Source organism: Chinchilla lanigera, unplaced genomic scaffold, assembly GCF_000276665.1.
Source record: "Chinchilla lanigera isolate Chin_1 unplaced genomic scaffold, ChiLan1.0 scaffold00004, whole genome shotgun sequence".
Taxonomy (NCBI): Eukaryota; Metazoa; Chordata; class Mammalia; order Rodentia; family Chinchillidae; genus Chinchilla; species Chinchilla lanigera.
In genome coordinates, this window is record NW_004955405.1 from 39793946 (window position 1) to 39866034 (window position 72089).

Here is a 72089-nt window from a genome sequence, read left to right on the forward strand (position 1 = left end):
GTTCATTTTTAATACAGTCCCGGAAAGTAAACAGTTGTTAAATAACTGAGCAGACTGATACAAATGAACCTGGAAGGGAAAGCCGTCAGGTGTGGGTGTGGGAGGTCTCTGTGCTTGCCCGTTTTTGGAAGGTGGCCTGGAGGCTTTGTGAGGAAAACTCTGAGTTTAGGTTTGGATTTGCTGAGTTCATGTGTCTGAGAGACATGAAAGTGGGGTGCTGAGTGGGCTGCTGAATATATGAGTCTGGAACTTAGAAGCAATGTCTGGACTTGAGATATAAATTTGGGAGTTGTCAGCATCTAACTGGCAACCAAACTTACAGGCACGGGCAGGTAAACATATGATACATCCCACGCATAAAGCTGTACATGAGTTTTAAAATATTTGAATATACAGTTATTTACTTATGTGACTGTGCATATGGTAGAATTAATTATTGGCAACATTTATGCATGAAAAGTATGCTTCATTGCTGATTAGTGCTCAGTGATATCAAGATGGCAGAAATCAGATCCTGGGGGTGGAATGGTTTAATTCCCAGAGAGCTGTGTGCCAGGTCAGTGCCATCGTGGAGTCAGTGTCCTGCTGCGTCACTGGGCGCAGCGTGCAAGGTTTTGCTGACGGACGTTAGCCACGGTGAGGCACTATCTTCCTGTCCAGGCTGAGGCATTCTGGGGGAAGAGCGCAACAGCAGGAGCGGGAATGTTAGGCAGAGACAGGGCGGGTGTGGGCAGGGACCCTGAGGGGATCCATGTGGGGAATGAAACTTATTGCTGCCCAAGGAACTGGAGAGTGGGCCCGAGAATGCCCCATATCCTCTCTCCTGCCGGAAGAGGCATGTGCCAGGCCAAGGCAAGCGGGGGGTTAGCATGGACCCTTCCCCAGCCTCGCCCCTATAAGTCACCTGTGTCTTATATAAAGTCCTCATGCGTCACAGACCAGTGACTTCCAGCCACTCATTCAACAATGATCAAGAGAAAGAATTATGGGTTCAGACAGTTCAAACCCCTGCTCTGCTGCTCTGACGAGTCCCTATTCCCCCTGACCTCAGTGTCCTCCCGCTGAGAGTACAATGGCAGCATTAGATGCAGGGTGCTTGGACATAGTGAACATCAAAGAAGTTCTTATTGATGACAATTTGAATCCAGCTCTGCCACCTTGTTGGAGAGGTCACCACTGATAGGTTTTAGTGTGGAGAGCGTGGGGTCTGGTTTACCATTTAAAGAGAACCTCCTGATGTCAAGGGCAGGTCCAAGTGGCCTCCAGGGGTCCAGGAGAGTGGCCACTGCCCAGTGTCGGCAGAGCATGCTGAAGTTCAGATTGAGGTAGAAGTGAGTTAGGCAGTGAGCTAGTTCCTGAGCAGGGTGGTAAGTAAGAGTTTAGGAAATGTTAGCTGACTTAAAAATCATCATTATAATTACAATCGACCCTTAACATGAGTCAGCTGCAGAAATGTATTTGGAAGCATGGTACGGCATACATTTTAGTTATTCTCTTAGATTATGTCCGCATTTAATAAACTACTATACAGTGCTGCATATGTGCTGGGCAATCATACCGTAGATCCTCAGCGAAACAGAACAAGCAGAAGACACAGGTAGGTGACCACAGTGGCCAAGATCTATGGCCAGCAGGCTGAATTCCGGCTTTGGTCAGAGGCCCAGGATGCAGGAGAGCTGGTGGGTGAGGTTCCAGCCCAGTCTGAATCTGAAGGCAGGAGAAGACTGCCGTCCCCACCGGAAGACAAGCAGAGGGAGCAAACCGCCTCCTACTCAGTTTTTCTGTTCCTTTCAGGCCTTGAAAAGACCGAATAAGATCAGCTCCTGTGGGACACGGCAACCTGTTGTACCAATCTGAATAGTAACACACCCAGCAGAATGTTCAACCAAATATTTAGGGACCGCATGACCCACAAATTGATGCATTAGATTAAGCACCACCATACTTTACCTGCATTTGCTTATCTGATGCTCCCCACACCTCTGTCATGGTCATTTAAAAAAAAGACACCGAGTCCGTGAAACATCGCACAGCCAGTAGTGGGTGGAGCTTCATTTCAGCCCCAAGGAGCCATACTAGAAAAAAGTTGATTCCTAAATCTACTGTGTGGTCTCTGACAGTGCCTGGCTGGGGGTTTCTTGTCTGGGGACAGAACAAAGCTCCTGTCTAATTCAGCTATTCCCCTGCACCCCAGGGTCGTGAGGACAGGCTCATCTGCTAGGGATTCTGTGATCATCTGAACTCGGGGGCTTTCACGCTGGAAGTCTCTTGGAAAATTACTTGTAATTCTCTGGGGTCATGCTTTCACCTCCAACCAAAACTGAATAATGAAAGAACACAATTTTAAAAACTAGCAAATCACCGACTGTCAAGCTGCCAAGAGCCCAATTAGTCGGAGCCAGAACTCACAATACCAAGTCGGGTTCACGCACCCTGGAGGATGCCTGATAAGAGTGCAGGATGAGTGGCAGCGGGGAAAGAGCCGGAGAACAATAGCTTGGCGGTGCCCACGGCCTTCCCCGGTCTCGCTAAATCAATGTCTTCCCCATCCGGCGGGTTCTCCTCTGCTCTCCACCCACCCGCTTATCTAATTACCTTTGGGACTTGGCTGCAGTGCAGCTCCTCCCCGCCTCCCCCGGCCCCCTGCATCAGTGCACTCGGTTTGGACTGCATCAGTAATTCCTCCCGTGTTCAGCAAGGGCTACTGGGCATAGAGTGTGACCTGGCGCTGAGGACTCAGTGGAGAGCCGGGCACCTTTGCTGGCCTCCTAGAGCTCAGAATTTGCTGCGAGGATGGACATATTCCGTTTGTGCGTTACCTAATCTGGTGATTGAGGGCCTGAGCAACTCATCAGTGCAGCTGAAGAGCTGAAGTGAAAAATTTTATGTAATTTCAATTGAAAGAGCCACATGTGCTTGGTGGCTGTGTATGGGACGCAACAGGTCGAACGTGAATGACATGGTAAAGGACGGTCACAAAGGGGAGGAGGTGACTCTGGACAGGCTGGTCAGGTCCCGCGCAGTCAAGGCATTTAAGGAGCAGTCACAAAGAGCGGCTCAGACACCCTGCTCCGAATTCGGGTGTTTCTTCTCCGTGAGCTCCGTGTTTCACAAATGGGTAGTGTGGTGCTGAACCAGGGGAGAGAGGGCTAGAGCTGGGTAAGGTCCGGGTCCGGCTGGTCTCTCCCTAGCGTGCACCTCACTCAACTGCATTCTAGCTTCCTGGAAGAGTTTGGTGTGACTATTTTAACACGTTGACCAGAACTTTGTGAACACTTTAGTGACTGCACTGGACTATCAGGGTGGGTGCGAAGATGATTTGTAATTTCTTTCTTTCTAAAACATTTTGATGAGCATATATCATTAGATGTTTGTGTGATTATCTCCATAAGAAAAGTTCCCAAGTAGAAAATTCAGGGTCAAAAAGTACATTTAAATATTCAGTCAGTAACATTTATGCTCCAGAAAGCAATTATTAAAGCATCTCCTTTCCATAGCTTGAGAAAGTAACCTTTTTCCAACTTACCCCAAACAGAGCTTCACTAATGTTGTCAATCTCTATAATCTGTTGGGTGCGTGTAGGCATTTATTATTGTAAATTTGCAATCCTTTATGATTGTTTTCTCTCTCCCTTTTTTTTTTTTTAACTTTTTGCTTCTTTCCTCTCCCTCTCCCTTTCTCTTGCTCCCACTCCCCCATTTGAACACTTTCCTCCTATTTCAAAATACATTTTGGTCCTTATTTACACTTTTGGTTTCTCACACCAGAGAAACAATACAATATTCACACGTGTGTGTCCTATTTATTTCACGTAAAAGTATGGACTCAAGGTGCATCCGTTTTCCTAGAAATGTCTCTAGCGTATCCTTCTTTATGGTAGAGTAGTACTCCATTGTATAAAAAAATCACATCTTTTTTATCCATTTGTCAGTTGATGGGCACTTGAGTTGCTTCCAAGATTCGGCAATTACAAGCTGTGCTGTTATAAACATAGGTATGCATATGTCACTGTGGTATGATGCTTTTAATTCTTTCGGGAAGATACCTAGAAGGGGAATAGCTGGGACAAATGGAACTTCTAGTCCTAGTTTTTTGTGGTTTTTTTTGGATCTTTTTGAGACAGGGTCTCACTAAGCAGTTCAGGCTGGTCTTGAACTCCCACTTTGTAGCCCCGGTTGGCCTCAAACTTGCAGTAATCCGCCTGCCTCAGCCTCCTCAGTGCTGGGATTACAGGCGTGCACCACCATGCCCCATTTAGTCCTAGTTTTTTTTTTTTTTTAGGAATCTCCACAGTGATTTCCACAGCAGTTGCACCAGTCTACACTCCCACCAACAATGGAGAAAAGCGTTCCTTTTCCCCCACAGCCCTGCCAGCATTTGTTACTGGCTGATATCTTGATAATAGCCATTCTTTCTGTGCTAAGATGGGATCTCAGTGTTGTTTTAATTTGCATCTCTCAAATGACCAGTGCTGTTGTATATTTTTCCATATATTTGTTTCCTGTTTGTTTTTCTTCATCTGAGAAGTGTGTATTCATATCAGATGCCCATTTTTGGATAGGGTCTTTAAATTTGGGAGGTCTGATATTTTTGAGTTCTTTATATGTTCTTGATAGTAATCCTTTGAGGAACAGCTGGCAAACATTTTTTCCCACATTGTGTGTTGTGTCTTCACTCTGTTGGTCCTTTGTCTTGCTATGCAGAAGATTTTTAATAGAATGAGATCCCAGTTGTTGATTTTTTGGTGATATTTCCTGTGCAATCTGGGTTTTATTCATAAAGTTTTTTCCTACACCAATGTCTTCAAGAGTTATACCTATTCTATCTCCACTAGTTTAATGTTTCTATTTTAATGTTTAGATCTTTGATCCATTTTGAATTTAGTTTAGTACAGGGTGAAAAATATAGGTCCAAATCTTTTATGATTGTTGAGGTTGAAGTTTTATACATTTGGTTTTCCTTTTCTGAAATTAATTATCCCTATCTTTGCTGTATTTTTTATATTACTGCTCACCTTTTTCTGACTGACTTATAAGGGCTTTTCATATATTTTTATTTAGCCATTTCTTTAATTGTATGCATTAAAGTATACACCTCTTATTATGAAAAGGAATTCAAAGTGTGGGTGATAGTATTTAAACCTGTATAAGGTAGGATCGTTTTTAACAAAGAGAGGTTTGGAGTTATTTAGGAGAGGAAAAAGTCAGTTCAAGAATTTAGGATAGTAGTGGGGCGTGGTGGCACACACCTGCAGTCATAGCACTTGGGAGGCTGAGGCAAGAAGCCCTCAGTGAGTTCAAGGTCAGCCTGAAATACATAGCTAGAAAAACCTGTAAAAACATAAACATAACAAAAACATAAAGGACCTAGGATAATTGAGTTCTCAGGTTTGAGTCTAAGTTTCCTGGAAGGCAAGAGAAAAAGTGTTGGTAGCTTTGGTTTTTTCATAGTTGAAAAAAACCTGCAAGAGTCTACGAGGAGCCTATGGAGAAGCCCAAGCTCAGAGAGTTCCCAGCTTTGCAGAGTGCGTTGCACATGAAGGAGATGAGAGACAGGACGGAGAGCACAGCTCAGAGAGTGCCCTCCAGGGGAGCACTGTGGTGGAGGCGGCTTTGGGGATGCCTGACTAACGCGAGAGGCCGGGCCAGGGTTCCTGGGTGGCAGAGTTGAGAGACTTGTGCTCCTCTGCACTAGGGCTGTGCGTTCTGGGACAGGGCGTAACCTCTGGGGGTGGTGCAGTCAAGTTCTCCACTGTCAGACCCGGAGCTCTTCCCCTGCGGGTGGGGCTTGCCCTGCACTTTCATCCTTGCTTGGACCAGGTGTCAGCAGCTTCATCTCGGCCTGTGACACCCTCCAACCCTGTACAGGGCTCTGCGCTCCTGGCCCTGCAGCCTCGCCCCACGAGTGTCTCTGCCTTTCCCCTTGGGGCTCCTGGGAACCTCTCCTGACCCCATGACCACTGCCAGCTCCCTCCTCCAGGCCCTCCTCAGTGACGGCCCTTTACTCTCGAAGGCTGAGCTCTGCCAGGGCTGGAGGTGGGCTCTTCAAAGTCCTGGGCCTCTGAGTCCTGTCCACTTGAGTGATGGTCACTTGCCTCCTCCCTTGCCGGCCTCTGACCCCCTGGTTACCCGCTTCCTTCCCTGAACTCACGACCACCTTGTTCCTGAGCTTCCCTTCCCTTTGGATTGTGTGTGATGACTTCCCTGGACTCCTCTCCCACTCTGCAGCACCCCCCCCACCCTGACACCCCAAACCTCATTATTTATAAATCTTCCCTAATTTTTGGGTTAAGAATTCAAACATTCCCTTCTGTTACTGTGAACTCCAGCTCTTCCAACTTGCTCAACAGCTCCTTTTATATCCCGTATATTCTTTTGCAACCTGTACCTGCAGTTTATGTTCTCCTAATCCATTGGCTGTCATTGAAAAACTCCTCTCCAAAGGCAGCATTGCCAATGTCATAAATTACCAACCTTTATTCTTGCCCTGTTCTCTGATTATAAACTCCAGATTTCTTCCAGGAGGCAATGAGAGTAGTTAACACGCTAAACGCCTCAGCTAACCTCTTTCATGACTCTCGGGGCAGGCGAAGGTGGAACAGGAAGTTGGTGCTGAGACTTGCAGGAAATCGTCCCCTTTTGAGTTTGTCAGACAAAAGGGTCGCTCACACCAAAGCGCAGGCAGGTGCCTTGTAGAGTGTTTCTCTCCTTTTTCCTGCTCCCTGCCTGGCATTTGGCTGTTTTGGCTGAAGTTGCAGCAGCCGTCTTATACTATGAATTGACCTTGAGGCTGGAAATTATACACAAGGAACCAAGAAGAAAAAGATGAAAGAAAACACAGTTCTTGATGACAAACTACTCCTGCACTCTCTACTTCTGGCATCTCTCAGGTGAAAGAAATTAACTTTATCTTGTTTAACTTGGTTTTTATACTGGCCCTTTTACCTACAACTAATAGTAATTCCTTGTGCATAACAGCCTACATCCACACACGCTGACATGATCTCTGCTCCAATTTCATCTCACCCAGACCCTGGATGGACACAAACATTTGGCTTCCTTGTACCACATGTGTGCCTCTGCACTGCTGAGAAATACATGGCGGCACAAGGTAGGGGGGCATCACACTGAATTCATCTTTAACAACCAGAATGGTGTCCCCGCACTGTCCCCAGAGAGCCTAATCCACCAGTTCCTCCTCCTGTCTTTTATGGTGACCACTGTAAACTGTCCTTTTTCCTCAGGCTTCTGTGAGGACCCCAGCTCCTCTCACCCCTGGCCATGTATGTTGTTTGTCTTCCTCCTCCCTCAGGACATGTGTGCTCTGCTGTCACTTAAATTTGTCTGGGTCTCTGTCATCCCAACAAGCACCATGAGAATCAAACCCAAACAACAGCCTCTGTCCTCTCTGGCCTCATGGGCTTCTTCTGTATCACCAGATCTACTCCTCAAAGCAGCGCACATTTATGTAAAGACAGGAAGACAGAGAGAAAGAAAAAAGAAGGAGAAAAGCAAAAAAGAAACTCAACCCTTAGCTTTTCACATACACAAAATTTGATGTGAGATAGAGAATAGATCTAAAAATTGAGGCTGAATTTCAACACTTTTGTTCTAGGAGAAAACATAGGGAAATATCTTGGTAACCTTGGAGACACAGAGAATTCTCCCTAAAACAAATCAGCTAAATTGAATTTCATTAAATTTTAAAACTGCTTATTAAAAGATACTACTAAGAAAATGGAGAAAGTAAAGATTGGGGAGAAAATATCTGTGACACCCATCTCTGACAAAGGTCTTCTACACAATATTTCAAGAATTTCTACAGTGTCACTGGACAATTTCACCCAATTAAAAGTGTCAAAAGGCTTGAATATTTCTTTACAAGGAAGACATTCATATAACTCATATGCAAGTGAAAACTTTTAGCATGATTAGTGGCAAGTAAATGGGTAGTCAGTACCCCAAAACCACATGCACCCAAAAAATGTTCAACACCACCAAAGACAGAGGGTATAGATCAACTAGAACTCAAACGTTTGCTGTTGAATATAAAAAGGTATCTCCACTTTGGAAACCTGTATGGCAGTTTCTTATAAATGCTCAAACTTTTTGACCAATTTTGCGTGTTTATATCTGGTAATCTGAACAACTAATTTGAAGACAGTATGCAGTATAACAACCACTGGTGAATTCCTATCATCTTTTCTAGTGAAGCTCTGCATCATTTCTAATGCTTTTTTATTATTTTTTATTCTCTTTAATGGTTTGATTAATCTTGCGTTCTTACATCTGGTAATCTGAGCACCTTCGTTGAAGATAACAATATGTAATATAACAACCATTGTTAAATCCTATCATTTTGCTTTGAAACCCTGTATCATTTTTATTATTTTTTGTGTTTGGTTTTTGTCAATGTTGTTATTTTGTCATTTTTTAATTCTCTTTAAATTAAAAAGAGTCACATCTATGTCTATCTGTTACCCAGAGAGTCCACCCCAGGAGAAATTAAGACACATATCAGGTATGATAAAAAAAGGTGCTTGTTCCCATCTACATAAATGTCCCTCAGATCCTCCCCGCCACTTTGAACACATTTATCCTGTTGTTCTTGTCCTTTTCTGAAGCAATTCTGGGTCTTTTTTCCTACATGTTTTTAATTGTGCTGTTGTGGCTACCCTGATGTCCTGAATCTATTCAAAATGTTTCCTTTTTGTGGTCATTTTGACATTGAAGAAGACTCAGAAATTGCACAGTGCCAGATCCGCGAATAAGGTGGACGGGTACACACTGTCGTATTTTTACAAGCCTGCCTCTGCGTTGGCTGGCACTCCGTAGCAGCACTCATGGTATTTTCAATCACACCTCAGAAAGACACTCAGGAAAGAAGACTCCAGAGCTGCTTCAGAAAGGGGAAAGAAGGGTGGGATGAGTGTGATGGAACTGGGGGGCTGGAGGGGGTTCGTGGCAATGTGTCTCTTGCTTAACACATCTTTAAAAATTTAAACCTTCACTGTAAATTTTGATCATATCTCACCTACTGAAAAAGACTTGTGCAAACGTACTCCCTCGCAGCTTTCTTCTAATTGGAAAAGTAGTGCCACAACTTACCCAAGTGCACCCGTCCACGACAGAATGATGAAGCCAACGCATGCATCCACAGAGAGTGCCCAGGGATGACACCAAGGGGCCTCGGGAGGCTCTCCACTGCGGGCCTCCGAGGGAAAGGGAGTCCTGGAGTGGAGAGTGTGCTGGGTCCCCTCCTGATGGTCTCAGCAGACCGACCCCACCTGTGAGAATGGAAGGAAGGATTGCAGTTGCCCCCAGCTGGGGTTTGGCATGGGCTCGGTGAGGGGAGCAGGGAAATGTGCTGCTTTGATAGGGGACGTAGGTCTCGTCTCTGTTTCTGTCAAAATCAGTTAAACTGCATCCTTGAGATCAGAATCTTTGCAACATGTTCATTTTAACTAAAAAGCAATGCTCTTCTCATTAAAAGCTTTTTTATTAGTGCAGGTGTGCAGTCCCCAGTGTACATACCCCTCACAGGGATGGGCACACGTACTGAACATACCTCGACACTTTTCTCCGCTTCCTGTCCCCGCTACCTCCCGCCTGCCCTCTAGATCCCCTTCCTCTGCTTTCATCGTCACGGTCACTCTAGTTTGTGGCGTGTGGTGTCTATACTCTTCACTGTGGGTGTTTAGGCGGGTACATGGTGCACGTCAGATCCTTTATGTCCCCTCCTCCCTGCCCCACCCTTGGTCTTCTGCTGTCCTTCCCATTTACAAAAGATCCATCTCTCTGTCTTCTTTCATCTTTCTTTTATTTTGCTCTTCATTTTCCTTTGCATTACTGAGACGAGAGGAACTCACAGTATTTCAGTGTGTGTGTCTGATTTATTTCATGTAACGTTATGTTTGCAAGGTGCATTAATTTTCCTATCAAGGTCTGGAATTTATCCTTCTTTGTGGCAGAGTAGTACTCCACTCTGTGTACAGACCACGTTTTCTTTCTCTGTTCACCTGCCGGTGGACACAGAGGCTGCTTCCAAGATTTAGCAGCCTCCGGCGCATGGCCTCTGCAATGCTCCCACTCCTCGGGGTCCCCTCCCTGTCCCCTCGCTTGATCCTGTGCCTTCTGTAGGTCTCAGGGTGCTCACCACACAGTGCCCTCCATGCAGGGCTCATTGCTGTGTGTGTGCTCCTGTCTGGGATGGCCTGGTCCTCTCCCCACCATGCTACAGGCTCCCCTCGGTGAGGAGCCAACTGTGCTCTCACTCCTCTTGATCCCCGGCAGCCACTGCTCACCCGGTACCCAACAGGATTGGATGGCACCAGTTAGATCACACACCATCAGCTTCCGGGTGCTCCTGGGTGCTGCGTCAGGGTGGCATTCTGTGACTGTCACCTCTGACTACAAGACCCAGCCCACTTTTCTCTCTTTACAAGCTGTGAGGTGGTTTCTGGCCTCCTCTCCATTGGCCCCAGCCACCCTCCAGCCACCAGCTGTGCATCCCTGGCTCCTTTCTGTACTCCAGCCCTGGCCAGGTCCCCGTCTGCAGGTTGACTGGACCAGCCCCGATGACTTGCAGGCGTGTGGACATCCTCTTTTGGGGGCTTGGTCGGCCAGCCGCAAGTGGCAGCCCCTTCCCATTGGCAGTCCAGCGTACTGGCAGCCCACTGGGAAGCGTTGGCTTCCTACTCCTCCCCAGAGCCTCCTGCAGGACAGCTGTTCCCGCCTGTGCTGTGTTCTTGGCCTGCAGTGGTCAGTGAGCTGCAGACCACCCGGCTGCAGGCCTGTTTCTCATTTGCCTGTCATGGTGCAGCCTGTCCACCTCGCTGCTGAGGAAGGCCAGATGCCTGGAAGGACCCGTAGGCCAAGAGAGAAGCAAGTCTTTCTGGATTTTCTCCTTGGCCTTGACTTTCCGCTTGAGCATAGAAAGAAGCAGGGGACCAGGACAATTGCAGTGTCACATGAGCTGAGGAGAATGAAAAGCCACGGGAGTCTCAGGGAGGGAAACAACCTTGAGAAACCAGATGGGCCCTCTCTGGGGCAAGATGGCTATCCAAGATGGCGGCGATGGGGTGCTCCATGCCTAGGGCACTGCGCTCCGATTCCCACCAGGATAAGCTCTTTAGTTCTACAGGTAGGGCAAACTGACACCTTAGCTGCCGGTAGTTAGTTTCCCCATTGGGCAGAAGTAGAACTCATCCTGGGAGTCAAGCTGGTCTTCTGTTTAGTGAAAATCACAGAATAGCAGAGCTTGTAGAGGTGGGTTAGAATCCTGTTCCCCAGTGGAGACATTGGAGACATAGCAGCCGGACAGAAGAGCTAAGCTGTTCTGCATAAGAATGAAAACAAGCAGCAACTCTGGAAAACATTATGCATCCGAGGGGCCCTGGGGACTCGGAGCTCAGGACACTGCTGCAGGGGAGCTGGCCCTCGGCATGCGGGGACAAGGCTGATGTGGGCACGGCAGATGCACCCAGGGGCAATGCTGTTGCACATGTGCCTTATGAAGCCCTTCTTTGCCTATGTGAAGTGGTGACATTTCTTTAATTGTCAACAGGAAAATCAAGATGACCAACAGGAGAAAAATATTCTGGAAAAGCACTTAGGGACAGCCCAGAAGATCAGAGGAATAAATGGGCAGTCAGGAATCAGAAAGGCAGGAGTAGGCACAGGCCGGAGTCAGGGTCCCCTGGCTGGCACAGGCTCAGCGTGACCCAGGGCCCCTGACTTCCGGCCTGTCAAGCTCCAGGCGGACTGCCAGGTGCAGGCAATCACCTGGAGGCAATCCCAGGGAGGGAGAAGCGGGTTGCCCGAGGCAGGCAGGGCCTGTTCACTCTTGTGTCACAGGCCGTGGGGACAGGGGCGACCCCTGCTTGATTGCTGAGGCAGCTGCCCTGACTCAGTTTCCCTGCAGCAAATTGTCATGCAGATTTTGTTAAGCTATTTTTCCTCTGTTCTTCATAAAAATAAACAATAGACAAGTGTCTATGGTAAGGGCTCTCCAGAACTTAGAAGTGATCTGAACTCTGTTCCATGTTTGCTCCTGCAGCACAAAACTAAATCCAAAAGTTATTTCTAAATTGATTCACTTTTATAGGCAGTGGTGTATGCATGTGCTTTATTTCTCCTGCTAAACTTAGAGCACTCACTTCATCTACTGTTATCCCGTTACCATCAATTCAGGGGTTTCCTTTACACCCTGGACATGAAAAGCAGCTTGCAGTCCTGAGTGTATTTTACCTCAGACCCACAAAGACGGCTGCTTTTACACTACTCTGGACTTTGCGTGGATGCAAGTGGCAGAACTAAAGGCTGGATCAAGCCCTGGTCAGAGTTTACTGACTCATCCACCTGGGAGGTGCAAAGGCAGCCGGCATCAGGTACTGCTTCACCCAGGAACCTGGAAATACTCCTGGAGCCCTTTCCTGTTCAGCTCCTGGCTCTGATTTCCTTCGGGCAGTAGCTTTATTCTGTAGACACTGCCTTTCTATTAACATGTAGATTGCCACGAAGAGGCCCAGATACATACACATCCTTCCGTCCTTTCAGCCCGGAATCCCAAAGACAAAACAGACTTCTGTTTCTCAGCACAGACACGCAAAGGTTGTGTACACACACACACACACACACACACACACACACACACACACGGTTATGTACATACGTATAAATTCTGGGAAGATTTTGGATAGGTCTTATTCCTGTCCCTGAGCAGTCACTGTTTCTACATCAGTTAGAGCCTACACTTGGAGAACAGATTTAGGAAAAATCTTAGAAACCATCTTGCCTGCCCTCTCAGTTTTAAAAATAAGGAAACAGACCCAGCGAGTTGCAGAGACTCTTCATTCATTCATTCATTCATTCATTCATTCCTATGCTTTGCGGATATACATGTGGCCAAGATGATCATAGTCCTGACCATCCAGAAACATTTGGCTCAGCGGGCCAAAGACGTAAATGCCACAACACCGCACAGTAGCTGCAGCTGAAGGACTTAGAAGGAGGGTGTTTGGGAGCAAATGGAGGCGGCACTAGCCTAGCTTCGGGGCCCTCTGTGAGCAGAGATATCAAAGCTTGGAACCAAAGGTTGGCTGTGGCAATTCAGGCGTCAGTAGCTGCTGAAACAAATAAACTCCCCATTTCGGTGCCCAGGTCCAAGTTTACGTCTCATTCGCGTGACTGCCATTGTGACTGCTCAGGGGCTCGCCTTCGCCACAGGGGCTCAGGGAGCCGCACGCCACTCATCCTGTGGTTCCAGTGTCTCCTGCGGCCTCAGAGTCCTTGACCTCATGCAGAACCGGGGAGAAGATGCAGGGCTTCTCGCCCACGGCTCCCCACCAGCGGTACCCCGGGGCCGGCACGACTCTCAGGCTCACCGAGTGCAGGTCACATCAGGTTACACGGCCCACCTGGGTGCTGGGGGCTTGGAAATAGAGCTGCTGACTTGCTAGCCATGGGCCAGCAAGAAATCGGCACCGTGGAAGGTGAACTTGAAGCCTGATGTCCCCAACTCAGTGAAATTGTCAGTGAGCAAGAAAAGGCTTCAGTCTTCAATTAAAGTCCCAGAGGAGAGCAGTAGTGAGCTCCAGTATGAGCAGGACTGCCACGACTATGCCAGACTTAGCCAACGAAAATAGAGACCTTCCAGTCACCCTTGAATTTCAGGTACATGATGAGTCATGTCTTAAAATAAATGTCCCAAATATTCCATGGGATGCGCATATATATATATATATATATATATATATATATATATATTTGTTTTTGTCTTTTTGAGACAGGGTCTCACTATGCAGTTCAGGCTGGCCTTGAGCTTACTTTGTAGCCCAATCTGGTCTCAAACTCGCAAGAATCCTCCTGCCTCAGCCTCCCGAGTGCTGGGATTACAGGCATGCAGAGATGTACTTATACTAAAAATTATTCATTATCTGGAATTTGTGTCTCACCCAGCATCCCTGTTCTTAAGAAAGCAGCAAACAGTTCTGAAGGACCAGAGAGGAGTTGCGGGTGAGTGGGACAGGATCACCGGGCTGCAGAAGTCAGCAGAGACGGGGTGGGGAGACTTTCAAGCCACACTGGGGACTTTGCCACCACGACAGGGGAGAGGCACTGGAGGGTCCTGATGGGCTGAGGTTGTGAGGCAGGCTCAGATCTGCATTTTAGGAGACTTGAGTGCTGCTGAAGAGTGTGGACTTCAGTGGAGGCAGAGGAGGGAAGTGACCACAAATACGGAGACAGTGACCAAACCAGGACCAAACGGACCCACCAGTTTGAGTGCAGAGGCAGTCTGGGGTGGAGGAGGCAGCACCAGGCTGGGGAGACCCGGGCTGCTCTCTGGTAGGTGTGCTGCCCTCAGCCCTGCGCAGGTTCTGCGCACTCTCCGCTCCTCTGTCCTGCGTCTCAGTGTCCTCCTCTCCTCAGTGCTCCCACACTCTCGGTCTGGGCCCCTCCCAGTCCAAGTCAGGCCCTGCCTCGCCCCGGAGCTCACGGGGCTGTCGGCATCATCCCCGCGTTTCTCTCCCGTCCATGGTTGTGCGCTCTCAGCCCCGGCCGCCACTGGCAAACCCATCACACTAACTGAACGAAGTTGCCCCTTCCACAGGCCCACGCTGTTTATCTCCACGACTTCCCCGTATAGAGCACAAACAGGGGACTATTTATTTTCCCTCTTGACATGCCGGGGCTGTTAAAAGTCCAAGCGCACTGGCAGTTTACACGAAGCCAACCTTAATTGCGTCCTCGAGCGCCATAAAAGGAACATCAGGGCCTCATTAGCTACAGACCAATTTTACATTTTTCTCCGCTGACCAAAACTGTTTAAAAATGTGGGGTACTATCTCATCCCAGCCAGACATAAATTTCAGTGCTGTCAAAATGCCCTTGCCGAATTCCAACTTTTTTCAGGCCCGGGAATGTCCTGTGTGTGCACTCGAGCTATGGAAAGGAACTGTCTTTTCTCCCTTGGTTTCCTCCCAAAGGAGCAACAATCTCCCAGTGCACAGCACCAGCCCCGGTGGGCAGACTCGGGTCCTCATCATGAGGTCCTCAGCGGTCAGGATTCATCAGAAACACTTTCAGCTCCTTCATGGAAAGCTTTCCTGGCCTTCCTTGTGTCTTGGGGACACCTACGGTGGGACAGGTATCCTGGTCGTCGGAGTGCTTTGATAGACAGCATCTCCATCCACGACAGCCAGCCCAGTGTTCCCTGTGGCGGCAGGACCCAAGGCCACTGCTCCATCCCTGCATCCTGCGCGGTGTCCCTGACTCCTAGGCCAGAGAGAGTCCCCCTGCACCCCACCTCCTGCTCCAGTGCCCCTTTCCCTGGCCAGGGCCTGCCTCACTATCAGGATGACTCCTTTCCTATCCACTGCTGATAGGTTCCCTGAGGCTGCTCCCAGGAGAGAGCTGAGTTACGTCTGTGAACACAGAACATGTGGGGAGGAGCACCGGCGTGGGGCACATCCATGGGGGTCAGAATTGGGAGACATTTTCTTTCTCATGCATTCTAGTTTCTTTTTTTACCCTTACTTCAATGTACAGAGTGTAAGGAACACAGTGTCGAAATTGGAGACCTTGGTGCTGAGGTCTGAGAGCCCTGCGCTGAGGTTGCCTCAAGCAAATGACTCAACCTCTCCTAACCTCAGTTTCCAGAGCTCCAGTGTGGAATCATCTGCCATCTACATCCGTGCTGCAGAGACGACTCCTTCTTGCATCCTCCAAACCGCTCCCTTGGGGCAGAGGGCTGAGGCTTTGAAAATCAAAGTTAATCTCATGTGGTCCCCTTCAATACACATCCATACTCCTCAAAGCACTCGGGTTGTGTTCCAAGCTCTGTTCAGGGTCTGGAAGGCCCCGTGTGGTTCACGCTGTGTCAGAACAGACAGCCTTCCTAGTGCTATGAGCCTTAGGCCAGGATATACACGTGGAGTGTGTGTTGGTTGGCTTTCTGTTACTGTAACAAAATACCTGGGATAATCAACTGACAAGGAGAAAGGTTGTTTTGGCTCTCAGTTGTGGCATGTTCAATTTTAAGAGTACACATTTTTTCCTCTCTACATGCATGTAAAGGCTGAAGATCACAGAATATTATATGGAACAGGAGCCAAAATTTAAGATACGTAAAATGCGTGCATGTATATTCAGCCCCTGTGTCCCCAGGTTCTGCATCTGTGGGCTCAACTAATTTCAGATGTTTGAAAAAAAATTGTGCACTGAACATGTGTCAACACTTTTTTTCCTGTTAGTCCTTAAGCAATACAGTATAACAACTATTTCCATAGCATTACATGGTCACACTTGCTACATTACATGTGTTAGGTGTCATACATGATGAACAAGGATGTGAAGTCTACAGGGAGGATGGGTGCAAGTTGTATGCAGGTACTGTGTTATTTTATGTAAGAGACTTGAGCATCTAAAGATGTTTATATCTACAGGAAGTCCCGGAACAAGTCCCCTGCCAATGCAGAGTGATGACTGTGTATTTTTACATGGTGCCATTAGGATACTTGGAGAGAAATAATTCAAGGTAGGGTTCATGGTATTGAACTGGCATACAGGAGCCACGCCCCTCATCTGTTTATTCAGTCAGTTGTTTCTGAATGGCTACGAGCTGGCTCCTAGAGGGGCTTCTAAGGGTTACAGAGATGCAGCATACCCTGCCTGCCTATAAGGAGTCAAGTCTGCTGGGAAAGACTCAGAAAACTAAAACTAGAAATTCCATTCAACCCAGAGAGTCCCCTTCTAGCTGTCTTCCTGAAAGTTACATCATATTACAGTGATCCATCACCCACATTTACAGCAGCACAACTCATAACAGCTAAATCTTGGAATTGGCCCCTATGTCCATCAACAAACGAGTGGATAAAGAAAACGTGATAGTTACACACACTGGAGTATTATCTGTCTGCCACAAAGAAGAATAAACTGGAGTCATTTCTTGGCAAATGGATGCACGTTAAGACCATAATGTTAAGTGACATAAATAAGACACACAAGTTTCAACATTCACCTCATACCTTCTCTCCTATGAGAGTGCCAAAGTGCAAAAATTTCTAAAACATACAATAGAAAACAGAGAAACAGAGTCTTGTGAATGGAAAGGGGACCAAGAGATGGAAGGGAGCAGGGAGGGGAGGAGAAGGGAATGAAAAGGATTGGGGTGTGTTGTGCACATGCACCGACCCCCAAGATGAACGTAAACATTATGTGCCACAAACAGGTACCAATAAAAATTGTTATAACACACAATTAGAGGACGAGGGAAGAGCTGTCCCCCGGGGAATCCCACGAGGAAGGTCCTGGAGACCACGGTGTAGGACAGTCCTCTCTGGAGAGAAAGGGCTACCGCTGGGAAGCGATGAGGTTCGCAGAGAGAATGTGCTCAGCCTGGAACTGTGGCCAATGAGATGCTTAGGGCAGCAGGGGAGAAAGGTGGAGATGGAGACATTAGTATTCGCTGGGCTTTCTGGCGCCACGCAGGATACTGCTGCGGTCTACAGGTTGCAGGCTGTCCCACTCAATGCCCGTGACGTGGGAGAAGAGAAGACTGAAAGCTCTGAGGTCACAGGCGATGGGAGGCTCCCATCCGAGCACAGAGCAGCCTCATGGAGAGCCGCACCAGGGAGGCGAAGGCAGAATGGCAGAGGCTCCCAGCTGTTAGCAGCGCTTGGCCTGTTCTGAGTGAGACCTGCTTTTCTCTTGCAGGCTACTCCCACCCCAGCCGAGAGCTGTGCACCTTTAATCCAGACAGAACCCCATGAGACCCAGGCATGTTCTCCTGCAGCTGATAACCTACTCAAGGTCATGAAGAGCTCAGTTTTAGCTCCAGACTCTCACCCTCAGGGCCCCAGCGTGTAACCACTGCACCTCATTATTAATACACCTTGGTGGCATGTGGAGGTGTTTTGCAAGACAAAACCCCCTCAGCTCATGGAGAGTTGGAAATGCAGTGTAAAGCAGTGACTAGGCTTAGTTAGAGAGCAAAGTGACAGATAGATACCAGGAAGCAGGGAGATCCAAGTTTTACAAATGGGAAGGGAACCAAGAGATGAAGGGGAAGGAAGTGTAAAAAGGCTTACAATGTCTTGTATACATGAACCAGTGTGATCAGTACGCACGGCAGATGAGAGCTAGAAATGTTAAAAATCTTCTAAAAGTAAAGCCTAGGGAGGCTGGACACTCAGATCTGGGGCTGCCTGTTGCCTCCGTGCCGTCAGAGCGCGGGTGCTGCCTGAGTTGTTACATGTCACCTCTTTTCTCTCCCCTGGGGGAAACGAGGTCCATTTTTCCACCTTTCCTCAGAGCACCTGTTTAAGGGCCTTCGTGTCTCGGGCTCTCTGATCTTTCCTGGGTAATTGAGATGTGATCTGCATCGTAGAGTGATCAAAACCTCCCTAGAGTTAGGAAGCCCGTGCTGGTCAGAGTCACCTGGGGTGGGGGATGTTAGTGACATCACAGTCCCCAAGTCCAGGCGCCACTGCAGTGGGAAAAGAAGCGCTCCTGTTTCTGCGATCACTCTTGTCTGCCGGTTTCCTTGCCTTCCGGTGGGGTTTGTGAAAACCCTGGTACTGTGTGACAGTCACAGCAGAATTCATCTGCTGTCAACCTGTAATTGGAATATTAGCAGTTAGTTGCTGTTTTGTGCTAATGGGAACTTCTAAACTCAGTCACTTATTAATTAAAAGTTGTTGCCGTTATTAGGATATTGTCATATCCACGTCAGATCCATGGATATAGGTAAAAAGCATTGGCTTTGCATTAAAAAATCATGTTACTCTTTGCCAGTTACACAGTTTATATATACTTATTATAAATAAGAATATTGAAAGCACCAGTCTAACATTGCCTAGCAATTTGGTATCTTTCAGACATTTTAATATATATTTATGGATTCTAAGAAACACTCGAGCATAATTATTACACAATTATTACCACAATTTTATATTATTTTCTCCTGTCTTTGTTTATCATACTTTGCACATTATAAGTGTCAAATAAATATTTACTGACTGCTTGCATGAATGCTTTCAGTGTAATTTATAAAGGCCCTGGAAGATTTGATTTTTATGTTATACCATGATTTAACCAGTACTGTGCTGTTGGCTGTTCAGCATATTTCTATTACAAGTTACCTTGCAATGAATACTCATATATTCATCTTTGGATATATTCTATTATATCTTCAGTGTATACTTAACACCCTTTAAAGTGGAGTGGCTGGAATAAAGAATTTACAACTTTATATACAAACTTTGTTTCTTTTCTTGTTTTTAAAGCTTTAAAAAGTCTACCCAGATATGAAAATAGTAATTATGCTGGTCTACAATGTAATTGTAAACAAAATTGGCATAGGAGGTAGACACAGTTAAAGGTAGGCTCAATTCAATCCTTAGTTAATCATGGCATATTGGTTAGTGGTTGATTCTACATGTGTTGGGGGTGGGTGTACATGCATGTGTGTGCATGTGTGTAGCACACAGAAGTGTGTGTAATGCCTGTACAGATGCTGGTGGGTGTGTGTGTGTTGTCCTGACTTCTTTGTGCAGGCAAAGAAAAGCTTGCTGTCCTTGGTTCTACCTCTGCTCCATTTTCAGCCTCCCGGCACCCTGTTGCCCTAACTTTCCTGGCGGATCTGCAGAACTTTAGCCCATACCCTGGTTTCTGACATCTATTTGTGTTCCCCCACTGCATTAGTCACTTTCTGGCCATTGGAACAAAGTCCCTGACACCCATAATTTGAAAGAGAAGATGTTTATTCTGGCTCGTGGTTTCAGAGGGTTCAGTCCATACAAACTTGGCTGCTACCAAGTTGGGTGGAAGGACTGGGTGGAGGAGAGCTGCTCCCCCTGTGGAAGGGGAAAGAGAGAGAGAGAGAGGGAGGGAGGGAGGGAGAGAGAGAGGAGAGATATGGGTAAAAATGCACCTTTTCAGGTCATACTTCCTACCAGGCCAACCTCCAAACAGCATTGGTGGGTGAATCCACCAATGAGCACAGCGCCTCACGTGCCAATCACCTTCCCGAAGCCCCACCTCTGACCACATGAGACTTTGGGGGATATTCAGGATCTAAACCATCACACTCACCTTGGCATCTGTATTCCCAGGATGGCTGGGAGAGGACAGCAAGGCCTTAGGTCCCCTGGTGTTGGACCCCATGACTGCCCTCCAGATCTCCTGGAGCTGCCCTGCTCAACTCCTTCCTGGCCCCACTTCTTCCTGCCCCCTTCCTACAAGGAAAATCCAGTCTCCTGGAAGTCACTGGGAGATGACAACTCTTGGGTAGTTTGTGCAACAAAAACAGAGATTTCTCTGCATTCCCTGCTTACTGGAATTTATTTTTCTTCCTTTCTTCCTCCCTTCCTTGATCTCTTTGTCTTTGTTCTTTTTTTTTATTTTCCTTTTCATCCTGAAGCACTTTCCAATCAAGAAAACAAAGACTTACACCAATGAGAGAAAAGTCAAATTTAACACCAACACCCAGCCAGCCAACACAGGGATCAAGCGACTGTGTAAAGCACTCACAACATCTGCTTTCTGCAAAATGTCGAGGCCCTGCAGGTAGCCTGGACCCCAGTCATGACGTTTGGGGGCTGCAGGAAGCAAAGGAGGGGTCGGCAACAGGGATAACAAGGCACACACAGGGGCTGAGAAGACAGTTGGACCCTGAGCAGCAGCAGCAGCCGTAATTCTTCATGAGAATCTAGAGACAACCGCAGGTTATTTATTTGATTTGTAATCATAAAAGGCCTCTGTAGGTTGGTGATTTGGGGCCTGGAGATAGAGCTGGCTTTATTGTAAGAAGACTGTGAAAACACACAGGGAAACCCGCTCTCTCCTGACCTGGAGGCTGATTGGGAGGAGCTTTATCAAAATGTTATTCTTTTCCAAAAGGCATTCATCACTTTCATCGAGGCCTGATCCTGGTGTCACAGTGAAGTCTTGCCTCCGGCAGGTTAAACCAGCAGCATCCAGGGGAAAGGAGGGTCCTCCCGACTTGTATCCCGCAGCTGTCATGATGATTAATTAGCCCCAGCAGTCGCCGGTGGGTAGGAAGGACCAACATGCTCCCCGGCTGTTCATGCTGCTCAGGGATAGCACGGGTGTGGGCCTTACCCTAGGCCTTGTCCTGTGCCTCTCACCCCCAGCCTACAGGAATGGCCACCCTTGTTCTGTCTTCTGGAAGTCAATGGGCAGGTGCTGGCTTATAGCCTGGAGAGGTAAGGAGCAGGATGGATCTGTTCTTCATTTGCTCTAATCTCAAGCACATTTTTTGGTGCGGCTTGAGGTTCAGCTTTCTCAAACTTATCACAGCTCCATAAGCCCCACAATAATAGATCACTCTCTGCCTCTTTGTTAGCTTCTGTCTCGGTAGCTCAATATCCTCCAGCCTTTGTTTTCTTCCTCTTACCCCCAGCCATGAATTTAGGTAAAGCTGTTTTTGCAAAGTCTTGCTGGGCCTCCTCTGCTGAGGGAGGTGCCTCTGATGATCCTTCCCTTAGTGCTCTTGCATAGAGCTGGACTGAAGCCCCCGAAATCTGGGAAGTGTCACCTTTCTTGCCATGTAGGTATAACATCTTTATATGGTGCCTGGCACAAGGGAGAGGACCCCAAACTAACAAGATAAGAGACGAATAAGAGCGATTGCACTAGATGAATGCTATGACATTTTTGAGGCCACAAATGCTCTATCTTCACACCAGAAAATCTGCCTTGTTTCCCCCACACCCATTCTTTATGCATATGCATGCTCATTGCTGGATCTTTTGTACCCACTTAATAAGAAATAGGAAATGACATCAGGACACTGTGGATCAGCTATGTCTTTAAATTAATTTGTATTTTATTAATTACTGTGACATCAACACATATATGAGTCTAGGTTCAATGCTCTGCATTTGAAAATAGCCATACATACTGGCACAAAAACAGACATATGGATCAATGGTACAGAATACAAGATGCAGAAACAACCTCAGGCACATTTAGTCATCTGATCTTGGACAAAGGGGCCCAAAACATGCACTGGAAGAAAGAGCTTCTTCAGTAAATGCGGCTGGCACAACTGCTTACCCACATGCAGAGCACTGAACCTAGACTCATATCTATCACCATGTACTAAACTGAAACCAAAATGGATCAAAGATCTAAATATTAAAACAGAAATACTTAATCTGTTGGAAGATGAAATGCGTAAAACTCTTTAAATTATAGATATAGGCAAGGGCTTTCTGAACAAAATCTCAACTGCACAAAAATTAACATCAAGAAAGAACAAATGGAATTATTTCAAATTAAAGACCTTCCGCACAGCAAAGGAAACAACCACAACACAGTGAAGACAACTTACAAAATGAGAAAAAAATTTTGTCAGCGACCTATCAGACAGAGGACTAATATCTAGAATACATAAAGAGCTCAGAAAAAATCGGACCCCCAAAATAAAAGACCAAGTCAAAAAATGAGCAACTGAAATGACTACAAAACAATACACAATACATACAAAAGGATACTACTCACCAGTGAAATAGAGACATATGAATGACAAATATATACATGAAAAGTGCTCAGTATCACTGACCATTAGAGAGATGCAAATTAAAACAATATTGAGATTTCATCTTACTCCAGAAAGAATGGCTATCATCAAGAAATCAAACAATAACACAGGCTAGTGAGGCTTTGGAGAAAAAGAACACTTCCATGTTGTTGGTGGGAATGTAAACTACTACAGTTACTGTGGAAATAGCCCTACATAGATAGAGGTAGTGGAATACCCATGAGAGATTAACATTATGCATGTGTGTTTAATGTTTTCTCTTGAAAGGGAAGTGTCACATATTGCATTTGGAATCAGTAAAGGAGATACCCCATGCACACCTCCATTCTCCCTCTTTGTGCATTTTCCCTGCTGCCTGTGTGTAGGAATCTCACAAGATCTGGGACATTTATCTTGGAAGAAGAATCACTTTTGAGTCACCAATCATGATTATTATCACTCTCAGTAGTAATAGTATCACGATCACTACTACTTACTTGAAAGGACAGCATAGAGCCCCACAATTTGGTGAAAAGGTCATAAACAAGTTTGTGTGTTAAAAGTACAAGGAAAACCGCCCAATTTTTGCAGAAAAAAGATAGGAAATTTGAGTCCAACAGCTGGCAGACATCATAAGTCATCCTGTCTCAGTGCTTCTGCGAGGGTTTGCGTTTCAAAGCTAAAGATAAGCTCACCCATCCTGTAAACCTAAGCACACCGGAGTTTAGCCCTGAATGACTGGGATCATGTATCAGTCAGCTTTCTGTTGCTACAACAGATACCACAGATAATAACTTATAAAGATACCAGGTTTATTTGGCCGACAGCCTTGAAAGTTGTGCTCTATATTTGCTCGCTCTGCTGCTTTGGTTTCATGGCAAAGTTGTAGTCATGGTGGGAGGGTGTAGTGGAGCAAAACTGCTTATCTCACAGCCAGGCAGTGAGAGATAGAAGGAGAGGAACATGCCTTGGCTCCTCATCCTCTCCTGCCCCACCCCAGGGACCCACAGGCCTCCCACAAGGCCTATCTCCTAAAGGTTCCATCATCTCCCAGTAGTGCCTTTGCAGGACATTTAAGATTCAGTCCATAGTGATCACCCAGCTGGGAAGAACCACAGTGACTACAGAGAGTTGTCGCAGCAGCCAGAATAAATACCTGCGTGGCCAGGCTTTCGTGGCAGCACGGCAGCATGACAAACAGCCACAGTGGCCTGAGACCAGTGAGTCCCAGGCGTTCTTTGTCCACGCGGTGGGAAGGAGGTGAGGCCCTCGGCTCCAAATGTCCCTGGTGTTGTGCAGTGTAGATGAATGCCGAGGTCCCCAGGAGGGCAATGGATTTTCTGCTAATCTGTTTGGGAGGGATTGCCCATGAATTACCAGAAATGGGTTTTACAGATGGGGGAACAGCATGAACAGAGGTGAGGAGGCACGGGGTGGACAGGAGCAAGAGTAGCTCAGCTTCATTCATGGGAAGCTCAGCTTCTTTTGTGACAGGAAAGAAATAATGTGCAATAGTTGAGAGATTGTACCTTGGGGCTAAGTGTGTTCGAGACCTTTTCTCACTTGGTTAGGTGTAAAAATTTATAGAAATCTGCTCGCCCCAATTTTTTTTTTTTGGAATCAGGAATCAAACTTAGGACCTTGTGCTTGTCAGGTAGGTGCTTGTGCTGCTGAGCTATATCCCCAGACTGTTGCTCAATATTTTTTGAAAATTGAAAGCATAAAGGTTGAAATAGGGGCTGGGGATTTAGCTCAGCGGCAAAGTGCCTGCCTGGCAAGCGCAAGGTCGTGAGTTCGGTTCCTGGTACCAGAGAAAAACCAAAACCAAAAAAAACAAAGGTTGAAATAATTTTACAGTGAACACATATAATTATCCTAGGTCCTTTTAGAGCTTACAACAGTTATGTCAGTGTTTTATATCTGTCCATCTTCTATGAATCCATCAGTCTATTCTATGCACTTCACAGTAAGTTACAGAAATCAGAATAATCTCCCCTAAATCTTCTGGGTGACTTTTATTTAATGTTTTTTGCTTTGAGACAAAGTTTCCATATGATGAACAGCACAATTTTCAGTGTGATGTTGAATGAGTCTGGGGGAATGTGTGACCCAGCGGTCCTGTCATCCTGACCAGCCATTCTCCACCTCCACACCTCAGAGGCAGCCCTGTCCTGATCTCTTCCCACCTAGAGTTTATTTAAAGCATTTGGTGTGATTGGTAGTCTTTTATGTGTGAGGTTTCTTTCACTCAGTGCCATGTTCTTGAGACTTTTCCCTGTTATTGTGCACACCATTTCATGGGTGAGTAGCGTCCTTTTGTATGTATGTGTAGACCATGGTTTGCATGTCAATACATCTATGAATGGATACCTCAGGTGCTTCGAGCTTTTAGGTATCATGAATACAGCTGCTATAAAAAATCTTCTAGGAGTGTTTTAGCAGTTTCTTATTTCTTTTGGGTAATGTCTTAGTCACTTTCTTGTCGCTGAGACACAATATCTGACTCGCCCCGGTTAGAAGTGCGTGGTCTTTAGAGGTCTGCTGGTTCCAGAGCAGGAAGGTCTGGGCAGGAAGGATATTCAACCCGTGGAAAGCAGGAAGCAGAGAGAGAAGGGAGGAGCTGGGGACATGATATAACCTTCTAGGTCACCCCCCACAGTGCGTCTTCAAGCAGGCCCCATTCCCTAGCAGCAAATCCGCTATAGTACCCCATGATCCTCACCTTCCAAAGCCCCACCTCTAAACACATGAAACTTTTGGGGGACATCCTAAATCTAGACCATAACAGATAAGTACCTAGAAGTAGGATTTCTGGGTTTATCAAGTAGATGGGCAGGGAGACAACACTGTCTTTCACATTCTTGCCCCTGTGATGAGCAGATTTGCTGACTGCATTTATTCTACACTATTTTTTCCAAGTGTTGGTATGTGTATCTGTGCCAACCAAGGAGGTATTTTTGTTTACTGTAAAGTCCAATAAAGATGATAGCATTCTCTAGTGCAAAGGACAGGCAAGCTTACTGCCTACTATAAAGATGTGGGTTCCCCAGGTCCTTTCCTAAAGGACTGTTTCCCCTCAGTATAACCACAGCTTGCACGGGCATCACCTGACCTCTTCCAGTCGCCCTATGGAACTGGGGCTCAGAATCACCAGCAGTGCTGCCTTGGGCTCCTGCTGAGCTGTGAATAGCAAACTCTTGTTGGTCTCTGATGCAAGAGTCTGTGACCTCCCCTGGCAATTAAAAAACACTGGCAGGCTAGTTTATTAGGTTGAAGCACAGTAAAATGTCAAACATGGCACTGCTTTTGGCAGGTGTGAGTGTGTAAGAAACTGGAAGACCTTTTTATTTATAAAGTTGTGTACCGTCTTCTCTGTCTTTGTCTCCGTTTCCATGTTTGAGTTGGACATGGATTTTAGAATAAGCTCATCAGTTTCCACAAAACAAACAAACAGACCCTTAGGGTGTGATGATTGCAACTGTATAAATTCTATGGATCAACTTGGGGAAAGTTGAAATCTTAACACCCTTGGGTTTCTGAAATCCATCGAGTCCCAGTCAGTATGACTGGCTAATATAGTGTCCTGACTAGCAGAGGAAGTTAGGATACAGACAGATGCAGAGGAACAACTGAGAGCCGACACAGAGAAAACGGTTGTCTATAGACCAGCGAGGGAAGCCTTCAGAAGAAAGCGCCAGATGATACCTTGATCGTGGACTTTGAGCCTCTGGAAAAATGAGAACCAAGAATTCTGTTCATTAAATCACACAGTCTGTGGGACTTTGTTATAGCAGCCCCAGCAAACTAATACACCATTTTTTAAAAAAATACAAACATTTAAATGTATAACTCTTTCTCTGAGCCCCCAAATAGCCACCTGACTCAAATATTTGTTTTTTCACTTATTTCCAAATGCTTCCTCATTTCCCATGCTGCAGGAGTTGTTCTGCAAAGCATGGCTTATTTGGAGCTAGCTTGCTAATTTTCAAGTATTTGGAAATTTTCTCTACATCTTGATTTTAATCTGCATTTTGTCAGTCATTTTACATGTATGGAGACCTGTGTTAAGATTTCATACATGATTTATTTGGTGGACATAACAACTGCACAAGGAAATCATCTGCATCCTGCTATTACTGGTGCTGTGTATATAAATAACAATTAGGTTCAGCTGGTTTGTAGTGTTGATCACATCTTCTGTCTTTTCTTATATTTTACCAAGTTCCATCAGTTTCTGAGAAGGATGTGTTGAAGTCTCTAACTCTGAATTTTCTTTTCATTTATTTATGTTCCTTTTTTTCCTCTTGTGTACTTTTGAAGCTCTGTTAGGAGATATGTACACACTTATAATTTTCATGTCATCCTAACAAATGGACTATTTCCTCCTTATGATATGTTCTTCAACTGTGCAATGTTCTCTGTACAGCCTTCTTGTACTTACTGTTTGCATAATGACTATTTTCCCATCCATTTACTTTCAGTCTGCTAGTGACTTTAAATTTAAAATTTATCTCTTGCAAGTAGCATATGGTTGCTTCTTGCATTTTAAATTTGTACTGGAAATCTCTGCCTTTTAACTGGAGTCTCTAATCTGCTAACATTTAATTTTTGATATAGCTGAATTTGATACTGCAGTATTACTATTTTCAGTTTATACATTTTGACATTTTATTTCAGTTCTTTCTCTCCTTAACCATATTTTTAGAATTATATTGTACTTATTTGCCTTTTAGCAATATCTCTTTACATTATTTCTTAGTGATTTCTGTGGGAATTACAATGACAAAATCCTCCCATCCTTAATGCTATCATTCTCGTGGATTACAACTAGGTATGTTCTGAGCCCTACAATAGAACATTGTAGTTTTTGCTTTAAGTAACTGTATGTCTCAAATAAATTAAGAGGATGAATAGGTCACCATATAGTGTTTCTGATCCTTCCTGAGGACAGAAGGGTCCCTTTGGGGTCATGTCCCATCAGTCCCAAGCAGAACAACTTCCAGTCACTTGGCAGAGGGTAGTGTGAGTCTTGTGGAAATTAACTCTTGGTTTTCTTTTGTTTAAAAAGTGTTTACTTTTAATTATTGAGCTATATTTTTGGGAGATATAGAAATCCAGGAGACAGTAATTTTTAATACTACCCTTAAAATATTTTATGACACTACTTTTGAGAAAAAGTTAATGTTCATTGGAATTCCAGTTACTTTTCCTTAGGTGCCATTTTTTTCTCTAACTGCTCTGAAGAATTTACCTTTGATTTCATCAATTGACCATGATGTTTCTACCCGTCGGTCTCTTTGCATTTATCCTGTGTCACTGAGACTCCCAGATCTGTGATTCATATCTTTCACATATTTGAGGAAGTTTCAGCCATTATTTCTTTAAAAATTTCTTCTCCCCATTTTCTTGCTCAGACATGAACGATAATTGTGTTAGACCCTTTCATATTGTCTCGGCTGCTCTCTCAATCTTTCTCCTATTTTAAAAAAGTATTTTTCTTTCTGATTTTTCAGGCTGGGATAATTTCCATTGTCTCAATATTCATTGCACTGAAAATCACTCTCAGGGAAGTTTTATTTCAGACATATTTAGAATTTCTAGAATTCGTATCTGATTATATGTTATGATTTCTATTACTCTACTAAGCCTTGCTCTCTTTTCATTTATCATGCCAAAAATGTCTTCACAGTCTTAAATATGTTAAATAGCTGCTTTCACATCCTTATCCACTGACTCTAATATCTGGATCACCTCAGGGGATTCTTTATTGATTCTCTTTTCACCTCTCCCTTTTCTGTGTATGCTGAGCGAGTTCAGGCTACATCACAACTGTGGGAACTGTATGGTGGCGAGGCTTTGGATTTGGTTATTTTCCTCCAAGAAGCAGACTTTGATGTTCTCCTTGAAGGTGCTGAGCTTGGCTGGGCTCTGGCTGCAGACTTTGTCTCCTCTGTGTGCAGTGTGAATCTGAGTTGGGTTCTCTCACTGTGATGATATTGGGAGTTTGCCTCATGTGTTCATACCTCAGAGCTCAGCTGGAGATTTGGACAGAATTATGCACAGAATTTAGGGCTTGCTCTTTCTGGCTTTTATAATAGTGATTGTGCCCTACCTGTTCTAGTGGCTGTGATTGTTTTATATTGTTCAAGCAAGCAAGATAAGTTTTCTATTTGAATGTCAGCCTTCCCTTAACATCAGCTTCCCTCTCCCAGTATATTTTTACATTTAATTACTCTCTAGTGCCACCAAATATTTGTTTTTATATTTTCCCAGAGAGACTGGACATGGTGACACACACCTATAATCTCAGCACTTAGAGGTTGAGGCAGAAGGATCCTCATGAGTTTAAGTCCAGACTGGGCTGTGTAGTGAATGCAAAGCCACCCTGACCTACATGGTGAGACCCTATTTCAAAAAAAAATTATTTTCCTAGAGGTTTTAGCTCTATTCTGTGAGAGACTTGGGCCTGTAAAGCTATTTGGCTATAGAGTAGGCTGGACTGGAGTTTGATTCTTGGATCTGCAACTTACTAATATTTTAGACCAATTCCTAATTTCTGAGGCTCTTAACATCTAAGTCTAGAAAGTGAAGATAATAATTATGATGTACATCACATGAAGTGAGTCTGGGCTCAATGATTAGTTAATGAGACCACAAGCTTCATTAGATGAGATAGTGTAAAGTACTTTGCAAAATACCCAACACATGGTAAGTCCTCAGTAAGTGGCAGTTGTTCTTAACAGTAATTAGTACAGGTGCGTAAGACAGTGCAAGACACAAGGGTGGGTTTAGTACAGGCTGAGAAATGTGAGTTTCGTTGGAAGTGGATGATAATCTGAGGAGTGACAGGGTCTCTCCTACTGTGGCTGAGACCCATGCAGTCCCTCCCCAAGAGCAGGGGGCCTTCCTCAGCCTCAGCTGTGATTGTCCTTGGTGAAGTTTGGGCACAGATGGAGTTTTCTGGGTGTCACCCTATGCATATCTTTGATCCACAGCTGACGTGCCCCTGCGTGTGGGCACACCACTGTGCTTTCCAGGCGCACACTGATTGGCTGAGAGACTTCGTGTGAGTTGCAAAACACAGGGCCACCAAAAGGTGCCTGGGCCGGGCCTGGAGGCCCAGTGAAGTCACACATTCCAATCTGCACATCATGGGAGGGGGCTGGGCTTCCCCACGGTGTGAAATGGGAAGTCAAGGCAGGCTGACAACACCCAGCTGGCACCAAACTGTCACTCTCCACCGTCCCCGTGCCCCCAGGCCTCTCCCTTTCTCCGTGTCTGCAGCTCCATTTCTCCTGGCTTTCGTCAGCGCCTTTTGTGTAGTGTCTGCTTCCCCTCCCTGGGAGCCTCCTCCTCCCAGTCCCCGGCAGATCACTGCGGCAAACAGCCCCAAGGGAAACCCCTCACCCGCAGAACACCCAGCACCACAGGCTGAAGTTTCTGGCCTCCTGGACTTGGTACTCCGGGCCTTCCTGGTGTGGTCATCTCCTTGTTCATTGCCGTCTAAGTCCCTTCTCACATGATGTCTCCCTGTGTCATTTTCACTTAAAATAATGCTGCCGCTGCTGCTGCTATTTCTTCAATGTTCTGCTGTGACTTATTACATGATTCATTCAATAAGAGCTTTCCAGAAAGAAAATGAGCACTATCCCACTAAATAAATGAACCTTTTATTTATAAGACATATTGCCGTTCCAGGATTTTTAAAAAAATTTCCATGCAAGGTCTTGCTACGTAGCTCAAGCTGACCTTGAACTCACTATGTAGCTCAGGCTGGCCTTGAACTCATGGCGATCCTCCTGCCTCAGCCTCCTGAGTGCTGGGGTTATAAGTGTGACTCACTACACCTGGCTGCTCCAGAAATACTAAAATTTGATAAAGCTATGTGTCTAGGAGTTAAAGACATGTAAAGAAACTACTAAAAGCATCAAGAAAAAGGGGCTCCATCCTGATTTTCTTGCAGACTTCTTTCTTGCCTCAGAAGCCCCCTTGTGGATCTCCCAGCATGTGGTCCTGCCTGGTCTATGTGACTTTCTGGATTCCTCTTTTGTGCCAAAGTTGAATTTAATAGGATGTGAAACTATTTCATCCAAGCTTGCTGGGCCTGCGTAGAGAACCAGTGGTGTCCTCCGAGCTACGTTGCCTATGCTGTGTTTTAAGGAAAAGCTACAGTAAGTAGGACCAAAGCAGAGCCGCGGGCATTTATTTGCTGTCTGTTGCTTTTGCGGCTGAGCGTGCCTGGAGTCTGCATCCGGGCAGGGTGATGGGGAGGGAGTAGGGCGATCACCTCTTCTCCTCTGTGGTGTCACAGCTGCGCCTCCCGCCCAGCTCCCGGCTCGGGTTTCACCCAGACACTCTCGTCACCACTTTGGCCTCTGAATGTTTGACCCAGGCTTTGAGTCCACATTCAGCTGTCACCCGTCCTGATTTGATAAAGGGAAAGAAATTAAAGTGGATCTGAAGAAGCAAGGCTAATTGGCATTTGCAAAAGAATTTCTTTTTAGAGGCGAACAACAGAGTCCGGGGAGGGCGGCCGGGGCTGGCTTTGTCTGGGCAGCTGCCCCTGAGAGTGCCGCCGAGACCCCTGCCCAGGCCTTTGCCCTGCCAAGCTCCATTCTTGGGACAGCGCCACTTGGGACATAATGGAGTCGGGCTTTGTAGTGAGTGTCTGTCCACATTTAATGAGCCCTTCCGTGTCTCTCCTCTGCAGATTCCAGGGCCTTCGCTCCGTTTCATTCGGAATTAATCCTCCAAGGGCTGTTTTCCAGCATTAATGGCTGAAGGGTCCTTTCCAAAGGGGAAAGGATTCGGTGACAGAATGTAATCACGTTTAGCACGAAAGCTAATTCTTCATAAAACCCTGGGCACTTCTTCTCAAAGTCTGGACACCAGGACGGTGCTGAAGCTCGGGACTCATCTCTGCCTCCTCTCCGCTCAGGGCCGAGGACTGTGAGCCATGCTCACTCGTTTGTAAATAACGAATACCTTCATGACAGCTTAATGGGCCTGGGGAAAATAATGGCCTCTTTTTCTTTAAAAGTGGCACTTCCTATCGTGTCTTGCTATGGTGAACTGCAGCGGGGGATTTGCTAGAGATAAGATCCTTGAAAGTGAGACTAAAATAAACACAAAGATAATCTTGTTCCATTTCTGGGCTTAGACTGTCTACCTAGGAACAGCAGATCCACTGCGCAGATGAACGGGGTGCCTGGCCCCCCGCCTGAAGGGAGGACAGCGGGAGCCCGTGAAAGGGGAAAGAAGAAGCAAGTGGCTGGTGACCACATGCTATGCACAGGCCCCACTCCATGGAAGCCTCCCTGCCTCGGCCTTGCTCAGACACAGGCTCATCCAAATGCCCTCCCTTTTATTTTGCATTTGAACTTGAATATCCTTTCTCATGTCTATGCTTCTTCCCTGTGTACAGATGTATTAAGCATGTTGGTGAGCCCAAAGAAAATAGAATTGAGATTAAAAAAAAAAAATCTGGATCCAAACAAGGTACGGTGACCCATGCTTATAATCCCAGCACTTGGGAGGCTGAGGCAGGAGGTTGCTGCTTCATCCAGGTGGTCAAGGAAACTATCTCTTAGGAGGGAGGATTTAAGAGAGACCCGAAGAAGTCAGAGTGTGAACTGTACTGTAGACACCTGTGCAAAGAGATGCCGGCAGAGGCACTGACATGCACCAGAGTCCCAGGTTGGAGTGGACACTTGTTACCACCAGGAGCTGAAGGAAGACATTTGTCATCAGGGTAGGGCAAGTGTTCTAGTTCGTGTCTAAAATGCCCCCACCTCCAAGCCGCAAGTGTTCAGAGGTGCAGCTTTTGGGAGTGATTGGGTCATACAGTGCTGTACTCCACAGTGGATTAATGCGTTGGTGTGCTCATGGCTGAAGGTGGTGGTAGGAGGCAGGGCCTTGTTGGGGGAGGCCTGTCACTGGTTAGAGGAATGTCTGTGCAGGGGAGAACTCTTGCTCTGGCTGGCTTCCCCTCTGTCTGTTTCCTGGTTGTCATGTGTTGAGTGGGCTTTCCTTCCCCAGGCCATTCCTCCACAGTGGGCCTGCCTTGGTGCCGCCCACCACGACCTGAACCCTCCGAAACCATCAGCCAGGATAAACCTCTGCTTTTGAAAATTGGAGTTATAAGGTGTTTCTGTCCCAGTGACAGGAAGTAACCAATACCTGAGGGGTGGGGACAGAAATTTCTCAACATTCAAAGCACCAGGAAAATACGAGACCCAGTCTTCAGAAAAAAAAAAATCAACAAATGCCAATCCCAAGAAGACGTATGTTTTGTAATTATCAGACAAAGACTTTAAAGTAAGTTTTACAACTAAGTGAAGGAAAGAAAAACACACGATACAAATAAAAAGATAGGAAACCTTAACGGACAAATTAAAAATATAAAATTAATCAAAATAGAAATTTTAAAAATGCAAAACGCATGATTTGAGATAAACTTATTCACTGGATGGACTTAAGAATGGAATGGAGGTAACAGAATGGAGGTGAATTTGAAGATATATTAATAAAAATGACCTACTTTGGAAAAGAGAAAAAATAAGTAAAAAAATAAACAGAAACACATGGACTTGTGGGAAAATATCAAAAGACCTAACATTTGGGTAACTGAAATCTCAGAAGAAGAAAAGGGTGAATGAGACAGAAAATATTTGAAGAGACAGCAGTTGAGTAATTCTCACTTTTGGTGATAACATAAATGTATGGATCAAGAAGTTCAGCAAACACAAATAGGACACATAAAATGAAAATTACACCTAGATACCTGATAGTTTAATTATAGAAAAGAAAACAGAAAGAGAGAAAATTTTGAAGTCAGTCAGAGAAAAAGACGACACATTATGGACATGAAAAAATATTTCACTAGATCACACAACTTTTGATCAGAAAGCATGGAAGCAAGAAGACAGTGGAGAAGAATTTTCAAAGCTTGAAAGGAAAAAAATCTGCCTATCCAGAATTCTATACCCAGCAAAAATATCCTTCAATAATGTACAGAAAATAAAGACATTTGCAGATGATAAGCTAAGCAAATTGATTGTTACCAGACCCAAACTACAAGAAATGTTAAATAGTGATCTCCACTTTGAAGAGAAAGGATACTCAGAAGTACCCTTCTGAGTGGGTATGCATGTTTATCAGTGAATGCTAATCACTAGGAATGGTGGCTGTCTGTTTTGTTTGTTTTGTTTTGTTTTGTTTTGTTTTGTCTTTTTGAGACAGGGTCTCGCTCTGCAGTTCAGGCTGGCCTTGAGCTCACTTTGTAGCCCAGGCTGGTCTTGAACTCGCAATGATCCTCCTGCCTTAGCCTCCCGAGTGCTGGGATTACAGGCGTGCACCACCATGCCCAGCCGCGAACGGTAGCTATCTGGGTAACTACATTATCAGAAATTCACAGCAGCCCAGCAAGTAGTCAAAAGCACTCAAATTAACACACAAGGAAAGCATAGAACAGAGGTTTAAAGACTTAACCAACACCACACATGCAGAGGTAACAGTGTTTATATTTGAATTTCTTTATTCATTTGAATGTATAAACTTGAATCTCAAAAGTGGTTTTAGATGGCACAGCAGAAGATTTAGAAGAGGAAGCATTCTTTGCTTTCTCTTTCATCCTTTGGGTGAAAATGTCAGAAGGCAAAGTTAGGAGCAATGGAAACTTGGGCCTCAGGTGAGAATAGGAACGTGGTGAATACAGGAATGCTCTTACTGTGGGATGAGGGTGTTGTTTTTCCCTTCCATCTTTCTAGGAGGTTTTTTTTTTAAGATTGGACCTTGAGGCAAGTGTTTATCAGTCCCATACTATGCCTCACTTCTTCTGTGGAGCCTTCCTTGATTTACTGATCCCCAGTGCACTTGACACTCACAAACTCCAGTACTTCCTTTAAAAATGCTGTGCACCAAGGTCTTCTTTTTTCACGCTTCTCATGATAGCATGTATCGATGACCTACTATGTGCTGGACACCACACTAAAACTTTCTCATATTTTTAAATTTAACTTTCATAACAATTTCATGCAGCCATTCCACTTCCTGAACGAGAAAGCTGAAGATCCCTGGTACTAAGTCCCTGGTCCAAGGATCCCAGCTTTATCCAAAGCCTACCAAGGGACATGCTGTCGTAACACTCTGTTGCATACTGGGTTCCATTGTGAGGCTGGTACAGGTTAAAGTCACTTCCAAGAAAAATGGTCACCAGCCCTATACATAAAATTGCATTTCAATTTAGAGATTTAATCCTCAACACTTTTTCCTCCATGTCTCTGTGGTCTGTGGAGGCCTAGGATGAGAACTGACTCCTTGCCTTGCATTTTTTAACCTCTACTCTATTGTCATCCTATAAAGGCCACCTCTAGCCTTAATCATGGCTTGTCTCTGCTTGGAAAAACTTGGTTTTCAATAAATATGTTGATTGGCTAAACTAAGCAGGTTGGTGTTCATATAGTGGGTCTGATTAAAGGTTAAAAAAATAGCTGATCAACAGTTTGGAGTTACTTACAAAATTGAAATAAACTGGATCAGGCCCAGCTATTGTGGCCAGAACTCTAATCAAGTATGTAAGGTGCAGTGGAGCCCTGCACCATGTGTTCTTTGGGCAAAATTCCTGCACATGGGCTCTCAGGTGTACACGTGCATACACACCCGTGCATGCACACGTGTGCACACACACACACACTCTCTGAGCTCCTGTACACAAAACAGAGGCAGCCCCCGATTGCTCTAAACACCTGAGGGAGGAAATGCAAGCTGCTTTCTCACACAGCATACGAGGCCAGGACAACTGAAATTGAAATGCGAATTCTATAAACATGAAGAAGTTTATTAGTCTGGGCAGAAAGTCAACATCACTAAATTCTCCTGCAGATATGTTTTGAGCCTGCTTCTTCAAGTCTTGGGTTCTGGTACACGCTGGCTCTGGAGTGGGCGAGAGACTCATTTAATTGAGTTTTACAGGGTGGAGATAATGGCTCACCATACACTATTTTTGCATTGGGCATATTTAAGGGGCATCAGGGCCTCCTGGCTTCCAAACATGCAGCCTCTGTGCTCCACTTGCCCTCTCCCCATCCAAAAATGTGTGCTCGGATGGCTGAGGAGACTTGGCACCTGATGAATTATCCATTCAGAAGGTCAAGCATCTTTTGTGTGGAAGGGAAAGAGATGTGACACGTGTAAACACAGGGCCATAGGACCTGCTGCCGAGGACGGATGCCGCGTCAGACCGATGGAGGCTGACTGCACATTCCCCTCCCTCGGCTGGCTGCTCCTTCCCTCCAGCCCCGTGCCCCACCCCAGCCCTGTTTTCCACCCCACTATTTTCTTTCCAAGCAAGGCTCTGATTAGTGTGAAACTGCCCACCTCCTGTTTTTAGTTCCATCCGTGCTTCCAGTTTGGTGCCAGGTCATGAGAGGCAGACACAGACCGGATGCCACGAGGGCTGCTTGTTTCCTAGGACACAAGTCAAAGAAGACTCCTTCCTGTCCCCCAGAGAGGATGGAGTGCCTGGCTCAGATGTGGATGACGGCTGTGCCTTCAATTATGGAGATTCTGGTTTCATAAATTCTCCCAGGGCAGAAGTATGCGGGCCCGGGGAGCAGTCAGGGGAAATGAGTACCCTGGCAAGTTTTTTGAACATCAGATCAGTGTCTCTCTCTAATCTCTCCCCAAGACCTGGGTGAGCGAGTAGCAAGCTTCAAGCTGTATGAACACTGTTGCCTGGTCCCAGCCCATGGCCCATGCTTTTCAGATGGCTGTGTGGTTTCGGAATTTGGAGGCAAAGGTTACAGAATAAAGGATCTAACTGAGTCTTCTCTGGCCTGTTTAAGACGTCTTGCTCTTCTCCATTTTCAGACCTGTTGCCTCAGATAAGGGGCACTGTAGAGCAGCAGTTAAAAGGGCAGGTGCTGAAGACAGGCAGATTCGGGCTCCAGATCCTGCTCTTGTCTCTTCACCGAGTCAAGATTGCATTTGGTGGAAAGCGACAGGAAGGTTGACCATTGATGACATCTTGAGGAGCTATTCTTCCTACAGAGCCAGGCGGCCAGGACCAGCCTTGGTTGTGGATCAGCTCCTTCTCACTTCCTGCCTTGAATCTTTACAGGGCTGCCATGGGATAAGAACCTCTAACACCGAAGAGCTCTGTGGGATGCAATTTAGTCATCCCTCGGGGTGTCTCAGAGTTCTGAAGAGAGGGGCACGGGTGTGTTCCAGAGCAGGGCACAGTCTCTGAGTTCAGCAGCATCAAGAGTATCTTTGCGCTGTGCTTACCTGTGTAAGACCCACTCAGCTCTGAGGAGACCTCACATCTGGACACTTTGGTTACAGCAAAACCACAAGCCTGAGCCAGAGAGGTGACGGATGGGGACCAGGAAGAGAGCAGTGGGCTGGGGTTAGGGAGGAAAGAATGTGGGAAGAGTGACCTTGCGGGGAGGGCTGAGCAGACTCTGGGCTCTCGGGTGGGACCCGGGGGAGAAAGAGAAGCCGTTACCCCAAGGGAGGGAATAAAGAGGAGAAAGCGAGAAGCTCAGCTGGGAAAGTGCAGAGGCTCTGGAACCCAGCAGAAGTTCATGCAGATGGCAATGCCTGGCCTGGAACTTAGGAGGAAGGGCTGTGGGGTCCAAATGCAGTGACTACTGAGTGACTTTAAGGAGAGAAGATAGGTTTGCTTTCAACACGGTTTTGCCTGAAGCAATGTGGTAGCTTCCCCTCCGTCATTCTGTGACGTGAAGGGAGTCCCCGAGTTGAACACAATGAAACCTGCAATTATCTGGTGAATGCCATCTTGTGGTCTGCTGGGGGAAGCTGGAAGGTCTGATTCCCATAGAACCACTGGGAAGTGGGAAAGGGTGGCTACTTTTGAGTCCATAGGAACAAATCATTCCTTGGATTATATAAGCTTTCAAAGCTTTTCCACAACTGGCTCTTGACCTTCCTAAGACCCCAGGAGGAAAGCAGGGATCCGAGGCTGAGTGCGCAGGCCATGGGATGGCTGCTGGCCTCCCACTCATGCGTCTGTAGCCAGACCTGACTGCCTCACAGCTCCAGCCCCACTGTTGGCTGGCTTCCCATGGACTCAGACAAAGGGCTCCTGGTTAGCTCACTTGGGATACAGGTAAGGTACGATTCCTGAGCTGCACCAGACGTTCCATCTCCATGTATTCGTAGGGAATGCAGGAACCTGCACCTCAGAGGAGTCTGATGTGGACAGTCGGTCCAGTCCATTCTGAGAATCCCTGAAATAAGGGCGTTTAGGTGGGGAGGTGTCTAAGTCCCCTTTCTCCCTGTCCTGCTCCGATGAGGCAGCATTCTTACAAGATTGCCCACAGTCTGGGGCACAGGCCAGGCCACATTTACTAAGGGATGTTGTCACTGTGCTCTGGAAGGTCAAGTAGTTGCTTGTTCACTGCTCTTCCACTCCTCGCTGATGCTGTGATGGGACAGTGCAAAGGAAACCAAGGTCCTGCGTGGCTTCCTGTGTCCTTATCTTTGGTTTTGTTTGTTTGCATTCCTAAGTGTGAGCATGACAATCCCAGTGCCCTGGATCACATGGCACAACAGAATAGGATGAGACTCAAGATGTTCCGTAGAGAGGCAAGGGTCTTTGTAGACACTCTAGACTAGCTTGTGAGCTATCCTTGTCTTGCCAGAGTTCTAAATTGGCTAAAGCAGACATTGGTCCTGATAAAAATAAAGTTGTATTTTATTTATATTTGATCTTGTTTCTTATGTATATAGAATGTTCAATATTAATAGTTAGCACCTGATTTCCTTGAACATTATAGTCTCAAGATGCATCCATTTTCCTACAAAGGACTCATGTTATCCTTTCTGTGGCAGAGTGCTACTCCATTGTGTGAAAATACCACATTTTCTTTATCCACTTATCTGCTGATGGGCACAAAGGTGACTTTTAAGATTTAGATATTGTGAATCGTGCTGCTATAAACATGGGTGTGCATGGATCACTGTAATGTAATGTTTTTAACTCTCTGGGGAAGATACCTAGGAGATTATCTGGGTCACATGGAATTTCTACTTTTAGTTTTTTCAGAAATCTCCATCTTGATTCACATAGCGGTTGTATATTCCCATCCACAATACACCAGACACACAAGCGTAAATATCACATGGTTTCTTGTATATCAGAAACCCAAATATAAATAAGGAGCAAAATAAAGTTAGGTAATAGGAAGTAGGAGGAGAGCTCCTCCTCAAATGGGAAGGAGAGCAAGAGAGGGAGGGCGCAGGAGCGAGGGAAGAGAATGGGGGTGGAGAAGAAATGAAGATGTGTGATGTCGGTTGGCCAGCTCCACAAGGAAAGTGAACATCATACATGGCAAGTGCAGAATAATAAAAGTAAAACGGCTGCCCTCTACTGAGGGCATGTTCTATGCCAAACAGCATTTTGCACTAACTTACTTCGTCTTCATAACAACCCTGTGACTAAGTACTATGATTATTACTTTCTTTCCAGATGAAAAACAAATTGCCTGAAGTTCACTCCCTGCTGAGTGATGGAGAAAGGATTTGAAACTAGATCTCCTGACTGAAGCTTGCTCTCCTTGGGCCTACTGTACTTTACCCCTTAGGAGCTCTCTGGGGAAAGGCTGGCCAGATGCAGGAAGAATGTTTGCATTCCCGGGTGCCCTTGTCACAGGCCCTCTTAGCATCTTCAAAGCCATACCTAGAACCCTTGAGAGAGGCCGGTTCTTGGGAAAACAGACACAGGGATGAAAAACCATTATTTGGCTAATTAGAACCAAAACTCTAATTTGAGCTGCATTAGCTGGATAATGTTTTCATTTGCTGGCTGCCTCTCCTGAAGGAGAACTTGACTCATTGACCCCTCATAGCTACTGCTGCCATGTCTATAACCTCAGTGGTTCAGGGATCAACAGATGACAGTATTTTTTAGCAATTCCATTTTCTCTGAGCCAGTTGCAGGAATGGAGCCGTTATCCCCCGTCTTAGAACAAACTATTAATCAGAAAGAAATGTCACACCATAAATCGACATGAATTGGGTATGACCGTCCCTAAATGGTTTTACCCTGCCAAAAGTATTCTTAGCTTTATAACATTGGTTGACACTGGCCCTAGCCCAGCAGTTTCTAGTTTTTCTTTATGGAGGTGAATAGACTAAACTCAGCACTTTCTTAGTCTCTCATATAAGTGCACTGACATCATTTGGAAGTTATAAGAATCCACATATTAGGCTGAATTCCACCCTGGGTTCAACATCCGCCGCCCTCCTGAAATCAACCCCCGAGAGTATGGTTAAGTGAGGGTAGAACTTGGCCAGAAGCTTGTTATTTTTTGCAGTTTTAATTACATATACCTCATCCATTTGCCCAAATTAGGAGAGAAGGTTTGCCAAGGGACTTTTGCTTGTTGGCTTGCTTCAATGCGTGGTTCTTCCAGTACCTAACTTGGGAATTTCAAGAAAATAGTGAAGAACTAACTTTCTACATTTTGGGGGGCTGGAAAGAACTTAGAACATAAAACATCTAGTCCAAATCCTATGTTTTAATATATCACCGCCAGCAGCAATAACAAAAACCCAATAAAAACAAAAACAAGACACTCAAACCAAACTGCTCAAGAAAGGAACACTGCTCAAGGTCAAGGTCATGCTGAAAGACCTTGATGGTGAACGAGGCCAAAACAGATAGTTAAAAAGCCACGCCAGGAATCTGTCTTCCTTGTTTAGAATGCTTTCCATACACCCATCAGGAAAGGGAGATTTATCACAAAATTTCCTCCTGCTGTGTTCCGCAGTAGGAAGGATCTGGATTTTAGACCCCAGGTGAAGAACCAAATCCAAGTTCAGCTACTTCCTAGTCACGTGTGCCTAATTTCTTAAGTTGTCTGGGTCTTAGTTTTCCAATTTGTAGAATAGAGAAGACTAATGCAGACCAGAGGATACTGTGACAGCGACAAGGGGCACAGTAGGTATTTGGTGGACCTTGGACTTCTTTTCCATGTGAATCTTGGGTTGCAAATGATAGAAAGTCAAACTTGCTTGTGCATTAAAGGGGACTTGCCAGGTGCCCTACATGGTTTGGGATAGATTTTGAGACTCTTTGTCCCATTGGTATCCTGAGAAACTGTGAAGTTCTTCTGAATCAGTAACATTCTCAGGCCAGCTCCCTCCTGGTATGATACATGACTGTCAGCAACTCCAGGCTTCTTTCTACAAGGTTCCAGAAAAAACAGTGTATGCAGGAAGGAGGGCCCAAGGGAGGAGTGCTCCAAAGAGAGGCAGGAGACCCTCTTGGGCAGAGCGCTTTCAGCTCTCAGGCAATCTGGGACCCCTTTGAGTGACCCTGATGAATACCAGGGATCCACTTCTCAGAAACCTATATGTGTACAAAACTTGTACAGCTCTTAGGACTTACAGGTGCATAACATGAGTGTCAAATGAACAGTAATGGTGATTGCAGAATGCTATGTGCCTGAGTCTAGTATAATCATTTTTTGGAAATTATCTCTCATGTTCCCAGCAACTGGAAGGGGTAGCTACTGTTATATTTCCTCCATTATATACAAGGAAACCAAGACCAAAATCTTATGTAATCCAGCAAAGTTTGCACAAAAGTGTGAGAACAAGTGGGATTTGAACCAAGCTGTCTCTGGAGGGAGAGGAAATGCACTCACCCACCACACCCCAAGGCCTCTGAAGACCCCCTCCCCCAGGGGGCGGGAAACTTCACTCTCCTGCTTCCTGAATCCAAAGCCAAACCCCAGGAGCAGACTCTGACCAGTCCAGCAAGAGGATGGGCCATTTGTCCATCTCATTCAGCACCTGCAGACCAAGGCTCTCCCCCAGTCTTCCCATGAAAGCCAAACCCCTCAAGTCCACACCCTCCCTGCTCTGAAGGATTCAGTTCCAGAGGTGCTACTAAAACACGTCCAGATGCCTTGAAATAATGAGCTGTCTCATTCAAGTGGAAACTTCCTCTCTACCAGTCTTCTTATCATTATCCTTTCTTCAGAGGAGTGTGCAAAAATTCCACCCCCACCTCACGGTATCAGATGTAGTCACAGCTTCAGCCTTCACCCTCACCCACCTCCACTTATGCTACCAATCCTTCTCCATTAAGCACTGCAGTAGAACAGCATAGGGAAGAGAGCCCCAAAACGGAGGCCTCCTGCGAACAGAGACAGGTAGCACGCCCACAACTAATTATGCACATTTATTGGAGAGCTGGTAAGCAAATCAATGTCATCGATGATTTATTCTCTAATTTGCTTTGAGTATGCACCTCATAAATCAATAATAGAAAATGGCATTAAAGAGCTGGTGTTAACTGTCAGCAAAACGCAGTATACTGACTCTTGTAATTAAAAGAATGTGTGTGGTGAATATGCCCATGTGTTACACTAGATATGGTACGTTTTTAAATTTCTTTTTTCACATAAAATGCAATACTAGGAGTTTGGAAGAGGACAAAGAGCTGTAAATTCACAGTAAGCATCAGAGTCTGGTGTTCCTGTAACGTTCAGTAATCTGACATGTAAGCCCCACTCAAGAGGTTTCTGGGAGTGGATATAATGTTCTTTGGTTCCAGGCCAGGTTAAATGAACTCAGAGTCAGTGTTCTTGCTGACACCCCATCAGAAATATACAGAAAACAATGACATTTGGCATCATACTTTTTTGGGTGCTGGGTAAAATGTATTCTGTCTTTCCCTAGGAAGTACCTGTAGGTTATGGAAATGAAGCAATCATCCTAAATTAAAACAGTCATCATTGGCATTGCTTCCCCTCTACCCCAGAGTTCTGATGATCAGATCTTTTCACAGATAAGAAATCGACAAAAATTATTATTAAAAATCACACTCTTTACTTGGATGAAGAAGAGAAGCCATCACAGTCCAGGATGCATTTCCATTTGAGTCTTGCCTGAAAACACCAGTCATATTAAAATGAGTGGTACATGGGGGGAAATGTACTTTTACAGGAGGAAGCTTGTTTCTTGTATGTGAGGCCACCCTCGTCATAAGAAATCTTTAGACAGTCAGCCAAACGGTGCGTCTAGCCACAAAGGATCCAGCAGGGAGATGTTGGGGATGGGAAGCTGGGACGAGTGCAGGCTTTGAGTCCAGGTTCACAGGGTGCAGCCTGGCTTGACTGCATCTCTCCTCTGTGAGCTGGGGCTGAGCATTTTCACTTTCTGAGGTCTCTGCTTTACAGGATTTCTGCTTCTGAGTCCACGCCCTCAGTGAAAAAGGATTTACTCCATAAATTGTGTGAAGGACTGTTGAAGATGTCTATTGTTGGATCTGTCTCCAGTGCTTCGTTTTATGGAATTTACCCCCTGCATTTTATCTGCCAGGTTGTTATTAAATTTTCCATGTTGGAACACCACAACCCCAAAACTTAGCAAACTTCTCGGTTAGGGTCAGTCAACTGACCCACACTGGGTCAATCGAGCATTCCTTGGAAATTTAGGAAACTCACTATGATGTGTAAAACTTGGGGGCTGGTGGCTGTGGGTCTCCAGGTACATGGCTTAGAAAAGTGGAAGAAACAAGTCTGCTGAGAGTAAAACATATGAATGGTCACACAGAAAGGACTAGATGTGAAGACAGAGACCTAAACCAGCACTGAAAGCTGCAACCCTGGTCTTCCTCAGCACTCAGCAGTTTTCCCTCCTTTGGGCTTCATGACTAATCTAACAGCACAGCCCCATCCTTCACATGCAAGCTCACATAGGACACTTGTCCCTTTCATCAAGTTTTCCTTCAGGTAAGGATAAAGCAGAACACGAAAACATGCAGTATGTACAAGCAGCTCCATTATGTTAGCTCCTATCCTTTCCTCTCTTCTCTTTACTCCCTGGCTATGGAAACAGCAGGTCCTGATGAATATTCAACAACTGCCACAGCTCTGTGTCCTCACACATGCTGTATCAGGCTCCTTTCCACTGATTGGATAAAATACCTAATCGGCCCAGCTTAGAGGAGAAGTTCACTGTGGCTCACTGTTTCAGGGTTTAGTCCATGGCCCGTTGGCTCCAAGGCAGAAACATCATGGTGGAAAATTATAGTGAAAGAAAGCTGCTCACCTCATGGCGGCCAGGAAGCAGAGATAGCAAAAGGCATGAGAGAGAAGGGGCTGGGGACAGGATATACCCTTCAAGGGCACACCTCAGTGATCTGCTCTCTCCAGTTGGCCCCACTTCCTAATTAGCTCACCCACCAATGAACTCATGGATGGAATGGATTACTCCATGGGTGAGCTTGGTGCCTCCATGGTCCAGTCACCTCTGTAGGCTCCACCTCTGAACAGTGCTGGGCTGGGGATCAAGCCCTCCATGCATGAGTGTTTAGGGGAGACTTCATATTTAAACCATAACACATGCCTACAAGTGCACTGTGCACTCCTGAGGATGGCAGGGAGAAATAGCAAAGCAGCAGAGGGAGCCCGCACCACCCACCTTAGGTCTGTTCACTCTCCACTCTCCGCCTGCATGCCCTTTAGATCTTGATCTCTCTTTTGTGTAGAAACCCTCCCACTTTTCTTCCAGGGTCTAGGGAAATGGCACCCTCCTCAGGAAATGATTTACATTTCCCCTGGTTGATGTGGCTTTTACTGAATTCCCATTTGATGACACTGTGCCTCGACTCCTCCTCTAGTGCCCAGCCAATTCATCCACCTGCCTGCTCTGTGGTGACGCTGGAGCTTGGGACCTCTCCCTGCAGGGCAGGATGGACAAGAGCTCTAGAGAAGGATGGTCTGGCTCCCTCGAGAGCCATCTTGGGTGAACTTGGGCAAGTGATTTAGTTCCTCTCTACCTCAGTTTCCTCACCTACAGAATGGAGATAATAGTATCCTCCATTTGGATCGGGTGCCCTGTTAATGTTGCTGCAATTCTCTCCAATTCTTTCCCTTGGGGGCGTGTATCATAAATTTCCCTGAGTCACTGATGGGATGATCAACACTTCAGTATTTCTTCTCTGTTACCGAATGAGCTCCATTGAGGCAGAGACCACATCTATGTCATTTACTGGTTTTTTCCAAGTGTCTAGGACTTGGTTAAATGAATGAATGATGAGTATATTTATATTGCACATATCTTATCATACTTCCTAGGTGGCTGTTCCCTTAAAAGATTGACTCTCTCATTTTCTATCCCTCACACTGCCCAGCATGGAATAAGTGTTGAGCAAAAGCAGACTTAAGATAAAAGGACAATCTTGTGGTGAGCAGGTGCCTGCTGAGGAGCAGTAGGAATGATCCCCATAAATCCAACTGTCTTCCTGCAGTATTTGCCTTAGCCTTTCCAGTGTAAAAGCAGAATAACTGGTCATAACCTGCCACACTACATGTAGAGACCTTGGGCTGCTAGTTCTGAATGCAGGACAAACCTTGTCCAGTTCCCATGACCTCATCAAACAAAATCGTGGGTCAGGAGGGCCCTACCCTGTCTTCAGCTCCCTGGTACGGACATCAGGCAGACATCAGGCTTCATGACATGAGGGACACCACAGACTGCCCTTGCTTGTTGGATGGAGCTGCAGCCTTAGCCACTTACAGAGGGCTGAAACAAATGTGTGTCAACGTATATCACGGGGCATCGCTTCAAGTCAACCTGCCTCAGGCATATTGGATCGGAGAGTCTGGGTTTAAAGTGCATGTATTTTAAAGCTTGGGGTCTTAAAGATTTCATATCTGCCAGAACCAAGTGTTTGGACATAAGCTGGTATTTGTTGTTGTCTTAAATAATTATGTAAAGCATTGAACATGAGACCTGAAAGAAGTACAAAAGATCGTACACATAGAAAGACATAAACATATGGCTTATCTAAACACTTTTATTGAATTGTGAATTTATCATCTACTCTCTACAAAACATGGAAGTATTTGTGACCAGGAATACAAATACAAACGTAATATGAAACAGGCCAGTGCCTGGTGATCTTACTAATAAACAGGGAAAATGATATCATAACAGTTCACATCAATTAAAGTGTTTTTGAATGCAAGCAGCAGAAAACACTAACTCACACTGGTTTCAGTAGGGGAGTAGCAAGTCCAACCTGGGGGAAAATTTTAGAGTTGGGTGATATTAATAACAAGAACCCAGATCTTTTCCATTTGTCCACTCTGCATTTTCAGTGTTAGCTCATTTCTCAGATTAAGAAGTTACTTAATTCCTCTGTGCTAGTTCCTCATGTAATATTGATCATGACATATTCCAGAGACGAATGAGGCTGTCTTATGCTGTCTCCTTTGTAGAATAAAGCAAATGTTTCCCATGACGCCCAGCAACTCTTTTCTCCCTTTTAGTTTTCCAGACCAGATCCTATTTCCATCCCCATATCAACCACCAGCAAAATGGACTGGGGACCAATTGGATGAGGGTTTATTCCTAGGGCTACTGGTGGGGTTAGAGACCCCAAGTTATGTGGATGAGGTGATCAACAGTCCCTCCCTGGTATATTTAATACCAACCAACAATATCTGTCAGAATGTTTTGCATGAACTTGCTGTTTGACAATACCCAGGTCCTTCTCATCCACATTATCACTTGAATCTAAACTCCATGAATTCAGGGGTCTGTGCATGCTCTGTTCTGGGCTGTATCTTAAACATGTAGAAAGTGCCTGACACTCAGTAGGGACCCAAGAAATATCTGCTGGATGAATAAAATCCTGACTACTTGGTTGCACTCTCATTTTACACACATGGAGTGTTGCGGTTTGTGTCTAGATGTCCCTCCAAAGCCTCATGCAGTTATGGACAGGCTTCTAGAGTTTTTGATTGATCCGTGATCCAACGCTGGGATGATGGATGTGAGTGCTACACCAGCCCTGGGGTGGGTAGCCTGCATACACTACAAGGGAGGGAAAGAGGCTTGCTCTTGCTGCTCCTCCCTTTTTCTCTTGTTGCTTTTGCTGTCTTCTACCACCATTAACTGTTGCCCTCTGCCATGAGCCACTCTGCCTAAGAGCCAGCCGAGTATGGACTGAAACCTCCACAAACTGTGAGCTAAATAAACCTTTCCTTCTTTAATTTTGGGGGTCAAGCATTTTGTCCCAGCTATGGGAGAAAAGTAACCAAGACATAGAGACAGAAGGTTAGAGAGTTTATGGGATTATTTGATCATTGAGTTACTGTTACAGAAAGATTTGAATTTGTATTTGCTAGACTCGGAATCCAGTGCTTACATGAATCATTTTGATCCAGCTGTCTTACTTACTAGTGAACTTCAGATAAAGTGTCCTGGAATTTCTGAAGACCAAGTTATTAATTCTCACCAGGAAAGTTAGGAGACTTCCTGGAGAAGCAGTGAATAATTCCTATATGAGTTCTAACCATGCATGTTCATACAGATAATAATAAACCTCCTTCTGCTTCAGATCTCTCCCAGTCTGCTCCTGCACCGGCCCCCCAAACTGTTCGTTCCCCCAAACACCCACCCCCCTAACCTGATGGTCTGCTGATTAAGCTCGGATCACATCCTCTGCAACAGCTCTGCCCAGTTCTGTGACCCGGGGGAAGAAGTGCATATTTTACAAACTGTTTTCTCACCTATAAAATGGAAATTATCACTCTGGCCCTGACTCTCAGCATGGGGGCTGCAATCCCTTGAGACAATATTGCAGAGGACTTTGCAAGAAGTAAATGTAGGGTAAAACCTGGACCCCAAAAGGCTTTAGCAGGTGACACAAAGAGCAAACACGCCAAAGCTTCAGGTACAGTGGGCTGCCCAGCCTGAAGGGATGCCCAGGGGGCAGTGAGATGCTGCAGAATCCTGAGGTTTATCCGAAAGTGCTGGTCAGACTCTTTGGCCACACTTCAGGGACCACCACAGTCCAGGATCAGAGCAAACTCCCCACTTACCAGCTTCCTGTCTCCCTCAACTGTGTTTACCGACACCTAGTTTCCTCTTCCTGTCTGGAAAACTCTGTCCACAAGAAAGTAGCTCTTAAAGAAAAGCAGAAAATAAGCTATTTCCAAGCATCCAGCCTTGGAATTTCACCAGGCTGCACTTCCAACCTTAACTAAAATGAGCTGTGATTCAACATCTCTGCTTCGGGTGGGGTACTGAGGTCCCCATCTAATCCCCTCTGGAGATGACATCCTGATGATTATCAGTACAAAACAAGCTGCAGGGAAGCTTACCTCAAACAAAACAAAACAAAACAAAAGGAACAAACAGGAGAAATTTATTGAGGGGAATTCCACGCTCACCTCACTGAACTTGAATGGTCTAAGTGTTTCCATATCCCATTCTCTCCCATCTTGCCAGTGTCCAGTGGGGTGTAGGGTCCCCCATTGCTTCTGCTCCCCTCAGTCACATTTTCCTTCAAGACTACCCCAACCTCAAGTTAACTAACCCCTCAAGGAGCAGCCCTGGCACAGCTCTTCAGCCTTTAATCCCCAGCCCTGTAATGTGGGGGTGATGAGGACAGCCATACTCTGTACTACAGGCCCTGTGTGTTCTCCACTTATCCACACATTTCACCCTCAACAGGAGGGGACAGCTGCTGCAGTCTTCATTTTACAGACACAGGTGCTGAACTACATGAATGTAAGTAATTCAGCAATTTGTCCAAGGTGACATGCAAAGGACTAGGGTGGGATTGAAACACAGGCAGACTAGCTCAGAGACTGTGGTTTGGACCAGTACCCTACTGTCTCCTGCCCAACTCAGAGAGTCCTGAAGATTAAGAAAGATAACAGGCAATGGTAAGTATTCAGTAAATATTGTTATATTATTGAAAAATATTTGTTGAGGCTTGTCTCTGGATGTCCCCTCCCCAAAGTCTCACTTGGTCATAGGTGGGGCTTTTTGGAGGTGGCTGGGTCTCAACTGTGTGATGCTGAGATTAAGGGTTCAGGATTACTAAATTAATCCACTAATCAGTTTAGCATAGTTCTGGGTGTGGATAATGGGAAGGGCCTGCCTGGATGTGAGTGGCTCCATCCAAAAGGCTTGTAGCCTGGAAGTGATAAAAGGGAGAGCAGGCTGCTGCTGCTTGCTGCCTTCTGCCTTCCCTGCCATGCCATGGACTATTTCTCCTCTGTGAAGCCCCACTGCTATGACGCCCTGCTTCGGAACCAGTAAACTATGGGCTGAAACCTCTACAAACTGTGAGCTGAAACAAACCTCTCCTCATTTAACTTTGAATGTTGGGTATTTTGTCTCAGCAGTGAGAAAAGTAACTAGGACAGTCCTTTACAGGGCCTGATACACAGCAGACCCTCAAGTTCATGTTTCCTGCCTTCATCTGTCTGCCCCCAATGATTCCTAATTATCATCATCATTTTCAGGTGGCCCAGAAATGCTGCTTGAAGGCTTCTTCTGAGGACATAATGCTCTTCTGGCTGGGCATGGTGGTGCACGCCTATAATCCCAGCACTCAGGAGGCTGAGACAGGAGGATCAGTGTGAGCTCGAGACCAGCTTGGACTACAAAGTGAGCTCAAGGCAAGCCTGAACTGCATAGCGAGACTGTCTCAAAAAGACAAACAAAAAATGCTCTTCTGAGTTATAGTGCTCAATGAATTTTGCCAAAAATAGAGCTTTATGAGTAATGTGCAATACTGGGGTGGGACCTGTCACTTTCTAGATGGTACATTTTAGAGATGCATTCATTCGATGACCTTCAGCCACAGGCCAGTGCCATTCTTGCAACAGAAGGTTTCTGCAACAGTTTCCCAGGGGTTCCCCAGGGAGGACTATTCCTGCCTCTCAACACCCTTTCCATTCTCTCCTCCACCAAGGAAGGAGGAGAGGCTGACCTTCTGGTGAGGCTCCCTTCTCTCAGCCCCTACACGTCTCATGCCTCTAATCTGGCTGTGGGAAGAACATGTTCTGATCCCCTACAGCCCAGGGAAATACAGGACTCTGAGGTAGATGTCAATAGGGGGAGAAGTTACCCATGGAGGGGGACAAGGAGGGTAGGGGAACTCTCCGTACTTTCTGCTCCATTTGACTGTGAACTTAAAACAGCTCTAAAAATAATTTTAAAAATCAAGTATAAGACTGTGTAAAACTTTCTCTTCCGGCAGAGAAAAGAGTGACATTTGGGATGGTGTTCGCACTGCTAACTAGGGTCCCTGAGTGATGCTACTGAGCTGACTGTGTAGAAGCCGTGGTAAATACATGGTTAGAGTGAGCGAGAAAGTGATAGGTCAGTCCCTTAAGCAGCTTTAGAAAGTACGGCAATTCCCTAAATGTTAAGCACACACCTACCATGTGAGGTAGCCCTTCCGTATTCATCTAAGGGAAATCAAAGCATATGTCTATGCAAAGACTGGCACATAAAAGTTCATAACTACTTTATTTGTAATATCCTCAAATGGGAAATAACCCAAAATGTCCATCATTTTGAGAGATGAGAGGTGAGAAAATAAACCCATATAGCTGTGCAATGGAAACTACCAAGCAGTAAAGTGAATCAACAACCGGCACCCAAGCCAATGTGGATAGACGGTGCTGAGTGACAGAAGGCAGGTGAAGAGGGCATACTGTGAGATTCCTGTTGTTGCTGATACATTGTGTCAACTTGAGGAGACTAGAGGCTGGGCTAAGTGATCAGCAGTTCTGCATCTTTGGGTGAAAAGGACATGCCCTTATACCTCTGGGATGTTGTTCACTGTGTCAACTTGAGAAGTTTAGAAGGTTAACTGATTCAGCTGGGCCCAGGGTCCTTACATTGTAAACATTCTGAGCCTGTGCAAGAGGAGGGCCTGCAGATGGTGTGGGTGTAAAGGACCAGCCCCCTAGGGGGGTAGGCTGCATACAGTATAAGGAGGGAAAACAGGCTTGCTTCTCCCTGCTTTTGCTCTTGCTGCGTTTTCTGTCTTGTGCTGCCTTGCGTGTTGCCCCTGTGCCCTGCTACCCAGCTGCTTATAGACTGAAATCTCCACAGACTGTGAGCTAAATAAATCTTTCCTTCCTTAATTTTGGGCATTGGGTATTTTGTCTCAGCAACAAGAGAAAAGTAACTGAGACAATTCCATTATATCAAATCATAAAGAATGTGAACTAATGTATAGAAAAATAGATCAGTGATTGCCTGTAGAAGGGAGGTGGGTGTGAGAGCAACATTATACCAAGAAGCACAAGAAAACTTATGGGAAGGTGGGTAGGTTCATTTGCTTGCTTGTTACAATCATTTTCCATATATATATATATATATATATATATATATATATATGTATTCACAGATTATTAAATTATATACTTCAAGTATGTGCTGTTTATTGTGTCAGTTAAACTTGGGAAGGGAAGGATACTGGGCAAACAGCCTGTATCAGATAGATTTTCACATGTCTTGGGCTTGAACAGTGGCCCTACCACCACCCTGAGGAAGCCACTCCTTGTTCAGCTACTTTTCCTGGCTGTGGTAACTTATTACAGACCAGACCTGCATACTGTGTTCCAAGTCTCCCTTGTCACCTGGCCACCATGTCCTTCTCAGGCTGAGTGGCTGCATCTGGCATTCACCATCAGGACCAGTGCAAAACAGAAACGGAGTTCTGATGCAGACTGTGAGAGCTGCCGTGACAAAATATCATAAGTTAGATAGTTTATAATCCACAGAGATGTAGTTTTCACAGTTGTGGAGGTTAAAAAGTCTGAGATCAAGGCATATCTTAGTCTGTGCTGCTGTCACAGAATTTATGAAGAACAGAAAAGTATTGGCTCACAGTTCTGGAGCTCTGGAAGTTCAATATCAAGGTGACGGCAGCTGCCAAGGGCTTCTTGGCATGTTGTCCCGTGTCCCGATATGGAAGGATCAGGAGACTAAAGGCATGGGCTCGCCTTTGTATAATTGCATGATCCTACCCACGAGGACTCACCCTCGCAGCTCAGTGACGGTCTCACCTCTCAGTACTGGTCTAGCGGCAACTAAATTTCATGTTTTGGAGAGAACAAGACACCAGCAGATGCCATGTCTGGCAATGGTCCATCTCCTGGCTCCCAGACAGCCATTCTTCCTCCCTAGTCCTGCACATGGGTGTGGGGGAGGGGCCTCCCCCGCCTCTGTTATGCAAGTACCAATCTTCTTCTTGAGGACTGCACTTCGTGACTGATCAGCTCCAAAGGTGTTACTTCCTCATACCCTCACCTTGGGGGCTTAGGGTCTCAGCGTATGAAATTCACTGAGATACAAACATCAGGCCATAGCTGAGTCCTTTGTTAGAAAATAACAAAGAACGTCAATATGACTCTAGCAAAGCATTAAACCAAACCCAGGCCCTTTGAAGCATGTGGTCACATGCAACCCTATAGGTCACATGGCCTGTTTATAGTTATAATTGGGCCAGAAAGTGCCCTGAGACTCTGAAGTAGATGTCCTGGGTTTTCCATGGTCCTTCCCAATCTCCCATCTTCTCCCAATCTCCTATCTTCTCTTTTTTTTTTTTTTTTTTTTTTTTTTCTCTGGTACCAGGAACCGAACTCAAGACCTTGCGCTTGCCAGGCAGGCGCTTTTGCCGCTGAGCTAAATCCCCAGCCCTCCCATCTTCTCTTGATGACCAGGGTCAACTGCCTGTAAAACAGAGACTCCTTTCATTCCCCTCTTCTTGGAGCCTAGACAAAAGGATCCCAAATTTCCCAGCTAAGAGGTATAAGTTATTGTTCAGTGGGTGCTTGCTCTATTCTTTAGTGAAAGTCCACCTTTCTGGGACCAGAATTTGCATCCCTAAAAAGCCCAGAATTGGAGGGATGAGCTCCTCAAAGTTCCCCAGTGCATTACTGGAGAAGTGTTGTGACAGCCACACCTGTGACCCTCCCCTGGTTGCCATGTGCTCTTCCCATGGTGCCTGCAGTGACATAAGAAGTTCACTGATTCAATATACACACTGCCTCTGAGAAGGTCAGGAAGGTAGGATGGGTGGGTCCGTCCTCACTGGAGGGCCTCTTAGCTGGTCCCCAGCTTCCCATCCAGCAGGCTGTTCCAGTTAACAGCCTCTCCATGGTGTGATAGGTGGGTCACAGTGTACTGCTGCATCTCAGCTGCTGTAAAGGAGGTACCCCAGGCTTGAGGGATCTCAGGCTGAGACTAAAGCTGGTACCTAATTGTAGATAGAGGTGGTAGGTAAGGGCTTGCTAACAGAGAGGCAAATACCAAGAACATGTGTCCATTTCTATGAGAAGGAACCAGAGCTCCGACCACAATAGAGAAGGCTGATATACCCACCTCCCTCCAGGTACAGCTTGCATGGGACTCATGCTGGTCTGCATGCCAGCACCTTGGGTCCTCAGGGAGGGAAGTCACTGCATCAGCTTTGATAGTTGTGAGCCTATGCTGTGGGGCCCACCCATGGTCTCCATCTCTGCCATGAGCACATTCCATCTGTGTGCCCACGTTGTCGAAGCTGAAGGGACCACGGCAGAGGCTGGCTGGCTTTGGTAGGCCAACCGTCTTATCTACATGGTCATTTGGAGTCTCTTCTCTGGTGGCATTAGCCTGTGATACAAAGACCTCATTTGTCTGCCATGTTCCTTGAGGCCAGCTGCCTCGTCCCATCTTCCAACCATCTTCCTTCTCTTCAGCCAGCCAGGCAACTTGAAATTCTTCATAGGTCCATCTATTTCATAACCTCTGGCCATTTCTCTTCCCACACCGAGCAGGAGCAGGTGTCCCACCCCGAGCTCTGCCAGTGGGAAAGTTTCTCCCCAGTCCACCATCTTCTAAGGCCGGATGAGGCTGCAGAGCAGCGGTCCAGCCTCTCTGCTTGTGTCCATGTGCTGACCGAACCAAACTGTGCACCCGGCTTGGGCGCTTTTCTCTTTTTTGGGCTGGTTGAAGACACCCCCACCTCAGCCATGGCTGGGAGGTGATGAACAGTGTTGTCACAGCAGTGCTTTGTGTTGTGAGGGTCCAGGCTCCCCGTCCATCGAGCTTTTTCATGTCCTCTACTCCCCTTTGAGATCTGCTCTGGACTTACTGTGTCCATCCTGTGAGGCATGGTTGCTGGGGCCAGTTACCTCTAGGACTGAGTGCCCGTGGCAAGATGCCTAGAGCTCCGTGGTCACTGGGTGTGCCACATAATTCAGAGCGGCAAGGGATGTACCAGGAGTTATGTTTTCGGAAGACAGAATTCTCCACAGCAGATGGCCTCTCCTTGCTCCGCAACCGCAGAGACCCGTGCTGTATTTGCATGGAGCTTGACGTAGATTCTACACCGCGATACTGCGCAGCATCTGCTGTCTCCACTCCTCCAGCTCCTTTTCAGTAAGGACAGCGCTGATGGCTGCTGCTGTTCACACAACACTTACTATGTGGCGGGTCTCCATTTCTAGGTAAGTGACTATTTTTCCCACTTTGTAGTGTCGCTGTGATCATTAAATGAGACACTGTGGGTAAAGCAGCTTAACCTGGTCAGCACTAGGCTACAGTCGATGCAGTCTCTTTAGCTTCCTGTGTTTTGCATACATTCTTGGTTGTTTTCTTAAAGTAAGCCAGGCTTTTTCCCAGTCCGCTCAGAGGGTCCTCTTTAACTAACTTGGCAGGGTCATACGGGAAATGCAGGGTGGTGAAAACAACACGGATATAGTATTTTACCAGGCTCTGTCCCATGGACTATCTAATGTCACAGACTGTTATCTAGCCAGGACTCCCCAATCCAGGCCCTGCCAGTGTCCAGCACGGAGCATGCCCGAGGGGTGAGAAACTCTGTGAAGCAGGTGGGTGGTCACAGCTTGTTTCTGGGAGCCCAGACGCCTCACCCAGCAGAGGTGCTGTGGAGGTTCCTGGGGGAAAAGACGGGGCCAGGCTCTGCAGGGATAGGCACCTCCACAAGCTCACAGAGCCAGGGGGATGTGGGCTTTGTTTGCTCCGATAAATGCAAAGAGGGCCAACTTCCTCCCTGCCTGGGCCTGTGGGGCCCTGCCACCCACTGCTCTCCCCCTCTCTCCTGTGATCCAGCCTCCTGGGCCCTTCTCTGTGTGACACAGGCCGTGGCGCTGCTGGTCTCTTTGGGAGCACTCTTTTCATATTCTGTTTCCACTGATCGCTCATCCCCTCTGATGGCCTAGCCAGCCGCTGATGTGAGTAATCACCTCCTGTAGGTGTCATGCCCACTCTGGCAGTCTCAGACCTTCCTGCTCTCCCCAGCAACCGTCCACACCCCGGCTTCTGGATTCCTGACTAAGGATCTGGGGACCCAAACACTCCACCAATCTTGCGTAGGAAAGAAGCATGAAGACAATAAACCTTCATAGCTTTAAAACATTACATTCTTGGGATTGTTTGTTACTGTATTGTAACTTAGCACAGTGTGACAGTTACATTGCTGTATTCCTGTACTCCAGGACTATCAGGCATGTAGGTAAGAATTCAATGGTTCTACATGAAGAGCTGAATTGGAGAGAGAAAGGATGAGAGGAGGGAAGGAAAAAGCAAGTCAGGATGAGGGTGAGAAGACTCATGACAGGCCATTTTTTCTAGGATGGTGGCTGAAAGCAATGAACATTCCTCCACCTGCAAAAGCACTTTCGAATACCACCAAAAGACGGCAGGATCATTCTAAAGGGCAGGCACATCTGGACTTGTGACAGGATTCGGGGGACCTGGGGAGACCAATTTTTCTGTGGTGGCCACCAGGCAGATCCCTAAGTATGGTGTCACCCATCATGCTAGATGCCTATGGTCTCCAGAGAAGGACAGACTGTAGGGCTGCTCTTCAGAAAGACCTTTCTGCATCTAAGTCCTCGATCCAATGTCGCAGGGTTTAACAAAGCCCCCTTGCCTGCAGCCCTGTGTGGATCACGCTCAGCTTCTGGCTGGACCGCGGCTCGCAGCTCTGCCCACCCCACCCCCACCCCCGGCCCCAGAGACCCTCAGTGATGATGTTCACCGGGGCTTAGCATCCTCCTGGCTGTGTGGCTGCACAGAACCAAGAAGAGAGCAATGAAAAGCAGATGCCCCAGACAACCACCAGCATCTCTGTCTGCTTCTGCCTCCCCAAGCCACCCAGCGCTGCCTCTCAGAGCTCAGCAAAGCTCTGGCTGGTGACGTAGCAGCGAGAGGGACCGCCGAATTGCTGGCATTCTTTTGTTCTGAGGAGAATAAACGAGTTTCAGTCAAAATAAGATCCAGATTGCTTGGAAATGTCTGAAGTCTTGGGACTCGCCAGTTAAAAACAACTTCTGGAGGGTTTGAATGAGAACTTTTCCCAAGGATGGTTTTGGCAAAGGGAGGAGACGCTGCCAGACACGGCATCATTAACCGAATACCATGGAGAATGGCTCTCTACTTTATTGCCGTGTGTGTTGGACCATGGAGAACAAAAAATTGGAAAGGCCCAAACTCAGCCATGTCCCGAGAATGGAAAGCAAAAGGCCCCAGCTGTTCTGCTTGGGGAAGGATAATTCACAAACAGAAACAGGCAACACGGTTTTGGCTCTGGCTCAGCAAGAGTTGGACTCCACCACCCTGGCAGAACTGCTTTGGGCCCCCAGCACCACTCCCCACCTTTCTCCCTGGCAGTGCCTGCTGTCACAGCTCACCGCAACCCTGGAAGAGGGCATGTGGCATGCCGGGGACCGCCTGTTGCCTTGCCTGGTCCTTTTGCTGGCTTTTCTTGTCCGTGTGGGCCTTGCCCTGTGATACACAACCGGAGACTCTGCCAGGGCAGCTGCTGTGGCTCCTAAGACTACATTTAGAAGAGAAAAAAGAAAGAAAGAAAGAAAGAAAGAAAGAAAGAAAGAAAGAAAGAAAGAAAGAAAGAAAGAAAGAAAGAAAGAGGCAATAATGAACCATCTCTTGTTCAAATCCCAATTACAGCCTCCCTTCACTTCTGAAAAACTTCATCTGATGACATTTGCCTGACCCCCTGGGAAATGGAACGGGCAGGGCTTGACAACAAGACCACTTCCTCCTTCCTCCACTTCCTGCAGCCTCCTGCTCCAGCAGGGCCCGTGGCTGCCTTCCAGCTGGGCCAGGAGCCTCTGCTGTCCTGGACTCCACCCTGCACGTTCACATCTGCGTCTGCAGGGCCCACCGTGGAGAACGATAGCAAGGCAGGCTTTGTCAGTCCAGTGAGGCCCCGGCTCTGGAGACAGAGGTTAGAGAGGGCTCCCACGGCCCGTGGGGAAGGAGTCTCAGGTCTTTGTGGAATTTGCAGTGAAACTCTTGGTCAATGCTGAGTTTTCCTGAAAGAACTCTTTCTGTAGGAATGAACTCTCTTATTCGTGTTGAGAAGAATCATGAACTAATATAAGCAGGGCCCGCCCCATCCACATGGGTGTGTAAATCCATGCCCCTCATCTGTCACTGTTGGGCTGCAAAGCACACATTTTCATGGTTCATCCTCCTACATTATCTTAATTCTGTTCCAGGGACAGATGATAAGAACAGTAGAGAAAATATCTTCAGAGAACACAACACTCAGAGAAAGACATTTAGGCAGATGATGACAGATACCAAGATCACCGTACGTGCAGGGTCAAGGGGAGATATGTCCAATCCTGCTTGGACCAAATGCAAAAGGTGCTAGAGTCGAATCTCAGCTCTGCATGCCCATGGGTTTCTTAAGACCATTCCCTCTCCACCCCTACTTACAGTGGCGGCAAAAAGTGAGGCGGTATTTTAAAATCAGACTTTTATTTCTGAGCCATTTTGAGCATATAGAAAAGCTGCAGGAGTGGCATGGAGGGTTCCTATATACTCATCACCCAGTTTCCCTTAATAGTTTATACATCCATGGTACATTCATCAAAACTAAGGAAGCCAAGCCAACCCAAGCAGAGACCACATGGAGGCCTTGAGACTCCCTGAGGAGAGACGTCACCAGCCTCTCAAACCCCCAGCTGTCCCACCCTGGTGCTGTTCAGTGCCACCCACTGCCAGCCTGCAGTCAAAGGAGAGAATTCGAGGAGGAGCTGCCCAACCTAGCCTTCCCTGAATTCCTAACTCAGGTGCTGTGGGGGATAAGAAAATGACTGCTGTAGTTTCCAGCTGCTATGTTTCGGGGACTTTGTTACACAGCAGTAGAACAATCAAATACAATGGCAGAACCAAAAGCTCATATATTAGTCTCCCAGGCCTTGCACTATTTCATTTTTCACATGTTTCTTGAGCACCTACTATACATTGGGTGTCTGGGAGGAATAGATGACTAAGATAGTTTCCAACCTCGAGATGTTCATAATCACAAAAAAGGAGAAGACTGCAGTTTATTGGCAGAAAGGTGCATTTGGGGTGGGGGTGGGTCAGGCATGGAATGGGAAGTAAAAGCAAAAAGGGCTGAGACAGGAGACTGAGGTCAGTGTCCAAAGTGCAATCCAGGGTCACCAGTGGAATCTCTCTTCTAGCATAGATCTGACTGACCTTCCAGAAACTTCCCAAGCAGACAGTGTTTGTTAAACAGTAGTCACTGGAAGTTTCCCTTAGGAATTTGGACACAAAATATATACCCACTATATGTGGCTTGACTGGCTGAAAGAAAAACTTTGGAAATGACCAAGGGTTAGCCTTCAAAAACGCTAAGCAAGTCTGTCAAAGTCTTGGCCGAGGGATTTACGAGGTTTCTATTTCCATGCAACCAAGTTTATGGAGGAGGGAGGCTGAGTGGTGAGCGGAATGAAAACACGCATTTTCAAAAGTAAACAGAGCTTAGGTGAAAGGCAATCGAATAAACTCCGTGAAGGCAAGAGCTGAGGACCACAATGGAAAACATGGTGAACTCGAGGCAGAGAGGAGAAACATGTTACAGAGAGGCCAAGAGGGGCGGCAGGATGTGGAGCCCAAGGTAGAGGAACTCTGCCTTGGACAGCCTCCTGCTTGGGCTGACCTGGTCCCTTTTTTGTTTAACTGAGTTTTGAGTTTGCTTCTCTCTCTGGCAAACAGAGGAGTCCAGAGTAAATCTCTAGGCTTAGTAATACCTCCTCATTTGGTATCAGCTTCCAAAAAGCTGATACTCACAAAAATCAAGTAACCCCCACACAACCAGGAAATTCTAGAACCATTTGAAGCAGGCAGATATTCCAACTCCAAAGCCACGTTCTTTCCAGAAACCAAGGGACAACTTCACACCTGCTGCCCCTGTCTTCCCATGTCTCTGACAGCCTGACTCTTCCTTTCCTCATCTCTTCTTCTAGGGAACGGTAACTGACACCCTGGGACGATGCCTGTACACCATGGGAAGCCATATCACTGTGGAAGATGCTCTTATCTTGTCTGTACTTATCTGTCTTCCAATCCAAAGTGGGAGAGAAGAGTTACCTTCCAGTGCCATTCAAGACCAAGCAAGGAAGGTGATGTGATTTCACAGGAGGAAGCTGAGACTCAAAGAAATAATCTATGAGCCAAGCTCGTATAGCCAGGAAGTGGCCAAGGTAGAATTTGAGATGAAGTCTCCCTGGTTCCAAAACTCATGACCTCTCTGATGGTTACTCTTGACAGTCAACTAGCCTTGCAGAGAGACTCCTGGGAGGTTGGTAAAGCACTCCACAGGGTAAGTGTTGGGATCTGGGGCTGTGCCCTTAGGGCGACATCTGCTCTCTGGCCCCTTCCTCTCACTGTGTCTTCCCCTGAGCTCTACTTTCTGACTGCTGTGAGGTAAGCAGCTTTCTTCTTCAGGGCCCTTCTGCCTCGGAGCCAGCTGACCATGAACCAAAACCTCAGAAACTCCGAGCCCAGACAAACTCTTCCTCTTTTAAGTTATATCCATCAGGTGCTTTGTCCCAGCAGTGCAAAGCCAACTCATATACACTCCCAGAATTTCTGATGTATTACTGTCACGACTGATGACAAAACAGTCTAATCAGCTGACACTTGTGCAGGGCTCACCCTGTGCCAGGCACTGAGCTAGCACATACACTTGCTCAGCAATTTGATCTTCGTAATCCTGTGTTGTACTATGAAGGTGGTGAATGCAAAAAAAATTTTAAATGAGTCTTCAGAGAAGGTGACCTTTCACCCTTGCCACCCCACCCCTAATGTATCTCTCTTTGCACCCTGCTTGGACTTGCATGTCTGGGTAAGAAGTGGGGCTCTGGGGAGTCTGGATCCTCAGATAAAGATTTGTGATTTGCCTTTTTGCACCTCTCCTGGTGCAGTTGCTTCTATCCACACCCTCCCCATCCCCGAGAGCTCCTGGCTGGGTGCCTGTTCCATTCGAGTCTCATTTCCTTACCTCCCTTCCCGCCTCCTCCTGGCCAAGACCCATCTGTCTCTTTGACAGCTGAACACCTGCTGCCAAGAGAAATAACACCCACATGTGCAGGGCGTTGCCAAAGGGAACAGGGTGGGAAGGGACAGGGAAGGGCTTCCTGCCGCAGCCTGGTGGGCAGTGGGACAGGAGCTGGAGGCTTCCTGGGCACAGATGATCTGCCCAGGGTAGAGCGGGGCCCAGTGACAGCTGAAAAGTAACCACAGAAGCCCGGAGGTGGCGGGGCGGGAGAGGAGGGCAGTGTCGCTGGAGAAGGCAGGCAGGGGCGAGGTGCTGGGGTGGGCAAGGTCAGCAGCTTGCATTTACACAGCACTTTGACTTTCATTGTTGTACCCGGGGTGCCACGAGGCCGTCTCCTGTACTGAAAAGCAAGTAGAGGCTCAATCACAAGTGGGTAAATTAAACCTTTTGGGGCAGCAGCCACAGGCCAGGTAAGGCCCCCAGTGCTCCTATATCCATCCACTGAGGCAACCCTCCGAAGCCAGGTGCAGGGGAGGCACCAACCCCTGCTCTCCCATAGCCAAGGAAACAGGCTCTGGTGAATGCTCACCTTTTAGAAATACTGAGAAAGTACTACTTCCCACGTGCTGTGCAGAGGCTGGAGGTGGAATTCGTGCAGACGCTTCCCCTGGGCACAGCTGTCCTGAGCCTTTCCTGAAGTCTCACAAGCACGAGAGAGGCACGCTGCTTCAGCACCCGCTTTGTACACATGGAGAAACTGAGTCTCAGGGGCTGAGGTCGCGGGGCCAAGTGGGGAGCGGGGTTTGACCGGGGCAGTGTGGTCCCGGAGTCTGAGGGCCCATCTGCTCTGCTCTGCAGCAGTGAGTAAAGAAAGGGGGCTTTGTTCTTGGTCGTGAGTGACAGACTCCAAATACTGTGTACTTTCCACTAAGCCGGGTGCCTTCTAGGCTTAGCGGGAAGGCTAATGTGTGTGCGTGAGACCCGGCATAGCAAAAAGGGGTCGATCGTTCAACCAGCCATGCGCTGAGCTGCACAAGTGGCCCCTGCCCCTAAGTGACCGGGCACAGCCAGACAACCGCAGGACCCACACCAGAATCCTAACAAACACGTCAGAGAAGATCCCATGCAAATCAACTTGGTCTCCAGCACTGGGAAGCACTCCAGCTCTGGGATTCTCTGTGCATACAGGGAAGGAGGAGGCAGAACTGGTTGAAATGCCCGGGGCGATGCCTGGTGCAAATCTCAGCTTTGCCTTCTGCTGGCTTGGGACCCGTGGCTCCTGGCTTGACCTCTGGAGCCTTACTGCTGTCTTATAACTTGGATGTAACACAGTGCTGATGTGTTTGGAGCTGATTTTAGGATCACACACAATCTGGACCCTACGGTGGGGTGCATGATTAAATGAGATGTAAATATCACCACCAGGGAGAAGAACTTAAGCTCCTGCCCCAAATTAAGTATCAGAGTCAGTGTAAGTCCAGGTCTCGTATTTAATCTTTGAGTGACCTCAGCAAGTTAGTGAAGGGCTCTGGACCCTGGGCTCGTGTTTGTGCAGTGGAGACAGCAATTTCCCCATGTCACACTGCTGGGCAGACTTGATGGGTAGATCCCAGAGGCTCCACAGTCACAGCAGCTTCTGGAGACAAGGAGGCCACTGGGTGCTTCTCCCACCCAGCTGTCCTGCTCTCTGGTGGCTCTCTGAAGTTTCCCATGAAGGGCAGAGCCTCCGTGTGCAGCCATCACTCAGGAAGCAGTTACTCCCGGAGAAATTCATTGGAATCGAGGGTGGAGAGAGCCTGATGCCCCTATGAACATTTCCATGCTTGTGTGCAGGTAGATTTCCCACTAAGACCCCTTCATTCGGGCTTTGCATTCAGGAAGCTCTTGGCTTCAGATTCTGGCCAGGCTACTTTGTCTTTCTGATTTGCCATTTCCTTGTCTATGAATGGAGAGAATAATTTTCACCTGCGTGCTCTACTAGATGATCACAGCGAAGAGTCCAGGACTTGGCTGAGTGTGTAGAGATGATTAAGTAATTGCTAGTCACTACTCTTGGTCATTAAGATCCAGTATTATTTTTCTTTTTAAAATGGGTAATAGTGTAGGGGACATAACTCAGTGGCACTAGCACCTGCCTGGCAAGTGTGAGGTTGTGAGTTCGATTCCCAGTACCAAAAAAGAAAGAAGGAAAAAAAATAAAATAGGTAATAGTTTACAGAAAAGTCTTTCTTTTGAGAAGAAACATCTTATACAGTATCATCTTTATGGCCCAGATACTGAATTGCTGAGTATTTTATCGAAAGCAGGGAGGATGGGGAAGGACAGATCATCTGGAGCTACAGTGGTCCTGCCACAATCTTACCTTCCTCTAAGGTATCCTGTACACGCTGTCCTTTCTTTGCCCACCTCCTGAGCAACCCATTTTTCCTTTCCCACTGGGCACTTATTTTGTGTGAAGTCACCTAGTTACATAGTTCCTAGGCAGTAAGTTTAAGATTAAACTGTAACTTAATAACAACTGTATAAATACGGCAACTGATATTTACAGAGAAGGGGGGAGTGAACGAAGGCAGGAAAGCTAACCATAGGGTGTGTTTGCTTTCTCCCCGCAGCTTTCAGAACTGGTTTGCACAAAGCCAGCTTCTGAAGGGTTTCCACTTCAATGATTCATCGCAGACATCCTCTGGGCTGGGCCCTCCCAGGACCTCACATTCCAGGCAGAAGCGTGGGGGCAGGAGTGATTATGCGTGTCTGAGCTTATGTTTCAGACATCCAATGGAATTTGGTGCCTCCGTTCTTTTCTACCCTGAAACCTTACCCTCACTTTGCTTCTCTGAGATGAACATGATATTTTATGCTGTAATTCCTAAGCAACCCCTCTCTCACATTTTTTATCCTTCCTTTTGTCTCTTCAACCTGTGCTAAGGAGTTAATGCATTTCTGGTCAAGGCAGCTAAAAAGACAGCCAACATGGACTTGGTCTGGTTCTTTTCTCCTCCCTTACTTATATTATCTTTTTATCTGATTACTTCTAATCTTCTAATTAATTGGAATTTGCCACACATTACTGGACTATGCCCCAGCGGATCTATTTTTTGCAAGCTCACATTGAGTTATTCAACATCCTCTGCAGGTTCTTTTATGGAGAAGATTATATTTTGGGTGAAGTCCATATTATCGATTTTTCTTCATGGGGAATGCTTTGAAATCCTATCTAACAACTCTTTCCCCAGCCCTAAGTCATGGAGATTTTCCCCTATATTTTCTTCTACATAGTTTTATGCTTTACATTTAAATATACAATATTTTTTGAGTTAATTTTTATACAAGGTATTAAGCTTAAGTCACACTCCATTTTCTACAGATGTAAATTTTTTATGAATATAGAATTTCTACAGCACCATTTGCTAAAAATATCTCACCTTCCTCTATCAAATTGCTGTCTGTTGGAAATCAGTTGGTTGGATAAGTGTTTAGGGTAGCTACATCTTCATGGTGGGTTAACCTTTTTAACAGAAGGCAGTGTCCCTCTCTGTCCCCAGAAATTCCTTCCCTCAGTGGTCTACTTTATCTGACAGCAATACAACCATTCTTGCATTCTTTTGACTAATGTTTACATTCTACATCTTTCCCCTCCTTTTATTTCCAAAACATCCATATTATTATGTTAGAAGTAAGATCCTTATAGATAGCTTTTCTAATCTATGTTTTCAAGCTGTATATTTAGACCATTTATACTTAATGTATTATGGATATGTTGACTCCACTTTTATTTCTCTTTTTTCTTTTTTTAAAATTTTCTATTTCTCTACTTTTTTCTCCTCCATTTCTATAGTTACTTTAACATATCTCATTATGTTTCTTGAGTAGATATCTTTGTATACCTTTCAGGTGGGTGCTCTATTACAATGTTTTACACTCATATATGTGTGCTTTACAGAGAGTGCACACACACACACACATGCATGCACACACACATATGGAGGGGGGTCAATTTTCCATACTGGAGTCTGAGCACAGGGCCTTCACACTGCTGAAACACATTGTATTTTTTATTTTTTATGTTGAGATAGGATTTCTCTATGTTGGTAAATTGCTGGGCCCAAATTTGGCAATCCTCTTGCCTCAGCCTTCTTGAATTCTGGCACTGCAGATATGCACCTCCACACCCTGCTGAGAGAGAGGGTGCTTCTGTGTCTCTTTAGGGCCCCACTGGTAATATATTTTCTTACATGTTTCCTGTCTATTCAAAACCATATTGGACAAATATAATTTTTTGCTTGAAATGACAAATGTAACTTAGAAAAGTCAAGAGAAAATGAATTTCCTCTCTCCTTGTTCTCAGTCCACCCCAGGGTTCCTAACCCTCCACCTAGGATTTCCTTTCTGTTTAGAGAGTTTACCTTGTGGGTAACTTTGTTAGTGACAAATTCTTATTTTCCTCTTTCTCAGAGGAGATGCTCTCAGAAGGTAGAATTCTGGGTCCCTGTATTTTCTTTCACCACTTGAACAAGATCAAACCATCTCTTTTAGGCCTCCACCCTAAGTGCACTGTGGCTCTCTTTCTGTACAGGTGAGGCATTATTTCTTGGTGGCTGCATTTATTTTACATAAAATATAAAATATAATATATAATGTATAAGATATAATATATGTATGTCTTTCCTGAGGTTTAGGGAATTTCCAGCCCTTGTTTCTTAAATACTGTTTCAGCCAGAGCTGCTTTCTGGTCTCCTGCTATTCTCCTGACATGAATTTTAGATCCTTTGCTCTATTTTTCTGTCATTCTTTTCCAGCTTCCTTACCCCTTGGCTGTTCAGAACAGATCATTTTTTTGCTTCCTGGTGGCAGCGGAAGTGATCTCCCTCCCTATGTGGTCTCTCCTGACGCAGCTGGGGACTGGAGCTTGGTACCAGCTGGCTCCCTGAATGACACCCTGTAGGGCACCTGGGTCACCTTGCAGTGGGGACCCACTCATAACATGACCGCTGGTGCACCCCACCCTATGCACGCATTCCTTAAGGCAAAACACTAGCGAGAGCTGCAGGTGTAGTTTCTGAATCCACACTCACTGAAGTCGCAACGGCCTGCCTCCGTGTGCTGTCCTGTCCAATGGCAAAGTGACCTCAGATCTGCCTCTGTGCGGAGGACCTGCTCCGTGCCTGGATCGTGCAAATCCCTGAGCTGGTCTTCCTGTGCATCTAGGGCCTGCTTCTGATGTCAGTACTTACAAGGGGCTGCTCAGTGACAGCACAAGCGCCTGGCGACTCCAGCTGGACCTTGGAGAGGCACCTGACTTGCTACTATGGGACCAGGAGGCCTCCCGTACTTCCAGCTTCATCGAAGGGTCCTGGTGGTGCACTGAGGTGTAAATGCTGAAAGGCTGGCGCACAGCTGATGGGCTCGCTGTAGCGGAAGCCAATGGGAATCTTCATGTACCAAGAGCAACACCGGGTAAGCGCTGCTGACCTTCACCCAGTAGCCAGTATCCGTTCTCCCAGTAACACAGCTCTCAACAGTGAGTTCATCTACCCAGGGCACACCTCAGAGTACCCAGAATCCTTTCTCACTGAGCAGAGCTGACTGGGTGGAAGCAGGAGACATATGTGCAGCTTTTCACAGGATTCCTTGAAAGGGAAAAGCGCCATCTTCTCCCTCTTGCTGTTTTCTTCTGTGGAGTGGAATTTGGATGTCATGACTGGTTTTACAGCAGTCGTTTAGAAAAATGACGACAAGGGCCACACTCTAGGAATCTCAGAGTGAGCACAAGAAGCCTGGGTCCCCAGTAGATTCTTGAAATCGCAGTGCTAGACGTGGCTGGGTGACTGGGGATGCTTGCACGAGGACACAGAGCCTGCTGTGTTCACAGGCTTCTCACTCTGAGTTTCTCTTTCTTGCAGCTATACCCTGTCTGAAACAATGCGCACACACACTGCAGTGAGAAGTGCGGGCTGCGGGTCCGTGGCCTGCGATGGAGCCGATGTCATTAGCACTCCGCAGCCCTGGCCAGTGGGGGTGGGCTGAACGCTGATGAGCCTCTGGTTTCCACTGGTGCTGCACCTGCCATAATTTCTCTATCAGAGGCTTTCTAAAGCCTCATCTGTGAGATGACTGCATAAGAAGCAACTTGTGGAATTATTTTAGTAAGTGCAGCTTTCTTGGCCCCTCTTCAAACTGTAGGTAAAATGTCCGTGGAAATGAATCGCAGCTCTGCCTCTTTATAAAGTTCTTACAGGATTCTTGATGACTCCAAATCTCAAGAACCAAATTAAATTTTGATTTTCATTCCAAATGTGATAGAGTGGTCTTTGCTGCTGACCTAAGATAAAACATGTTGAGCTGATCTTCAAATGCCGCAGCCATACGCTGTCAACCTTACTGTGTAAGCCCACTTACCTCCTTCTCAGAAAGAGCAACTAGGAATTCCTTACGCGGTCTTATTAAATGTTTCCTAATCTTTAACATGAACATCACAAGAAAAACAATGCCATGTCACTTGGGGAAATTTGATAATGAAATATGTCATAAGCTGTTAAATAATCTAAGGAGTTTTCTCTGTGCTGCTGACAGGAGCTATGACAACAACACTGGAGAAATTCACAGAGAGTGCACATTCACTTACATCCATGGTCTAGTTAAAATAATGCCAGGTGTCGTAATAAAAAGAACCACCCAAATCTCAATGCTTGCAGAGACTAGAGTTTCACTCACTCATACATTAGTTCAGTGCAGATTTTTCTGATCAGCAGAAGTGTATTCTCCATGCTATGACTTGGGGACCCAAGACCTCCCTGTCTTGTGGCCCTACTGTCTCCTGCACATACCTGCCAAGGTGTGCTAGTTGACACCTTCACCCCAGCCAGCGAGAGGAGAGCTAGAGCAGAGTACAGGGTGTGGGAAAATTTCATGGCCAGATCTGGAAGGCCACACATTATCTCACTCACAGAGCTGCCTGGGGAAATTGCTCACCTGTGATCACAGGTCGAGAAAGGACTGACTGTTTTCTGGGAAAGAAGGAAGAAATGTTTAAACACAGATATGGCCACATGAAGGAAATGGAGGCACCAGCTGAAGGATTCCTAATGGTAAAATTTGGGGTGATGCACATGAAAAGGAGCACTAGAAACCCTCAGAGGGAGGAAGAGACAGGTCTGAGATGACAAATTGCTATGCAGTACTGTCTAAATCAGAAAAGTGGATACAATGCAAAGAAACAAACAAAAACCACAAACAATGACCTCCCTACCCACCCTCACAAGCACACATCTGCTTGAGGACATCGGGGACACCATTTCAGCAAGGATGTGGACACCTGGGATCAGGAAGGGAAGAAAAGGGAAGCATAAATTGTTGAGCCCTTGTATTCAAGGCTGATTTTCTGTTCAAGGACTTTGCTAACTCAAGATTAGTGGCCAACAACATGTGTAACACTGAGCCTGAAGAAGCTGATTAGAACTGTTGGCCGACTCACAGAGCCGGAGAAACAAAGCCAGGAATTTAGCGCCAACTACAAACAGAGTTATGGATTAAAACATGACATTTTTGTTCAGGTTCTCTGAAAAGCTACATGGTAGGAGCAAAGCCCAATGGGAAACAGAACGACCCCTCCAAGCCTTCAAATGCAGCTTCAGTTTAGCTTGGTTCAAAGTTTGAGGCATGTGATACACTGTAGTCCTAATTTCCTATGAAAAGGAGATGCAAATTTTCCCCTGAGAAGGACTGCATCATCTGTGCCTTAAATCATAGCTAAAACATCTCATACACAATGACTGGCATTCATTGAATAGTTGTTAGGTACACAAAGAAGCAGACAAACACATTGAAAAATTAAAGAGAGAAATAAAAACAGATCCTACAGGAAAACTCAAAAGAGATCCTGTTATCCAACTGAACTTTAAAGTAACAGTAATTAATAAGCTCCAGAAAATAAAGGACAAGGAAGACAATTTTAGGACATGAGTGAAATTTATAGAAAAAGTGATAATTTTATATCAAAACTGCCAGAGGGTGAAATTAAGAATTCACATGTTGGGCTTAGAAGTAGATTAGACTCTGCTGAAGAGAGACTTAATAAACTGAAATACATCAGGAGAAAATAACCAGGCTGCACAGTGGAGTAATCGAGGGTGCAGAATATAGAAAGATGCTTAAGAGATGTGTAGGCAAAGTAAAAAGGTTGATTGTATTTATAATAGATCCTCATGAGGAAAGAAAAATTTTAAAATATTAATTAAAAGAAATACCTTTTTTTCTGCCAGAAGAAAAGAAAAAGACAAATGGGAAGAAATAATGCAAAAATTCAAGATGGACAAATACAATGAATACCATATCCAAGAAAAGTATGTTAAACTGTGGGAAATAAAGACAAAGATAAAATGTTAACATCAGGGAGAAAAAAAGAAAACTTGACAGGTTACCTTTAAAGAAGCTTCAATAAATCTGGACTGTTTGTTTATTTTGATTCAGGATCCTCTACAGAGTACTTCAGGTTGGCCTTGAACTCTCTATACAGCTCCGGCTAGGCTCTAACTTGTGATCCTCCTGCCTCAGCCTCCTCATTGCTGGGGTTAAAGGTATACACCCCTACTCCTCTCTTTTTGATGTAAATGATGGAGATAAAGTACCTGGATCTTCATCTTCAGAAAATGAAACAAACAAAAGCTAGAATTAGGGGCACATGCCTATAATCCTAGATACTTGGGAGCCTGGGGCAGAAGGATCACATATTTGAGGCTAGCCTGGATAATTTAGAGAGATGCTACCTCAAAAAAAGAAAAAAAATTAAAAGGGCAGCGATGTAACTCAGTAGTAGAGTGCTTGCCTAGCATGAGCAAGGCCTTACTGTGGGTTCAATCTCCAGTATAACAACAACTAAAAATCTATGGAGTTGTCTTGACTATCTCTTCACTAGAAGAAATACTGAAGTATTTTTAAGGTGGAAAGAAAATGAAATGTGTAGACTCAGGCTTGGTGGGAGAGCTTTGGAAATGGCAACTATGTAGCAGTGTAGGAAGAATTGAGTAAATCATTGTAAGAACAAAGTTTTATGGAATAAAACATAATGACAATAAGAACATAAAATAAATGTTTACATGAAATTAGTGTTATTAGGCTCATGCAACTTCTAAGAAGTAATCAAAACACCGATTAGTGTTTGACTTTGACAGATTAACACTGCACATTAGAACCCCTAGGTAACTGCTAAAAGAACAGTGGAAGAATGGGTTGATAAATATTTATAAAGGAAAATGCAACAATTAATGTATAATTGATCAGTGCAAAAGAAGACAAGAAGGCGTAAAAACTTTTTGTTAGAAATCAAGCAGCACACATTCCTGTGAAATGTAAACAGAGACAATCTGAAATGCAGATTGTCAGAATGCTTACAAGAACACTGAAAGTTTAAATGTAAACAACGAAAGGCACACTGTGGATGGACTGTGAATGCTAAGCTACAACAGACTCGAGGGCAAAAAGCATTACTAAAGAGACAGAGATATTTTGTAGTAGTAAAAAATTCATTTCACCTGAAATGTATAAGAATTCTAGCTCTGGGTACATTTAATGGTGTAGCCTATTGACAGAACAAGTGGGCAAAATGAAAAGTCAGCAGTGGAGACAACATTCAACATGGTTCACAAACTTTTCATATGTGGAGCACTGTACCTCAAAACTAAAGAACACGTGTTTGGTTTTCTTCAGTGACTTGTAATATCTGCCATTTTCTGAGCTGTAAAACATGATCCAACAAATTTGAAAGTATTCCAATAGTGCAGAGAATGTTTTGTGATTGTATGTAGTAGAATTAAGCTAGAAGTTTAAATAGATACCCAGAAGAGCCCTATTTATACTTCTAAATGATCCACGGATCAAATAAAAAGTCACATGGGGAGTTAGAAAAGCTTTGAATGGAATGATGATGCGGGCTGTAGCTCCTTGCCCCTCCCCCGCCTGCTGTCTCCTCCTCCACTGACTTGAAAAGGTGTAACACCAGGGACAGACAGGAGACCCAAGTGAAAGCCCCCTCTCAGGACACTGAAGGTCACTAGGCCTCATGGAGCTGCAGTAGAGACCCAGGGCCCGTGGGGCACAGGAAGGAGGAGCTTCCCAGACACACCTGTCCTGAGAAGGACTCCTCCTCACCCCTCTCCTCTCTCTGGAAAAAGTGGAGCGCTGCAGAAGCAGAGAAGAGGAAAGCTAGAGCCTTCAGTGCATAAATTATGAATGAAAAAGGGCCAGAAAATGAGTTTAAATATCTTTCAAAAAGGTCAGCAAAAGAAGAGCAAATAAAATCCAAAGAAAGCAGAAGAAAGGAAATAATAAAGATAAGGGCAGGATTTCATGAAATGGAAAATAAACTTTCTAAAGAAAATAATTAGCAAAACCAAAATGTATTTTTTCCCTTCAAAAGACTAATAAAATTGATAACCCCTAGAAAAGAATAACTAAAAGGAAAAGAAATACAAAGCACAAATAGGCAGTATAAGAAAGGAAACTAAGCTTGAAGAAACCATGATAGGTTATGATGAACTTTTCTTAGTGAATAAGAGTGGCAGCAAAAGGCAAAATTGATAAAGTCCTAGAAAAACACAAGAAGATATAAACATTCAAATAATTCTATATTTATTAAAAACAATAAATCCATAATTTAAATAGTTTCATGAAGAAAACTCCAGGCCCAGATAGTTACACTGGAAAGTTCTTCCAAACATTTAAAAAAGACTGAACTCTAATCAAATAAACTTTCTGAGGATAGAAGCTGCAGAGATACCTCTCATATCCTTAGGCTGGCAAGACTTAGTACCAGAAAAGAGTATTACAAAAATGGATCCAATTTCTGTATGAATGTACCTGACAATTTAAACCAAATATACTTTAAAAAAATACATCATGAGCAACTTGTTTTCTCTTCTAACAAGTCACAGTTGATTTAACATTAGAAAATCACCAATATAAATCAGTACATCAGTGGAAGAGAAATCAGATAATCATGTTGATATAAGTAAAAAGTTAGTAAAATTCAAGGTTAAGTCAGACTATAAAAATTCATAGCAAACTAAAAAGGAGGGAGCTTTCTTATTTAAAAAATAATTTGAAATATTGAAAATGATAAAATATTGAAAATTTCTTCCTGAAATTGGAGTGGAAAGAGTGCTAGAGATCATCACAATATCACAGCTGTGTTACAGCCATTCAGTCCTGTCATGCAGAGCTGAACAATTGATATAATCAGGAATAAAGAATAAAATGGTCAAGAACTGAAAAAGAAGCAATTACCGTTATTCACATACGATTGTTTAATTAGAAAATCCAAAATAATCTGCAACTATTAGAATTAATAATGAATTAGGCAAAACTATAAAGCATTATCAAGAAAAATGCAAGAAGATTTAAATGTACAGATGTTATCAGGGCTTCTCTCCAAAGAGAGCTCAATACAGTCTTCATCACAATCCAGTGGATTTTAGTAGAAATGATCAAATCCCTTTCTAAGATTTATATAGAAAGATATGGAATTCAAACCTCTCTACCCAATAGCAAAAACAGTCTTCAAAGGGAAGAACAACTTGGTTCTCCTAACATGTTAATATCATCCCTTAGTTATTGCAGACTGATCTGGCCCATAATCTCCCAAACAAGTGCACAGTGAAGGCTTAAATAAAAGAGTCAAGTGGTATGATTTTAGGGCTCCATGAGGTTTAAAACCCTCTAAGAGAATTTGAGATTCTCTGAGGGTAAGACCCAGAACTTCTCTGGGCAACCTGTATTTATTTGGTTTTCAAAAAGGGAGAAGGATACTGAAGAAAGCATGGGAATCTGAGCAGGACCTTGGGAGTCTGCTCAAGGACTTCTCCAAGTAATACATTATGTTAATTTAGGAGAACTGTACTATCTCCAGGAAGGCCTCACCTCAGGAGTGAGATGCCTGCAGAGACAGTCTTTATCTAGTTAATTAAGTTTGGAGCCAGGTGTCCTTAGCTGTGGCCTTATCTTGTCCTTTGAGGCTTCATGACTTCACCCACCATTACAGGCCTCAGTTGGGACCAGCGACTCATAGAGGTTCACTTACTATGAGTCCCCTGCCCATCTCCAGACAAGGGGCCTAGGCCTTGGACAGACTCACAAGTAAACATGGAAAACCAATTGGTTAATATTAAATCCTGCCCAGAGCTGCTTCCTAGTGGTCTCCATCATTCTCATACACTACTGATACTAAGAGTTACTGAACTGTAGTAATTCAGACAACATGGTATTCTTGGTACAAGCAGACACATATAAGCCGATGGAGCAAAACAAAGTCCAGAATGAGAACTACGCATATATGAATCTGTCGTTTGTGACAAAGAGGAACACAGTAAGGTGGTGGAGAGGGGAGGCTCTTTCTAACACAATGTTCCAGTCAATGGGAAAAAATAGTATT